This window comes from Mastacembelus armatus, chromosome 15 (assembly GCF_900324485.2).
Source record: "Mastacembelus armatus chromosome 15, fMasArm1.2, whole genome shotgun sequence".
Classification (NCBI taxonomy): Eukaryota; Metazoa; Chordata; class Actinopteri; order Synbranchiformes; family Mastacembelidae; genus Mastacembelus; species Mastacembelus armatus.
This window is the reverse complement of record NC_046647.1, coordinates 19,110,741-19,181,596: the sequence shown is the minus strand read 5'-3', so window position 1 is coordinate 19,181,596 and position 70,856 is coordinate 19,110,741. Positions and strand designations below refer to the sequence as shown.

Genomic DNA, 70,856 nt, shown 5'->3' with positions numbered 1-70,856 from the left:
TGAAGAAATACAAAGCACATCACAAAAAAATAGAGTTGTATTTAGTGTATTAAGTGTAGTTTTAAAGTAGATAGTTGATACTGAATTTGGTGCTCACCACAGCTGCAATGTCAATCTGGTAGATTTTCAACGGGTCTTGACGTTTTTTCCCCAAGGTGATATAAGCCAAAACCACGCCTGCGCTGAGATAGAAGAATGCTGCCAGGCCGTGGTATGCAGCGTCCTGGACACACACACAGATAAATAATAATATTACAACATGTCTGCAATCTGTCACAATCTGTTTTATTCCCAGGTTCATTCATTCGTTCTCTCTTACAGCAGCAGCCCAGCCAGCTCCATTCTTATGACCCCCAGCAGTGAAGATGATCATCCAGAGGAAGGTCATGACGAAGCAGAAGACGGAGACAAACATCACCCAGCCCAGAGGGTTTGGAGGGTCAACAAGGGTCGACGCCACCAGGATCCACACCAAACCACCAAACACCTGCACAGGGAGGGAAAAGGTAAACAAACAGTAATATGATATGTGAGATTTATGAGGTTTGGTTGTGTCAGACTGACATTCAACCTATTAAATTTCAAAGGTTAAGGGGATAATTTGGTATTTATTTAAAATCTGCGTACATGTTTTCTGGTCAAGAAGGTTAATAACACTTATTTGTTCATTGAACATAAAGCTATATAGCCAGCATCCTGTTATCTTAACTTATCTTGGCAAAGACCAGCCTACCAGCATATTTAAGGCTTGGTGATTAACACATTATATCTGGTTTGTTTAATCCAAAGTATAGAAATGACAGTTCCCCATGACTGCAACCAGGAAAATAAGCAATAATGAAATCAGTTTCTTGCATTTAAATAATAGTTAGGCTTTATAAAACTCAAAATGCTCAGCTAGAGATGGTGAATCCAGGTGAAATCAACCTGTCAGCTTGGAAATTAAAAATAAAGTTTGGAAGTGGATTGAGGGAAAGTTCAGTGACGGCCCCTTTTGATCTTTAGACGTCTATGTGTGCCATTATTTTGACTTTGGTCAGGGCGATGTTTGGACGGGGTATAATAGGTCCTCTGTGTTGTTGTTAAACAGTTCCTGTTGTTGGTCATAAATGGAATTCGAAGGTTAAAGGAGGCTGCTGGAGCAGTCTCCCCAAACTCCTAGTAAACAGGTGAAGCGGGTGTAAAACAAGCCTGGAGACAAGGTGTGTAGCAGCAGCCACTTAGAGTAAGCAAATAGCTAATGCCATGACCATCTAAAACTGAATGCAGATAATAATTTGGAAACACTTGATCCTAAAAAGGCTTTGCAGAAATTTAACTTTAATTGTTGCCTGATTTAATGATTTAATTGTGAATATAACAAATACTGTAGAAAAATATAGTCTTATATTTTAAAAAGCCTAAATCTACCTCACAACCAGTAAATGCATCTCAGTCAGAATCAGAACGTGTTAAAATGACATAGAAAAAAAGAAAATAATTAGAGCCTGTTGTCTTTTGGCCTTATCACCAAAGTGCCAAAACTCCAAACACAGGTGCACTGAATCAGTGGCCAAAGGAAAAGGTGAGGAAAACCGCAAAAATAAAATGACTAAATGTTGCAGCAGTTTCAGAGATCAATAAGTGACAGGTCATCATAAACTATGCTGGCCCTACCCTTTCATCCACACACAGCGTGATTTCACTACAGATTACTGTACATTTTTCCGCATTGTGCTTTGCAAACACACAGAGAGAAGAATTATAGAACAAAGGTAAAAGCAAACTGCCAGGATACTGTGATACTACGTTCTAAATAAAGCATTCAGTCGCTGCTGCAGGACACCTGGTAGTCCTGCCTCTCAACACAGGAAAGACATCACGCAAAAATATCCAAAAGACTCCACAGATGCAAAGAAGAAACACACTTATTTCTTGTTTGTATCTGAAGGTTTTGCATCTTGAATGAATGAATAGAACAATCTTTAATAAAGATCTTTAATATTTTTTAGTGTCTCTTTAGTCTTGACATGCGTGTTTATATGCAGCTCTAAGTGTCCTTCTACATTCATCCTCTTTACAACCCTGCCCTTAAAAAACACCAGCTAAAGTAAGCACCTTAAAATAATTGTTATTTTTCCATTGGTTATGTGAGCAGCAGTTTCAGTCTTTTGTCATCATGGCTGGAGAAAAAGAGTTGGCCACATTCTTTGTTAGATTAGTAGCACAGTTTCAATATGTGTGAAACTGAGATGTGAAAAGAGGTCAGTGCTCCTCCTGTTTGAAGACTACTGCATGTTTCATTATCTCCCATTTCACCAAAACGCACCAAATCTATTTCCACCAGGAAAACAGGAAAACAGCAAAACAAATGCTGGTATTTTAGAAAAATTAGCATCAACTCTAGGTCATGATGTTATCACATGCTGCTGACATGAGTTGTAGCAGATAAATGTGTACTTATTTTTAAAAAAAGGTCATAGTGTCGGGGTAAAAAAAAAATCATTAGTTATTAGTAGAATTCAACTGTATAGACTGTGGCAGTATCTGTGTTAACATCACTGACAGCCTCTAGAAATTATTATATTTAAACGACTTTAAAACCAAATCTCTTTAGTCAAAATGAGACAAAACAAATAATTTTAAAATATGTGCTAAATCGTCGACTATTCGAATGTCAACATGTGTTGAATGTGTGAATGTTTGTTGAATATTATTGAGCCAAAATAGAAAGAATCCTGTCATAAATGACTTCAGTGTCAGGTGGTGCACCCTCTGTAGTTGCCCACTTACCAGTTCAGGCAGATAAAAGATGTCCGGGAACGTGGTGCATATTCCCAGGCCACTGGGCAGGCTTCCCATAGGCTGAGCAGTAGTTGCAGCCATCTCTGCCTGTTCCTTCTCAGCAGTGAGTGACCTGCCCTCTCTTCTGAACTAACGGGGCCACAGCAGGTGTTACCGGCCTTATAGGAAACCTTAGTGAGGGGACAAACCTGTTCTGTTGTGTGTCGGAGAGATCCCTTCCCACCACTGCTGCTTGTCATGGAACAAGCCAGACACGCCCTTCATCTTACAGCACCCAATGCTACCTGCTATTTAATGTGAGTTACTGAACTGTGAAGGGATTTCAAAACAGCCTGGGGAATTTTTTTTTGTTTCCACAGGCAACATTAAAACTGGTGCAGCTCAAATACCTACATTTTTGTCAGTGAGGAAAGAAATAGGTAAGTGAATCTTTGGTTATACAAACGTGTATGACCCTCACATTTTTTAGCCGAGTGCCTGCAGCCTCTAATTGTAGTAAGACAAAATATATATTCATAATGAGCCTTATGGGTGGCTACTGGCAAGTCCACACAGCTTGATTTAAAATCAATATTCTTATGCTTACAATTGATGCGTAATGTCAATGGCACTCACAAAGACAATTATTACCAAACTGCAATTCTCCTGCAATTTTATGGAGCATTTTATCTTGTTTCAGCTCATTGGTTTGGGATTATGGCCTGTAACTTTACTGTTTTCAATCACTACCATTGCTTTCATGAACCAGTTCCACCCTCAGCACATCACAAAAAGCTTCTTGCACAGTGAGAATGAATCAGGACACCTCAATCATTGAGTTTCTATTGTGGCACATTGGATGGTCTGTAATTATTGTCTGTAAAACTTGTTTGAATTTAGTTGTTTGTTTTTGTACAATATGCTGCTCTGGGTTTTGAGATGTGTTTTCCATTGATTCTGGTTTTGTGTTTGTGTGGTATGGGCATGTTTGTGTTGGGCGCTTTGTGGACTGGCTTTTGTGTGGTGTGTTTTGAGGGTGACATCCATTTAGCCTGTTGGGTATTCCACCCATTGGACAAATTTCCTCTGATGATGTATTGAGTGCCACCTGTGCCGATTGTAAAGTGCTTTTTGCCTTCTCCAAACATGATTTGCTATATACTATTTGCTATATACTACATACCCATACATGTTACCCACTCGTGTGAGCATCTTATTGGTCAATATATGTCTCTTTATATATGACTGGCTGATTTTATTTTGTGCCTGTCTTATCTAAATGTTCTCTGTAATGGATTTTACAGTGAGCCTGCCTTGTAAATAATGTTGCAGGAGTTTTCCCTTCCTAGCACCAAAATACTGGAGCATTATGCTTCTAAAGAGCCAGACTGAAGCCAAACCACAACTAAAATGACAGAATTTTTTATTTTCCATATGGAGAGGAAGACTCCAAGGAAATTCTACAGTTGTATAAATACACAAGTCTATATCGGTAACTGTTTACTAACATTATAGCTGTATCAACCTAGTAATGCAATAATATATTATTGTATTTACAGCTAGTAACACATTCTTGCATGATCAAAAAAAATAATTTGCTCCCAGATTTTTCAAACATAACAAATGAGGTTAATTTTGAGACTAATGTGCTAAGTAATAAATTGACTGACACAAGCTGACACTGTAACATTGATTTACTTAGTACTCTATGTGAACAGCTGAACAAACAAAAGCCATGATACCTGAATGTCAATTCATTTCCTAGTCATGGATCCAAAAATAAACCTGTGAAATGAAACCATCTAAATATTTACATCCTTACATTTTTGGAATAGTTTATCAAACAATAAATCTAACAATACATTTTGGAAACATCCATCTCTGTTTTGCATCAAAACTAAACCTTTCAAAAAATATTAAAATACACCAGTACACAGTAATGTTTCCAGTAATGTTATTTTCCATTCATTCTGTTGATGTTTTAGCACTGTTACTTGTGCTGATATGAAAATTAAAAAGCCAAAAAATAAATTCTGTGTTTAGTTCAGCTGGTTATTTAGTCTTTCCTGTTTTTCATCATCTTGTTCTTTGTGATTGGGTTTGTTTCCTTTTTAGGACCTTCTCCATCGGATGGCAGAGAAAATGGTGTGGAGGAAGTACAGAAGAGTGGCTAAGTAGGACATCACCTGAAAACACAGAGAAACACAGATGGATGAATTCCACCTTGAAGTAGAAAAGAGGTGTTATAAAACCTGGATGACACGAGATAAATAATGATGATGTTTCCTTTAGCAAAGTATATTAGAATTTAGTCGAAAATTACTCAGAGTATGGGGTACGATCTGTATATGTGCATGCGTGTGTGTTTGATAACATACCACTGCTGAAATCTGTAGTCTGTAGATTTTCAGAAGGGCATCAGGAGTGAGAGATGAACCCGAATTAACAACCTGGCCAATGCCAATAGTAAAGTAAGCCAGAATCACTGATGCACTGAGGTAGAAGACCACTGCCACAAAATGGTAAAATACATCCTGCGGGCAAAGGAGTCAGGTAGGGAGTAGGAAACAAAGAACAGAAAGTGAAAAAAACAAAGACATATAGATATATATAAGATATATATTTTTTCTAGTATGTCTACTTTTAAAAATAATGTTAGCTCCTTCTCTGATTGCATTTTAGCGTTTCCAGCTAAGTTGCTTCAACATGAAAATGCTCTTATTTGGGTGTTAAAAAAGTAGGTTTAAGTAGGGAATCATGATGAGTTAGATGGAAAGATCAATATCTGTCCAACTTACCACAAAAAAAAAAAAGCAGGGAAAAACAGTTAGCCTGGCTCTGTGCAACTCTAATGAAATCCACCTACCAACACACTGATACTGTAATAACACGAACATGCTGTTTGACGAAGACTTCCTGGATTATTCATTGGTTGTCGAGGCTCATTTTCTGGAGCTCATTGTCTGCTCAGTTTTCCACTTTGGTTTTGGTACTGATTGAAGAAAATATAGAATGTGTAATGGTGGTAGAAGGTGGCTTTTGTTACCATTGGACAGAGCCAGGCTAACAGCTTTTTCCCTGCTTTCAGTCTTTGTGCTAAGCTGGACAGATATTGATCCTTCCATCTAACTCTCCTCAAATCTCCACTAAAATTAAAACTAATGATTAATGTAGAAGATGAAAAAGTGTTGTTCTTACATGGTTGCGGTAGATAGTTTACATATTATTTTATGTATTTTCACTTTTAACTTACAAGACACCTACCTACCTACCTACCTACATACATACATAAATCAATCAATCACATGTCCAAAAGTATGTGGACACCCATGCATGCTTCAAGGGTCAAAATCATATGGTGCATCTTCCTGGAGAATGGAGGCTGTTATAGAGGCAAATCAACAGCCGTGATTTATAATGACATGCACATTAATCAACTGAGCAGAGTATTACAGTGTCTACATACTTTTGGTCATGTGTTGTGTCTACAGGTAACCATTAGTCAGTGAGCAGGGGGTGGGTGTGTCTAACCAGAGAGGGCCAGATGCTGCTCATATTGCATCCGCAGAGGAAGATGAAGAACCACAGTGTCGTCAGTACAAAGCAGAAAACGGAGACGAACATCACCCAACCCATGGGGTTTTGAGGGCTCACATAGTTTGACGCCACCAGCATCCAGACCAAACCTCCAAACACCTGCAGGATTGTGGAAAGAGAGGTGAGGGAAATGGATTTAAAGCTTCGGTTAAGTTCGTAAGTACACAGTCTTATGATAAATTAGAGTAACTCAGTCAGCGTTCATCATATTTTAATCAAGGTGCTGTGGTAATCAGACCCATCATATTTCATTACAGGCTATTTAGACAAAAAGATTTGATCAACATGTCAATGTTCAGTGTTCATGTTCAATATTCCTTCTCCTTTGGCTCTGTTTTGGTCCCTACCATCTTCAGAGCTGGAAGATACCATCTCAGATGAAGGCGGAGTGGTGAAGACAGAGTGCATTGGTATCTTCCAGCTTCTGATTGGCTGAACACACCTGATCCAGGTAATCAGCAGTGAGTAAGGCAGGGATAGTTGGAAAACAAGCATGGCAGTGGCCCTTGAGGAGCATGGGGTGTTCAACCCTGTATTAGACCCTACATGAGCAATAAATGCCCAGTACCTTTCTAACTTGTCAACCACACTTTGTAAGACTTTTATTCTGAAATACATTTGTAGTCTTAAAGCAAAAAACATATTTATTGACCGTAAAAATATCCTTCAGTGCCTCACGAGTAAAAGTGGAGTGTCACTTTAAAATAATGGTTGGGAGGACTAATATACACACACAATGTTGCCCCTCACAGGTGGATTTTCACAGTTTTTCTCTTTCCACCTTTGACAAACATTCTGCTTGAAAGAGTCTTTGGCATTTTAATGGAGCATTGAAACTCCAGCATTTGTTTGTTCTCTGATAAGAAGCACTTTGAATGTTTTACTCTAGATATGCAGGAAAAATATTTTTCCCTTTAATGTCCTTTAATTTTTATTGTACAAACAGATGATGTCTCATAGTTTTTTGGACATGACAGTGAGAAAAGCACTGGCGTAAATAATATTAATACCGGCTGGCATTTGAATTGGACTCGGTTGTTTATGTTATTAGTAACTGTTTTTCCTAAACAGGTTCTGGTGTTTCAGCTCAACCAATCATCATTAAGCCCTGCAATCTAACGTGTGTAGGAGCAGAGCTCGACAAGATCAGGGCAGGGCTGCAAGCATCTATTCAATAGGCTCTAAACCAGTTTGACTTTACACATAAGAAATTTTCCACTACTCATGTGAGAGGGGGCCACCACAAGTACAGACAATACATAACGTTTACTCTGTTACTCTGGGGACCTGCTTTTCTAGCAGATCAACTGAAATGAAATTTTCTGTGTGTTTTTATGTAAATTGAAAACAGGTTTCAAACAGCTAAGTAAAAACAGAGGTCGAACCCAGAATAGCCTCCTCATAAGTAAAGAATGTGCCACACCTTGAATTAAACAATTCACCTCCTGATAATCACATTTATTAAATGACAGGGACAGATTTTCACCTCAGATGTTCCCTTTAATAAGCTTCACATTAAGTCAGTTGACCTCAATGTCACAACTGTATTACTCCCATAACTTATGTGACCTTAGCTTATATCAGAAACATGGGAACTGTTTCTGCTGTTGGTCTTGTTTTTAAATGCTGCTGTTCATAATCATTTATCAACATCTTCTTCTTGGCTTTTGTTTTAAATATTCAGAAAAATGAAACTCAACATCTGTGAGAAAAGCTGCCAAGATTGTCCTCAGCCACTTAATCTCTGTAAGCTCTTTTTATCCCCATTAAAAACTTAGAATACCAACTCTGATCAAGGAGGCCTAGAGGAAGACCAAAGAGGAGGTTCTTGGATGTAGTGAAGGAGGACATGAGGATAGTTGGTGTGGGTGAGGAGGATACAGAGGATAGGGTTAAATGGGAGCAGATGATTCGCTGAGGTGACCCCTGAAGGGAGCAGCCCAAAGGAAAAGAAGAAGTGGGTTGTTTTATGAGAAGGCCAGCAGCCAAAGCAAAAAGACCCACACCACCTGAAAAATCATGTGAGTTGGCTCATAGTTGGTTTCCATTTACACCCCCATCTGTAGCTAAAGCTGTCTTTCTAGTTGTGTCACACATATTTATGTAGAAAGATTGTTTTATTTTCCCCTCCATACTGAGGTCAGTCACACCTCTAAAGGGAAACAGAAGTTTTCAGTCATTTTCGAAGAATTCTCAGGTTTTCATTTTCCCCTGAAAAACAAACTCTGTGCCCTACATTCACCTTCACAGAAAAATGTGATCAACAAACACACTCTAAATGCCAGACCACTGCACGCCGCAGGTGCAACGTCTCCTGCTCTGGCTCATCTCCCTCTTTGTGTGTGGTCACCTCTGTACTGTACAATTTCCCATATCGCACTGTGAAAATTTGAAAAAAGTTTAAACATTTAAAACTTTATTGTAGACTGTAACAAATTTAGAGCACTATAAATGGTCAAGATTCTGTCACCCAAATCTAACATAAGCTGCCCTGAAAAATAGCCAAATGGTAAAACCCTGACATTGCCTCTCTTTTAAAATGAAATGATACACTTTTCCAAAGTGCGTTTTTAAAAATGAAATAAAAAGACTAAATAAAAAGTAGTTTTATAGTTAATTTAACTTGTACACTCCTCATCAGCAATAACTCCACTTATCTTCATGTTTTGTCAGATGGCTCCTCTGCATTAGCTCATCTGATCAAACAACTGCTCAACCATTTTAACAGGACCTGAGATATTCCTTATCTGAACAGTCTTAACTGAGTGTCACTATGAAGAGGAGGCACAGAATTTAATAATGGCAGAATGGAGAAAAAGGAAATATGCAGAAAATTGAATACAAATGAAAAGATCTTAATCTCACGTGAGTGAGCGGAGGCAAAAACAAAAACAAGGACTCTAAGGAAAAATGATTCAAACAGGAGAGAGAGAAGCCCCAAAATAATAAAATGACAAACTCACAAACTCAGGAATGAAGAATATTTCAGGAATGGAGGTGAAGATCCTACTGCCTGTAGGCAGAACATCACCTGAGGTGGAAGCCATAGTCCCAAACACAATGTGTGTGCGTGTGTGTGTGTAATGTCGTGTAGAATGAGATGTGTAACCTGTTTTAATCTGCTTTTTAAATGTCTTCTTTCTCTCTGTTTGCACTCTGTCCTCCCACAACTCCCTCTTTGTTTCCTCCCCTCCACCTAGTCATCTGTTCCTTTAAATGAAACTTCCAGTTTGACTGGTGTGTTTTGGCTTTGTTTGTGCAGCAAGATGATGTTTTTGGTCCCTGTGTCTGTGTGTGTCTATGTGCTTCTCTTTGCAGTTTTTTTGTGTTTGTATGTGCCCTCAGACATTTATAGTGTTTGTGTACATGACACTACTAATGGCAATGATTCCATTTACATGCACACAAAAAGTGGTGTTAAAGGTTCATTCACCATGACCATGACCAAGAAATGAACAGTATACATACTGTAATTCAGTTGTATTAAAACAAAGGCACTCCACACATTTCCACATCCATGCCAAACAAACACCTTTTTGAACTCATGTACTCATAAATGTGACTACAGGGTGGAGACCCAGGGGCCCCAAGGGTCAGGGTGTCTTGACAGAGTCTCTGTTAATTCACTTGTCAATAAAATCAATAGCAATACAAACATATGCAAAACAAGTAAAAGACTATTGAAACAAACACAAAGACACACAAAACCAGTATGTGACTACAAAGAAACACAGATGACTCTTCTGTGGCTCTTGGTCTTATAAAGGGCTGGAGCATTGTGTTCACCTAATGAGCGTAGTTAGGCTAGAGGTGGAGTGAAACCAACCCAAATGATAAATTAGAGTTAGACTCATGAAGCTGTGCTGATGAGTAGTGAAAGGTTTCGAAACTAGTTCAGTTGCCATGACTCAACCTGTCCACATCTGAGCTTTTGTCTATATATTTGATGTGCATGTTAACTGAACAGTTTCACCTGTAATTCTTTCCCTGGATAGTTTGCTTTTGTTAAGTTCATCTTTGAGTCTGTTTTTGCAGGTTTTTTCTACTTACAGTAACTGAATTCTTGTTATTCTGGTGTTTTGTATCAGTTTGGTTCACTAACATAGACCACACATATGGCTGAATGAGAAAGAACAAGAGATCAGGATAATAAGAAGATGGGATGGGAACAGACAAACAAGGACATACATGTTGATAAAGTGAAACAAGAGAGCACACAGACAAAGACAGTGAATGAATGAACAGGAGTGAATGAGATTTACCTACATGCTCATAAGTGAGCTTCAGAGGGGCTGCTAGGTGAATTGTGTTATTGCCCACAATGGCTTTTTCAAAATGTCAAACTGCGCGTTGATTATTGTGTGACCAAAGGGACAAATGTCAATCAGCCAGTTATGCGTAATTAGTCTGCACATGTCTGAGTGTGTTTCCTAGTCAAACCGCCAAACACAGCATGATGGTTTCCAGGCTGTTGGATTAACACACTGCAGCACTGACAGTATCTATTGTGTAGGACAACTGCCACAGTTTAATATCAGTTTCAACTGTGTTATCACGAAGTAAATAACATACATACTCACATTTGCATCTCTGTTGCTGTTCTCTATGGTGTTTCTGCTTTGCATTGTGTGATCACTTGCCAGACGTCACAAGTGGGTCTGTGGCATTTTTCCTTTGAAGAATTCCAGTGAGAGTTGAGTTTCTGACTCTGTTGAGTTATCTTCATTAACACTTATTTTGATCAGGAAAGGTCTTCATGATCTGGTTATAGTGTTAGGATTTCTTAAAAAACAGCAAACTTGATGCATGTTTCTGTAGGTGATCAGACAGAGGGATGAGTTTACTGCTGAGGGACATAAAGCCTATTGAAGGAAACCATTATGTTTTATTTAATGTACATCACTTTGGAACCACGTATGTGGTGTCATTTTTCAAATTTCAGTACATCGTACCAACAATAAGGCGTAGGACTTGTACTTTTCAGCTCTTAATAAAGTTTTTTTTCAGGTTGTGGTTTAAAATGTGAGTCATAGTGTAGAAAACAATGGAAACAATGTAGATACATCCATCAATCCATTATTTATACCTGCCATTGGTACACCCTGGACAGGTCACCAGAATATAGATACAGGCTCCAATTACACATAATCCTAAGCTTGAAGAATGTCTCATTCCTTTTAATATGAAAGACAGGCTTCAAGTCCAGGCCAGTTTCTTGTGAAAATTGTTTCACAATTTGTGCTAATAACACACTCATTGTCAGCCCATTAACAGCTAACAGAATTTTCTATTACACAATGAGTCATTATGTAAGACCTTTCACTTCGTCCAAAAAGCGGGAGACATTTGTTTCATCCTGCAGATACTGGCAACACCCTGACTCAACCTGTTCATAACTGAAGTGTGTTTGACTCAGTGACATAAGTGTAAATGGACTTAGGGTTGCTTCTTTTGGTGGCATGCACAGCCAGTCAACGTGACATGACTGCAGAAAGATTTATCAGAAAACTTAACAGCAGCCAATTAATGGCCACACCCTTCAATTTAACCTCAAAGGCTCTTTGAACTACTAATACTGCTATTTAACTATTTAAAATATATATATGGAAATGTAAAAGACATTACTAATTATCATTAAAGTTATGCTAATAGCTTTATAGGGTGACAGTATGTCAGTGTTGTGTTTATGGCTTGTTGCATTGTCCTTAAATGGCCCAAACAATCTTACTATAGGTTTAAAAGTAAACAAGGTGAATACTGAGCAGTAGAGTAATCTGAAACGGCTGTGAGAACAGAACTGGGCAATTTTCAGTTAGGTATAATGAGCCTAACTCAAATGAATCCTTAAAGTCCTACTGGGCATTTATAACAATATTATTATATATCTTATTTTTAAATGCCAAAACATGGAGAGTATACCTGTAAAGGGTAGGCAGGGGAAATGAAGAGGTGCATTTGGAGCGTTTTTTCCTCTGCCTGCGTATTTATTCTAATAGTTTTGCTTTGGTTTTTATGTCACTAGTTTGTCACTTGTGCAAGTAGTAAAATTCAAACTACAAACAGCAATTTATGTTAAGATGTTACTGTAAAAAACAATGATGACCAGCTCACCCAAGTTCACATTCATCAATAGATTATTAAGGATTAAAGGGACTGTAAATACACTCATTGGATGTTCAGTAGTTTATGTTCCTCTTCTCATATGTTGAAATGTAAAACTGTCTGGTCTTGACCACAAGACAAACACATACACACACATTGAAAAACAGGGTGTCACTCACCAAACAGCCATCTAGGAGTATTTGACCAGTGTTAACTGAGACACACCTTCAAATTTGTTTTGGATCTAGTTACAGGCTTTAACCCTCCACACACACACACAAACACACACACACATTGTGGCAAAAAAAGTATGTGAACCCCTTGAAATGACCCAATTTTCTGCACTAATTGGTTATAAAATGGGATCTGTTCTTTATCAGTTGAATTACCTCTAAATCATCCAATCTAAAGTCACCAATCAACCTAACCTGCTGTGGGAGCAAGGTGGAGTAAGTGGAGAAAACCCACACTGACACAGGGAGAACATGCAAACTCCGCACAGAAAGGTCCTAGGTTCAAACAGGATTGAACCAAGAACCTTGTTGCTATGAGGCGACAATGCTAACCACCTCTCCACTGTACTGTCCTCCCAGAACCTAGACAGAACATTATCTTCCTCCATAAAGTGAAGAATTTATTACAGGCCTGCATTAGTTTTAGCTCGGTGTACCTAACAAACTGACATCTAATAATAGATGAATGTTCACTTGTTCAAACCAGAAGAAAAAAACTCTCTTTCCTTCCTAGATCGTCTTTCCTGATCCAGACTACAACTGTTCTCTAGAAAATCCCATTACCTGCTCAACTGGTCCTCACCTTCCTCCTCCTCTTCAGACACAGTGGTCCCTGCTGGGGCACAAACTGGGTGAGAACGTCAAACACTTACAGTCTGCAGCCACCGATGCTAAGAAGGTGTTTTATTTGTAACGCAGAGACTCAAAATACATTTCTGAGCACAATGCAGTAAGACGTGTAGTAAATGTAATTTATGGAATGAAACTCGTGTTAACTCGTTGATACCCAGCACACAGGTCATTGCCCCCACTGAACTAATACATCCCAACATAAAGTTTCTATTGGAGTAAAGGTTGAAGGAATTCTACAGGCAACCTCTGTTTCACCCGAGGTGCTTGAAGAATTTTTTCCCCCTTTGTTGTCTTCTCCCTTTAGATATTCTGTTACAATTTCCCTAATGTTAACCCAGATTTTCAACCCTAAACAACATTCATTGGTCATTAAATGATACCATCACCATGGCAACAGGGCTGTAATGTGGAAATACAGGATATGCATATTGTACACCAGTAAACACTGCATCAAAGAAAGGATCAGTGTGTGTGTGTGTGTGTTTATACACACTCTGGGACCTGTGGGACCAGTTTTGGGGCAGGAGGATGTTTGAGTTTACAAAAGACTTCATGATGGTCAGAGGCAAAGTTGTGCATTGTGCATGTATGTAAATTTTAACTTTAAGAGATGAAGGAATGAATGCTGCTGGGGTTATACTGTAAGTAGGACAAATATGTGGATGGGCGTGATCTAATGTTCCCAGAATAATTTGGCATTTTGGGAAATACTTTCCTGCCAAGAGTAAGATGAGAAGCTTGATACCACTCTTCTATCTGCAGCCTGCAAACTAACTGCATTGTCACATTTGTGTTAATGGAAACTTTTTTCTGTCATAAAGTAATCATTGTGAAAATTGTTAAAGACATATGAGCTTCAATTTCTATTAGTGTAAAGAGATGTCTATGCCAAATTGCCTTAGAATAGAAAGTCAACCCAGGAACAAACTGTTATTTCAGAAAAGCAGAAGAAAGAAATGCTGAATGAAATTGAGTTACAGAAGCCAGTAGAACAGACACAAGCCTGGGTGTGATGATACGACACTGTGTCTTTGTCTACCAGCAACTGTAACCTCAACACATTAACACAATAAGACATCATATCTTGAGCAATCAATACAAGAACTGTGTAGTGACACATTGTGTATTCATCTATTCCTTTACATGCCAAATTGTGCTGTGGGGTGTCATGTTTTGCTATGATCATATGCTATGGTGGAAACTTTTTTCCTAATATCTTAAAAAAGATAAATTACATCCTACTGTTTTTAAAAGCCTGAGTTATGGCTCAATGATTAACCACAATGTTTGATTTATGACTGCTGCATGAAAATAACAGGTAAAATGTGTATCACATCTGTTATACGCAGAACTGTTGTATCATTATAATTGTTCTAAATCATAGATGTTACTTCATATGTGCCCAGACTGATCCAGCCTCTCACTGCTCTCCTTCTTTTATACCAGGCTATAAACGGACAACTGCAGACTAATTATTAACCCTGAACACTCCCTCGAAGCCCTGTAATGCTACACTACCCACACACATAAAGACACACACATGACCGATGTTGAACTAATGGGTGGAGATGAATGGAGCAATTGAAAAAAACAAGTACGTGAAAATAAGTAAACAGTAGATATTAATAGAATGTTTATTACAAAACAGAAAAAATTGGCAATATCAAAATATGCTAATAATGGTACTAGTGTAGAAGTCTGTTTGGTCTTAGCACAAAAACTAATATAACCTGTATCAGTGTTTCTATCAGTGTTTAATTTCAGAGAAGCAGAATGAACTCAGAGATTAGATTGAATAGCGTCTTTGTTGAAATGTTACCATTGTCCATTGTCCATATTTCCCCAACTACTAACTGTCTGTCCAGGTGTGAAATATCACACCTGGACAGACAGTTAGCATTCTCATTAGCCATAATCACTATCTCATGTAATCACAAGGACCACAAAGATGTCTTTGTGTATTTACTGTATGTGTTAGCCCTGTCCTAGCATTTCTCCAAGCAGACATCACTGTATGTCCTGTTACAACACAGAGTAGATGCTAGGCCTGTTTACGTGGTTACATTATGAACTTAGAGGATAATTGTAATGACAATATTTTCTTCCTGTCAACAAAATCCTATGAAAAGACCAAAAGCAACAATGAACTTTTTAAAAAGTAAATATACGAATGGCAATTTTATTGTGTTTAATCAATCGAACCAGTGTCTAGAAATGTCAATTTAAATTTTTACATGAGAATTTAATCGGCTCCAATCACAGTCCTTTCCCTGTGATTATATCATTACCGTGCCACACGGAGGAGGTCAAAGGTCAACTCTGTGATATCAAAGGCAAGATGTTGGTGCATACGATTTACAAAAAACTCTGGACCTCCTGACTGGTCAGCAGTGTGCTGGGTGTGTTTGAGAGAATCCAGGGTGGCATAGATAAATCTGGCACGCTGCTCCTCTGACACAGAGTCCGCCCAGCGATGACAGGGCAGCGAGGGAGTGTGGAGGAGAAAATAGACGGATGACATGTAGACTTTAACAAACTCCTGCTTCAGATAGGATAGGTCTCTCTGCAAACAGGGAGGAAGGAACAGTTTATATACACAGCTGATCAACAGTCTGTGCTGTCTGTATGCATTGTATGCTTATTCAAAAATGCATACACAAACACAGTTTAACCTGTTAGTAGAGAAAAGCTACCAGTTTATAGATACTGACAGGGTCCTCTGCTGGTCTGTACTGGTATTACACACTCACTCACCTTCTGCGCTCGACTCATGTTTGTGTCAGCATCCAACCAGGCACTCTAAAGCAAAACATCAGATAGTTTTTTGCAAAGTTATTAAGTGATTTTTTTCCTTACAAGCAGTGACAAATTTCATTGCAGTTAGACAGTTTGATCTGGTCATCCTGCTTGAAAAGCAACAAACTCAAATATTTTATGTGCTGAGGATTTCAGGAGTCTGTTAGTGACTTGTTTTGGTCTAAATGCAGTTTAAAAGGTTTCTGAATTTTTTTTACAATAGAAAAGATTCTGAGTGAAATACTGTATACTAATCTACTGAATACTACAAAATTACACAAATATACAGATTTCTGCTATAATTCCGTTAGAAAACCATGATGCCATTCTTACTGACCCTGAGAGCATCCAGCAGGTCTGGCTGATCCAGCAGTACAGGGAAGGTGGAAAGTACAGGACTGCATATCAGATCTGAAACAGAAAGAAAGTTCTATGAATAGAAGTAACAGTAACAGTAAATAGCTCTCAGTAAATAGCTCACAGTAAGAGTTCTGTAAGAGGTGATGGAGGAACGTTTTACCCGCATTCTGCATGGTAGGCCTGTCCATTAGTAGTGTGTCAGCTAGCAGCTGTCTGTGTAGAACCAGCAGGGGGATGCAGCTCAGGCAGTGCAGCAGAGTGTCTGGGAGGAGACTAAGGGGAAAACATACTTTCAGTAACAAATACATGCACAGACATGAATGTGGATTAGCTGAGTTACCAAATGGATATGGAGATGATTTACTGATATTGAACTCATGCACATAATCCACTGCTTGTGCTCATGCGCTGTGGTAATTTTTTCTTGCTAACCCTCCCACCTGAGCTGCATTCTGGTGCGCCGATTGACTGATTTCAACTTTACGATCAGTTTGGGCTGCCGCCTGGCCTGAAGTATCTGCTGGAAAACACCAGATGGAGCTGATAGTGGAGGAGAGAGTGGAGAGATGATTTAAACAGACTACAACCTTATAACTCCAGTTTTACTTCTTTACATGATCCTTTACATACTAAGTTATATATCTGATAATAGATTCTTTGATGATTTTGAACTGAACTTAAAGAGTCTTACATCCTGTGGTTACTGAAGCCTCCACTGGTACATTCTTCTCAAAGGGAGTGCCCCCATTCAGTGCCAGCTCATAGGTCCTACACACAGATCAGATGAGATTACCATTAGATGTCTGTCGTTTTTGTACAGTATGTGGATAGATTTAAGTTTTACAGTTACTCATTAGTTGTTTTTATACTGATATGTAGATGACTGAAAATAAAAATTGGATATTTATGTGTAGAAATCACTATGTGTATTTCTGTCTATGACTGTTTTTGCTTATGAAAATGACTCTGTAATTGTAATACAAATTGTGTGCACTGTATGCACTGATGTACATGTATGTATATGTGTATGTGTATACCTGCTGGAGAGTGGGTTTCCAGTGTCATCAGTTAGTTTGAGGAAAGCCCAGCCGCAGCTCAGGTCTCCTCTGTCACCTGTGGACTAAAACACAACTGTCCGTTCTTATAAAGATGATTTCTTTTTCATCTTCCATCACACAAAAAAAAAGGTTTTAGTGGTTTTCCACATATATTTTTTCTGTGCTGACTGAATTATATCACAGTCATATTTTTACAGTATGTGTGTATTTGTCTTTACAGTTCTTATAAAGGTGACTCCCAGTTCAAAGAGGATACCAAGGTCAGGAGACACAGAGTTGCAGCGCAGGAAACAGTCTCCATCCAGGAGAGTGGGCAGGATGCCTGTCATCTGTAGCAAACACAAACATCCTGGATTGAAGTTCATCTTTAAGAACAACATTATGGTCAGTGCTGCTGTTTTTTTGGGGGCATTTGAGGTGATAGTTCTGGCAAATTTTAATTTTTCATCTCACCAACAACCATCAGATTATAAGTGCAAGAGGTAATTTGTCCACAGTTCAAATCATCGTTTTGTAATTCAGAATGGATAAATGTACCCTTGGAGAGAAGCTCCAGGTCTTGGGGCTTTTGGCGTTGTAGGTTGCCCTCACTGTGTGGATGTTACTCAACACCTGAAACAAAAGTACTGCTCATGTGAAAACATCTGGGATTGATCAAGAATGTGAAACATAAAACAGCCTAATCTGAATAACAATATATTATATCAATATCATTGATACCTGAGTTCCATCAAAAGCACAGAGGCGGATGTGTCTGCTGAGAACCTGAACTCCAACCCCAGGAGTGGGAATCATCCGACAGCTCCACAAAGTAAAACACACACAGGTCCTGACCTGCCGACCACGAACCTACAGGACAAGACACTGACGTGTTTGACAGATTTCATACTGTGCACCGTAAGAAGGCTCAAAACTTAATCTTTACTCATCATTATGTACCAGATACTCTGAAGAACACACACACAGGAGTGTCTCACCCTGCCTGTGACTGGGTCCAGAAAGAGATCTCTAAATGAGAGCTGTGATTGGCTGAGTTCAGGCTGAATATAGTGACTTCCTTTGTATGTTACACCTGGAAAAAGACAGAAATGCAAATGACATTGACTTTAAATCGTAGTTAACTAAGTGACTTCCTAAAATATGCCAAGAGTGATGTACTTACCACTCGATAACCAAAATTTACTGTCAGTGCTTTTTAAAAGTGCACAGCTCTCACCTCATTGACATACATATCTTAATAGTGTGAATGTGTGTTTCTGTTAAATATGGAACATGTACATGTGTGTGTGCTTGTTTGAGAGTATAATGACCTTCTTCCATCAGCAGTTTGAAAGTTGATGATCTGAATCCTGAATGTATGGTCCCCAATGAAGACAGCACATTTGTTGTATCACTCTGTGACATGTACACACATACACAAACACAGTGAAAACTGAATCCATAGTGCTTTTAACAGCTAAATTGTCAGTACAATCACTTCTAGCAGTTATAACCTTATATGAGAATGCAGTCAGAGCCTTTTTGACAGTAGTCCAGTTGGAATGTGAAGCACCTCTGTCAAAAAAGAGAAAACAATGATTAAGTTACATTCAAATGATTCATATTTTGCATCTATATGTCATTAAAATTAAAGTTGAACCTCTGTTTTTCTTGGTCATCAGTTACTTCTTCACCATCTTGATCTTCCTCTTCCTCTGACTCCTCTTCCTCATTTACATTATCATCATCATCATCTTCTTCTTCTTCATCATCACCAGAGCCAATCTGGAAAGTGAGTAGTTTCAACTGCTAAAGATCTAGAGTTTGACCAATTAACAAGTGACATACAGTCACCCTGAATGCTTGATTAAATGAACAGCTCCCGATATAATTTTTAGCAGGTTGATTACCTTTAGGTAGGTTTTTGGAACCACTCCCTTGTTGCCTTCAGTGTCCTGAGCCAGCCACCAACCATCTCCCGTCTTCCTAATAATCCTCAACACCTCCCCTCTCTGAAAACAGGTGGGAAATAAACAAGTCTTGAAGCCTTACATTTGTTACAGATTAAAAAAAACAGACTTCTGAGTTCCTTTTGAAAATGTTTTATTATAACCACACTATCTTCTGAAAATCCGGGATTCAAAAGTGAAAATCGTGTAGCAATCTCTGACTCAAATTTAGAAAGGGCAAGGCAGCAGTATGAAGAGTGTATGTAAAGGAAAAGGTTGAAGTTCAGTTGGTTTGTAGAAAAGAGATTGCTACATCTCCAAGTGAACTCTATCTGTTGTGAGCACTTTTATAGACTTCAGTATGTTATTGATGTGTGTGCTTAACCTTTATTTCTGAAACAAGAAGTTCTTTACCTGAACAGACAGATCCCCTTCTTGTTCTCCTCTGAAATCACTGAGGACTGTGTAGATGCAAGGGTGTGCCTGAGACTTTGGTTCCACGGTTCTCCTCTCATTATCTTTGCCATCATCATCATCATCATCATCCCCACCATCATCATCATCATCATCATCATCATCATCATCGTCATCATCATCATCGTCACCATTACTGTCTTCGTCATTGTCATGCTCGCTGTCTTCCTTTGAAACATCGCTGTGGATCATAACATGGTAACATGAAAAGATATTTCTAAATTTTGGATGATTTAAATTTTAAACTCTGAGCTTCAGTGTAATGAATTAAAATGAGCCTGGATACATCTAAATTCAGTGTTGTGAGGAAATCAAGCTACTGCTGAAGGAAATATGGGATGAGTAAATATATAGTTTTGTTTTTGCAGAGAATACACTAGCAACTGACCCTGCAGCAACAGTGGGTCCTGGTGGTGAAAGCTCCATAGATAGCATGTTCAGACGCTCCATGATGTTCTGCAATCGTCTCTCCTCTTCCTGCTTCCTCTGATTATAATTTCCCACTGGAGCTAGCTCATCAGCCTAACAGCAAGTCAAGCAACAATGATAGTAGTTTAGACATTTTAGGAATATATATAGAACAGTACACAACACAGCAAGTTTAGAAATAATGTTACTTTTTGGGATAAGAACAATTGATATTTGTCAAACAACAATATTGGTTTCTTGCAATGTTTATTGTCTAGGTGCTGAGTTGCAACATTTTATAACTCCTCTTATTATACATAATTAGACTTCAGGATAAACAATAGGTTTGCTGACAGTACAGTACAGTGAATACAGTCCTGACTTTTGTTAGTTTCTTCAGTGTCCTTAGTGTCTTCTCTGTCGATATCTGTAGTTCTTGACATCTGTTGGGAAATACAGATGTATACTTAAATCAAACCTCAAATGTATGAGAAAGATAATTAAAATCAAGTTATTCAAACAGAATGAAAAAGGCACCGGGGATAAAACAACAAAGTAAACCTAGTCCAGATGAGGGCCATACTGTTTTTGCTCAGTCAGAACTGTTTACCTCTGTATGGCTTCTTCAGAACATCCAACCTGTCTCTGTACATCCTTCACCAGATTGTCAACCTGGGTTAGAAGCACAGTGAGAGAGCAAAGAAGATTGCTGACATCAGTGTGCATTTGAACTGGAGAGCCCATTGGTATCTGCACATTTTACAAAGTAAAGGATCTCTATTCAACACATTGGTTATTCCTGTGCTTATTCAGAATGCGTGAAAGTTTTAGTGGCATGTGCTATGTGCACAAACAAATCTTCAAGCCCAGCCTTCATTCAAAAACCTGCCCTTTTTAATGTTTTCATGTTTCTGGACTGGAAACAATATTTAACAAGTCAAAAGGTATGTACCTTAATGTATCCTATAAATTTCGGTAGGCATTTTATCCACCAAGCCACCAAATTGCGCTTGATATTTAAATTTCTTTAAATGTTACCTTTGGTAGCAATATAGAAAAGAGCTTTATGATGATTCACAAGACTTAACGTTAGCTACCTCCGGAGCTGATCAAGGATCACTTTATTTGGAAAACTGCTAGTTAGTTAACATTAGGTGAACAGACCCGTTGCAACAACTTAGTTAGTTAGCGTTAAGCTACGATAGTTAAGAGCTAACGCTAGCTAACATAGTTAGTTAATTTCTGTTGTAACTAATATTGTGTTATCTGAGATTCAACGCCAAACGTTTACTCATTCCGTATGATTTAACGAGCAATCGCCAATCTGCCACAAACCTGTTTTTTTATTTCGTCCGTCTCTATTTGGACAAGTTGTAACGGTCCTTTTCTTTTCGGGGGCATTTAAAGACTGTTTTGCGGAGCAATATCCATGTGTTAGCAGATCCCCAGCTAACTAGCTAACTGACGCGACACTTCCACTGGTCGCTAGGCAACAGAGTTCTTCTTCAGGCTTGAGCTCTACGTAAATCACAAAACGACTACAATCAAATTGTTTATATATATATATTCGCTAGTTATTAACAGTAAAAATGTTCACAACATTTGTGTATTTAATTTATTTGGGTTTATAAATGCAGTCTGACATGCTTTCTTCCAGGTTGTATTTGGTGGTTAGTAATAAGCTACCGCCACCTTCTGGTGTGGAAGGTGAAGTTGTAAAAAAAAAAAACTGCTGAAGATTTGGTGGTTAATTAGTGACGCTGTATGTTTTAAAATAAATAAATAAAATCCAGTATTGTTGCCTGCTAACATTGTTTGTGTTGCTGTCTGAGAACAAAACACTGAGTGGTCCCAAAAGCCCCAGATTCATTAGTCTCCCATTAATCAGATTAAAAATGTGCAGTTATAACGTGTTATGGTGTTGTTTCTGCCTTAATATCTGACACTGTCATGGAGGTGTTTTACTATCCTACACAGTTTGTATGTCCTCGTGGGGGCGTTCCTTATTAATGTTGTGTGTAAAGAAATTGCTGCAAACTAAAGACAAATAAATATGTTCCAGCACCTGAGGTCTGGAATTAATTAGTGGATTTAAGAGGAACTTGGAGACACCATTGCATCAAATCTTTACCCGTTTATTCAATTTATTCAGTCATGATGTAACACACGATGATGAACCACCTGATTCTGAGACTAGAAGAGAAAAGGTTTATGGGTACTTTAAACACATGTGGTGAAAGTTTGAAAAAATCAAATAAGCCAGACTACTTTTATTCTGTTTATTGCAAAACTCAAGTACTCACTATTATTATTAAATGACCAAAGCAGATGCGGATGCAGACCCACAGAGGGCGTATTGTGTTGCTTTTAGGCTCCCCTCGGTTTTTAGGCTCCCCTCGGTTTTCTTACATTTAATATATTATTTCAACATTATTTTATCTGTGCTATAAGAAGTGAATAAATAATGAGTAATGTTTTTTTACATGCCTTTTAAAAGTCACTTCCAACCAAATGTCTTTGCGATATTGCTCTCAAAAAAATGTAAAGGTTGCGAAGCATCAGGTGGAATCTCCCATTTTATTCCCCTACAGTGAACACCACACCGTCATGGCGGGGCCCATCGCTGTCATTCAAGGGGCCAGCAGAGGACTGGGGCTTGAATTTTGTAGACACATCTTGAAAAACAAAAGTTCCGCTGCTGTTATAGCGACATGCCGAAACCCAGACGGGGCAGCGGAGTTGCGGGACCTGGCCGGTGAATACCCGGGCAGACTGAGGCTGCTCAAGCTGAACGTTAACCGGGAGGAAGACATCCGCGTTGCGGCGGAGCAGGTAACGGAGAGCTTTGGTCGGGTGGATCTAATCGTGAACTCTGCAGCGATCCTTCACCCCTGTGGGAAAGGCGAGACCAGCCTGAGAGATGTTTCTGCACAGGTGAAACAAAGTGTTAGGATAATTTTGTTTTAAATGTGTTTGTTTTAGGTGGTTTCAATCTATTAATCAACAGCGTTGATTTAAATCGCTTAGAATTACTTATAAGTAAATGAACACACTAGATGAGAGAGCTTAGACAAATAGTTTCGGGCGCACTTGGGTTCAGTAGTATCATAACACAGCCAATACTTGTCTGTTAGAGCCACCTACTTGTTTCTTGTTTCCTCCACCCATTAAACAATAGCTGTTTCCTAGCAGGTTTCTGGTATTTCTTAATGTACATTTACCTTGATTGGCAAGATATGTGTACTGAGATTGGTGCCATTTCTATGTCTTGAAGTGGGATGGAGATAAATTCCTATATTGGTCCATTAAACACGTAGAGTATTTGTTCTTTGAGCATGTACTGTCTTGGTGATATCCATCCTGAGGGTCATGAAATAACCTAGTGATCTCTGCTGATGTTGTCTGGAGTCTATAACAACCTGATCACATCACTCACTAAAAGTTTTCTATAGAAAAACAAAATGCTGTCATCTAAAACCCAGTCGTTTTTAATAAATTATTATATTTAGTTCCTCCTATTGTGCATGGCTCCATAACCAATCACACAAGAATGTGAGGAAAAACATATGATTACTTAAAACACACATTTGTTCATCTCATTGGGCTTCCACCCACTCACATTTTTTTAACTGATTGAACCATTGATCTGTAACCATTGACTTATTTGCCCCTCCAGGGAATAATTTCAACCTTGACGACAAACACAGTGGGTCCTTTGGTTATGGCAAAATATTTCACCCCCCTGCTTCAGAAGGGTGGGGGTGGTTTCGGTCAACAGCCTGCAGAGAAAGCCAAGCAGCACAGCGGCATCATCGTTAACATCACTGCCAAAGTGGGATCCATTGGTGACAATGGTAGGTGCTGTAGGGGATTAGAGTTCAGAACCCCTTTTTTTCTGTTGCTGTTTAGACATAAAGTAGATTACACACAGGGGGTTTCCAGGACCAGATTTTTACGGACGCTCATCCCCCCAGGAGAATGTGGATTTATACAGGGACTTATCCCCAGTGACTAAACACTGGTCGGCTAATGTTGTTTGACAATATACATATCGTGAAACTGTAACCACGCACTTTCTAAGTCACATTAATAATGGCCCAATTTTCAGTCAGCAACTCTATTTGCTTTTCAGCTTGAAACATGAAAATCCATTGCTACCTCCTTCTTCTCTTGCATTGCTTGTGTGTGTTGGAACAATGTATTCGTGAAATCCTGCATTGTTTAATAATATGACTAATTAAGAATTATTATTTTAATTTCTAGGGGTGCTAAGATGAAATTTAGGTGTGCTTGAGCACACCTACAATGGGTCTAAAATCACCCGACTACACCACTTCTGTTATTTTAAGTAGAATACAGAGCAAAATATAAACAAATTGATCCATCCATTTTCTATACCCGCTTTTCCTGGCTCAGGGTCACGGGGATCTGCTGGAGCCTATCCCAGCTCTCTCTCGGGTGGAAGGCAGACCCTGGACAGGTCACCAGTCCATCACAGGGCCACATATAGACACACAACCTCACACACTCACACGGGCAATTTTAGAGTCACCAATCAACCTGACATGCATGTTTTTGGACTGTGGGAGGAAACCAGAGTACCCGGAGTAAACCCACGCAAGCACAGGGAGAACATGCAAACTCCACACAGAAAGGCCGGGATGCAAACCCACGACCTTCTTAATATAAACAAATAAGTAGTTATAACTTTTAAAAATTAAATATATATTTCTTGCTTAACATCTGTGTTGATATTTGTATACCAGCCAAAAGTGCTGGTGTTCTTCTATATTTATCTCTCTCCACGTCTCAGGACTTGGTGGCTGGTACAGTTACAGAATGTCTAAAGCAGCTCTGAACATGGCCACAAGGAATCTGTCCATAGAGTTGGGCCGTAGTCGTCCCAAGGTAAGTCTGAGTCTGCTTATAGTTGTTTTCACATTTATAAGAATAAGACAATGGTGGAGACGTGGTTAACAAGGGAAACGTGTTGGGAAATGGGTAGATAATTGCCTTACACACCCATTGTCAATATCTCAGAGCACTGATGAACTTGTTCCTGATTTTCCAGGTGGTGTGTGTGTCCCTACATCCAGGAACAGTAAACACAGACCTCTCCCGGCCATATCACAGGAATGTGCCCAGAGACAAACTGTTCAGTACAGAACATTCTGTCAACTGTCTGATGAGCACCATAGACATGCTAGACATCGAAAATACTGGAAAGGCATACAGCTGGGATGGGACTGAACTTCCTTGGTAGAGTCAATAACTGAACAAAGAGAATTTGTTCACCTCCAGTGTTGATGTTGAAACACTCAGCACTGCCTAGACTGTGAATTTAGCTGGATTTTACACCTGGTGATCAAAAGGGAAAGCAGTAGTGTACATGATGTTCCTGTTGGATCCCAAACTACCTCACATCCACCCAAAGTCCCTAAATCACCTGTAACACCTATGATGACCTGACACAATTGTAACTATTCTAATGTAGCATGACAAGGCCTTATTTTGGCGTTACTAATATTGTAATATCATAGACCTTTTTTTATTTACACCTTTATACCTACATCATAAATTGTAGTTAAAATTAATTTTTTCCATTTACTTTGTGCATTAGTGGCCCTTGGTATACTACAGCTATTACTTTTAACCAAAAGATGGCAGCCTTTCAGTACTACTCTTTAGTGTCCACCCTTGACATTTATGGCTTTCTCCTGATGACATTATAGAAAGGGTGGAATTTGTTTATTTTTAGTGTTACAATGGTCCTTATTACAGTTTGATGGTGTTTGGTACAGTGGAAACAGTAATATAATATTCTATGATATGATATAATATTCATATTATTCCACTTGTGGCTTTAGATTTTGTGGTTAAGGTGGCACGTTATGTTTTATTTTTAACCTTTATAGTACAATGAACTGCAATTATGCCAGTTTATGACCTTATGATAAAATATTGTTTAGTACACTGCTTTACATAACTGCATAACAGTTTGTGGATTTAAAAGTCCAATATGTCAGCTTTATGACAGATTGTAGAAAACATTAATTATACCCATTGTTTGATGCTGTATGGCATCTGTCGCCTCAGATACCTACAGCATTTAAGAGCTGAAATCAGGACTGCATTGTTAGGGGGAAAAAATGAAATGTTTTGTTAGCAGTTCTAGTGATGGTTTTCCTTTAACAATCTGAGACTGTTGTTTGACCTTTGTGTCTGGACTGAACTGCTATTCATTGCCCTGATTGATATCAGACATTTAAATGCCAATCTTAGATCTCTTAAGTAAATGTTGATCTCTATGTGACCATACTTGTTCAGTCAAGGAACGTTTCTTTGTACGGTTTTTACATTTTATTGCATGACAAATTTATTTTCTGTATGTGTGAAGGGGGACATTTTTACAGACATCCCTGATTATATTGTAATACTCTGCAGGATAACAAACGACTTGAGAAATAAAGATACTTATACAATTTGCTATGCTTTTGCATGCAACTATGTACGAGAATCACGGGTGCAGAGGACTGCGGGGAATGAGCATAACATCGATCAGTGTCCCTTACAAAAAAAAACCCCACAGCTGCAGGGACTGGTGCTGTGCATGCATATGGTAGACTTTGCTCACTATTCCAACGGGGAGCAGCCGCGGTGCATGCATGGTTACACTGCGACACAGGACGAGTCCATTCTTGCACTTCGTTGTATTGAAGTGTAGAATTACAGTCATTTTACAGCGGAGAGGAGAGAAAACCGGTCGGATGAGGTGAACGGGTTCAGGCCTTGGCTGGAGGAGCTGGTGTGACGTAGGAGTCCACCAACACAGACAGGCTGCTGTTTCTGCGCCTGCCAGGATCTCAATGTAGAGAAATGACCGCGAGTGACCTCAAAGGAGACACTGTATTTTAGCGCTACTCTCATGTTAATTTTACATAACATTAAAGCAAGAATGTACGCTAGATTTTAGTGTGGTATTTTATAGTAAAACCACCTTATATTAGGGGAGAGAGTACGGTCTAACGTTAGTTGATCGTTCGACTGTCTCACTAGCTTGAAACGGCTAGCATTAGCCAGCTAAGCTAAGGTTGTCATTGCTAGCCGACAGGCGTTTGCGATTTGTTTCCTGCAGATGCTAAGCTAACTGGGCTAGCTGCTGTCATGGATAAAGCCAAGTCAATGGTGGACAAGAAAGGAGCGCCGGTACCGGGACCCTTTCATGTCAACAACGGGCAGAGCCAGAGGGTATTTCACGGCCACGGCCACGTCGTCGTGGCCGCCAACGGCTGCAGCAGTAACGCTTTCAGCTCGAGCACCGGACCCAACTGCAGCAGCACGTTTGAGAGCGTGCATCACCTGCACCGTGGGGACGATGCAGAGTGCAACGGGTCTCCGGCGAAGAGGTGCAGGCTACGGAGGAGGACGGAGTCCGTGAGACGGAACAGACCCCGTAAGTGTCAACCGGCTTGGGGGAAAAGAGTGTGTTTTTCCGGGGGTGTGTTGTTTTACGTGAAACCGGGTGATGGCAACCCTCTGCTGTGCAACACCGGTCAGCCGCGGTTTACGCAACCACGTCGTGTTGTAATGACAGCGGCAGCCTCTGACATCCACCGTATATTCTCCTCTGTTAACTGCTAATTTAATTTCATGTGTACTTTATGTTTTGAACCATATCCCGGTTGTGCCAGTGCCATTGTTTTTGATCATTTAAGATTATTTTAACCTCGATTTTCTCGTTGGATCGACGAGCCTGCGGTCGCCAGGGAGACCTCTTTTGTTTTTATGAACCATCGGTTGCATTTGGTGCACTGTGATTGGTCAGTTCCCGGTGGTGAAAAAGCTCCTGATAAGTGGGTTTGCCTTGTCTCAGCCAATCAAAAGTTGCCTCTTGTCTTCAGAAGGCAGAGCGATTGTGCCGGGGCCACGCCCCTTATTTACCGACTATTTCCGAAGATGCGAGTTAAGATCATCCTAGAAAACTGGGTAGTTTTAGTGAAGAATGTAGAAAAGTCTCGTTTTCTTCGCTGTTATCAAGTCTCTTTAAATAACACTGACTTACGTCTTCTAAGATTTTTCCAAAAAGCTTGTTTAGTATTATTTTTTTGTATATAAACCAGTGAGCCGATATTCTGCCTCACTATGAAGCTTATAAGTGAAAAGAAACCTGGTAAGTATATTAAACATAGAAAGAATTTAATAATCTTTAAATTTCTTTATATTTTCTTACTTAAGTGAAGTCTAATTTATAATTTGGTGTGTATTGTTATAAAAGCCACCTCATCATTTTACTATGATTTATATATATTTATGCTTCCGTCATTCTTAATGAGAATGTTGCACATTTGAAATCTACTTTCTGGTCCTCATTTCCAAACATTAGGGTCACGAAGGAAACCACTTGTTTAGCTGCAAAGACTGATAGAGTAACTTGATGTTATTCTGAGACAATGACAATGATTTATCGAACCATCTGTTACATATATATATATATATATATATATATATATATATATATATGTGTGTGTGTGTAAATAAAAGTCCAGTGCATGAAACATGAAAAAAAGGTTTTAACTTGTTTCTCTCTGATTCCTATCCAGGTAGCCATCTTTGTTTTGATGCAGAAACTTGGGGAAACAAGTTAATATCTTTATTGTCATTAAGTTAACTAAATATTTTATCACCCAGGTGGTTACAGTAGTGTTTATGGTTTGTAGCAATATCTTCGGAACAAAGGTGAGCGTTTTTAATTGACCATGGTTTTTTCAAACTGTTTAACTTTAAAGCAGTGTTTACTTCTGTGATCGCAGTACATGTTAATGCAGGATGGGGCTAATTTGGAACAAGATTAAAGGACACAGAGTATACTCTTAAATGTATAAACATAACAGACTTGACCTTCTCAGGATGTGCTTTATCAGCTGTCATGTGTTTGCAGACAGCTGACAATTGTCCATGGCAGGGAATAGCAGGTTAGCATTAACAGCTCCTTTTCAGGGCTTTTCAGCCACATCCCCAGGGCTTGTTGAAGTTGACTGTGGCTGTCATTGTAAAACCTGTTCACATTTTGCAGTTGTTTGCAGAGTGGCCATCTGTAAAAAGTCTAGGGGCTTTAGTTAGTCAGTCAGCATTCTGTACTATCTGTCTATCTCTAATTGTGTTAAAGAGAAGATGGGAATATAAGCTTTTCTGCTTTTAAGGAAATTGTCATGCATATTAATCAGAAATTCAACATTATCTTTTATTGTCTCACTATGATCTTGTAGTGATAGTTGATGTTGAAATGCTGTTTGTTTTTTGTTTTTCTTTTGTTTTGTTTTTTTTGAAAACTTAGTATTTCATTTAGAAAAATACAAAGAAACCAAGTTAACACAATGGGATGAACATAGTTCAAACCTTTACTGCAAATTGAGACAGTACCATTTCTGTTTTTGTATCCCTAGAAGTCAGGCTAGATTTACACTGAAAAAGCCCTGCTTTAAACAGTGCAGGAGAGTGTTTGCAGTTTCATATACTGATGAGGCAATCGATGTCCTAATTTGTAATTTTCAGACAGGATTTTGCAACTCTGGATGGCCGCTCCAACTGAGCCCGGTTGTGCTGGAGATTTCTTCCGTTGAAGGGAGTTTTTCCTCTTCACTGTCACCAAATGCTTTCTGAATATGCTTGAATAAGATAGGATATCATATTATCTTTTGCAGTATTCACATAGCAAAGTGATCCAGCAGGAATACAGGCTTGACCAGCAGAGCTTTACCTGACAATGTCAAACTGCATTTGTATTTTTGCCATATGGGACAGTGTAGTTTTCAATGACTCTCCCTTAATTGGCCCCTGGGATGTCAATGCACTTTCCCCATTCGAACGAATAAATTAGAGGGGCTGCTTTTTTCATGCAGAGCAAATGTTGGTGTTAATGTGGCTTTAGCTTATTAAAGAACATGGGAGATGCATTTATTAACTTAAACATCGGTTACCTGTCTGGTTTAGCTATCAGTGCATTATTCTTTCAAATGAGAGAATATACAAAAGTAAGATAAAAAGAATTGCAACAAGCAAAAATGAGCTTTATTGGTGGCTAAGACATATTGACAGTTTATTAGACACCACTGTAGATATTAAGAGTCACCGCTGTAGTATGTTCTCTAAATTCTGTATCTGTCAGTGAGATGTCTAATTTGTAAGTTGAACTAAATTGATAAAAGTCAAAACACAAGAATATCATCATGGGGGAAACTCCACTGTGCATGTAACTGACATTCTTCTCATCTTGCATAGTATGGTCTCTAGTAGTGTGATTGTGGATGGACAAATTACTATAGGAGTGCGAACATCATTGTGCTATCAGAGCCTATACCTGAATTGGTCACAATTACATAATTAAGGTGACATCTCATCAGTAAAATCTGGAATGTCCGGTCAGCGCTCCTCTGCTTTATGGCTGAGTTATCCTTGGATGGAAGCCAGCCGTCCTGATAAATCCGGATAACCCTCTAAGCTTTTCTCCAGCGACTATTGACCCTGGAATGTTGTGCATGTTGTGGGATGTGATTTTTCACCTCTCAGGGTTTAGTGGTTTAGGATTTAGGTTACTTTAGTGTAACACTGTCTGCAGTGGTCCTTATATACACTGGAAGGCTTTTTCATTAACAAAAAATATACAATATTCAACACAGAGCATGTGTAGAAGTTTTGCAGTGAATGAAGTTCGTGCTTAGCTCATTGTAAATTATTAACGTGCACATGTATATAAGCTTTTGTATTATGACTTAGGTTGCCTGACATTGGTTTGTGGACATCCTTGGAGCTGTTTGTCTTATGATGTGGAGAGCAGTAAGCAGAATAGGTGGGTGGGCAATCAAGATAAGCTTGTCAGCCAGTCATATCTACTGTGAGGTATCTTAAAACTAAAATCAGCAAAATTATGTCTCTTTTCCATTACACAGTTTTAGCACTACTCAGCTCTACTTTACTCGACTCGTTTTGCTCATTTTCCATTACAATTGAGTACCACCTCAACGTGGGTGGGTCGTCATAGCACGTCATACGAAACTGCCAGCTGAGCAGGTACTAAAAAAGTACCTACTACCAGGTACTGTCCCCTAATGTAACATACCCAAAAAACCGAGTTGAGTTGTGTAGAGCTGAGCAGTGCAGAAAAGCTCCAATAGTAGACTGTATTATTGCCAGTATACAGTGTTTAGAGGGTTTTGCAACAGAGCTGCTCCCAACAAAACATACAGAAAACAGGAGTACAATTCAGATTTTATCACACCCCAACAACATCTTTATGTGGAATTGTCATCTGCCTCATAGATAGAAAAGAAGCATGTGTAAGCATATGTAAGCAAGAAGTATATGGCATGCTGTGTACAAGCACCAGTAGAAGTTTTACGCAGTTGTGGGCTGCAGCCAGTCTAAATAGCACTAATATGTTCAATTTGAAATAGGTTGATCTACAGACTTCAGTGTTTGGACTCAGTTCTTTTAGAAATGTTGTCTCAGTCAGTATTGTTTGATTCATTTATTGACTGAGTTACAAAGAATTTCACATTTTGTCACAGATAACAGGGTGTTTTAATGACAAAGTTATGGAAAAAGAACTTGGAATCCCTATAGGAAGACACTTCATAGTGAAACAAATGTTGAGACTAGCCTTTGGCTGCTGATACAGGATTGTATCAGTATCTGGTAAATCAAATTGAGGTCTATGGTGTAAAAAAATCTACCATTTCTGATTAGATTTACAATTTGATACCCTCTTGATTAAATAAGATGGTGCTCTTTTTTTATTTCATTAAGAGCTGTGGTGCACCCACTTTACAGCTGGTTTGAGACAATATTCACAGCTTGTTTAAATGTGTGTCCATTTAGTAATAGAATAACTAAAGATACAGGCTTTTCATAAATGTCTGTACAGGTTGAGTCATTGTTCTGCTATTGTCTTCCAGATGGATAGTACACAAGGTTTACTAATAGGTTTTAGTCAGGAACCTAGGGAGAGGGAGTTTGTTGTCAGAGGTCATGTCAATCAAGATTAGGGGATTTGTTCGATCTGATACACACCCGAAAACCCGCCGAAACCCCCCCTTTTATCTGAACCTGTGCACAATCCTATACCTGTCCTCATGTCCTTTCTCTTCATTCTGATGTGTTATTTTACCAGATGAAGTAAACCTGAAAGCAGTCAAGTGTTTTCTTTGTTTCGCAAAAGATAAAAATCTTATTCTTTAAAGCTCAGTGAATAACCTGCGGGTGTGGATTTGGTAACTGAGTTTCACATCAAGTCTTTAATATTGCAACAGGTAAATGCTGTTGTATTAGTGGTGGTAACTGCAATGTCGGTGTTAGTAGTAAGTTAGTAATTAACATAACTGTAAGTTGAATATATTTGATTTTGTACCACTGAAAAACAATTTGGTGTCATCACGTTTGGCTTAGGGAGTTGTGATGACAATTTTTACTATTTTACAAATGAACTATCGATTGATAGTGAGCAAATTAATTGAGGATATAAGTAAGAATTAGTTGCAGGCCTAATTTAGTTTAGAGTCACCATGGGGCCTGGAACAATGAATTGTTGTCATTTCATATGCTAAATCACTTACATGATCAAAGGGAGCAGATGCCAGTTCATTTTCTGTCAGATGACTAGTTGGTAAATTGTAAGTGGTCAACTGTAGCATCGCAAATTCTAAGAGATGTAGTAATAAAACCAGTAGTAGTGGAGAGGCTGACTGCGGTTGTACTGTGAGAGCAGCAGTAGTTGTAACCATGAAGACAGTAACAGATATTTCTGTGATGTTATGTTGAGTAATGAGTCTTTATTCATTATTTACTGTAAACGCACATTATTCCAGCTGCCCTCTCGCCTATCTTCTGTTTGGTCAAACAAGCATGTTACTCAAGTGCCATTCTGGTCCTATGCTCTGTATGCACACACAGATACCCACAGACACACGCACGCACGCCAAACCTCACTCTGGAACCTGAGAAACAACAGGAAACTTAATCGAAGTGGTTGCTGTCAAGGCCGAGTTGGAAAGTTAAACACTATGCATGGTGCAAAATAACAATCTTTATGAGGCCCTCCAAACTTTACAGTTCAAGTCACATTGTACCCACAGTGTATCTGCCATGTGGGCATGTGGTGTAAGGTGTGTTAGGCAAAGACCTTTCACCTACATGTACATAAATCACTCTTTAACCTGTCAGCCCTGCTTTTTGTCACACTAACCTTTGACCGGATGCTCTGAGTGTGATATGTGTTTGCTTTTTAAGTAGAAATACTGGAAAATGGACTTATGTGAGAACTTTACAACACAAATAGAAAAATGTGAAATGTTTGTGAAATTGATCATTTTCACTTCATTTATGGTACCCAGTTTTTTTTTTTTTTTTTTGTAGAAGATGTATATATAAATTTAGTCACAGCCTTCAGTGAATGTCCATGACATCTAATATCAGTAACAGTGAAATGATGAAGTTTGTTTTTCCACTCCACAAGAGAATGATCATGGAGAAATGCAATCAATAAATGTCAAGCCGAGTAATGCAAGAGCCTGACAAATTGCATTCAAAAGACAGCTGTTGTTCACACATTAGATTGGTTAAGTAATTGTCATTCAATAGGACTCAGCTGTGCAGGTTATACAAACAGGTTGAAACATCTTCTTTTCCTTTCGGCTGCTCCCTTCAGGGGTCGCCACAGCGAATCATCTGCCTGCATTCATCCCTATCCTCTGTATCCTCCTCACCCACAACCAACTATCCTCATGTCCTCCTTCACTACATCCAAGAACCTCCTCTTTGGTCCTCCTCTTTAAATGAAAAATGAAACTCAAACTCAGTCTTGACTGGTGACCTGTCCAGGGTGTACCCCTGCCTTCCACTGAAAGAGAGCTGGGATAGGCTCCAGCAGATCCCTGTGACCCTGGTTAAGGAATAAGTAGGTATAGAAAATGGATGGCTGGAAACTCAGTCTTTGTCCCCCACTTCAAAATGAACAACGTTCCACATGCTTTAGCCATGGCATAAAGAGCACTTGTAATTTCAGTTGTGCACAAACATTGCACAATATTTAAAGATTGACACTACAGCATATTCCTATAGGGAGAGTGGAGTACAGAAAAAACAGTGCAGTGCGTGGAGTTTACACTTCTTTATTATATGAAAATGCAAACACTCTTATTTATATAAGGTAATGTTCAAGCTGAACAAGACAATAAGCTTCTGGGGTGGAGAAACAGACAGACTGAGGATCAAACTCTCACACATGATTAGGATCCCACACGGAAGGGCAACTTCAGCTCAACACAATGAACTGATTGCCTCAGGAAGCTCTTCAGCATGTTTTACAGACAGTAGTCTGCCTTAGGGTAAACCATAAACAACTGAAAGATCATTTGAGTAGTGATGGACTGATACATTTCTCAGGGGAACGTACTGTGAAAGCTGCAACCTAATCACAGACAAGAAGCAGCATGTCCAACTGCAAAGAGGGACTTTTTTTTTTTTTAGATTACGAAACTAGTGAAATAATTTCACAAAAATAGCTGGAATTTGATCCAACAGCAGGATCAGCAGTCTGCTCTCCCTCTGGGAGAGGTACACTGTTGTCATACATAACCCCCTGTACTGTCAGTGACATATATTGCAATCATACTGTCTTGATAGCCAGCAGACTTAGGTTATATGTCTGAAACACGCTACACTGTCCTGTGTCAAATAAAGGAAAAAAAAACTCCCCACAACCCCTGGGAAGAAGAAAAAAATATCTTTTTCTGTAAAGTTTTTTTTTGTGGGGCTGCATTACAACAAATCTGTGTCAAGTTAACTTGGTAGCAAACTAATGCAAAACTGTAATTGACCCATTTAAAAATGAATTTTATCCATGCTTCTCAGTCCAGGTTTACAGAGGATAGTAGGTGAAAGGGAACTTAACAAAAAGTCATCCAAACAAAAAAGGAGGTGATGGGTGACTCCTGCTGAAGGTTACCGAACACCAGCTGCTGTAGAAGTGCAGCAGGTGTAGAGGGAATATGAGCAGGTTACAGGGGCTCGCCGTTACATAGTTGGTTTCACTTATTACTATAACTGACGCAATCCCAACAAAAACCGAGCTGTTTCTGACGGGTAATGCTTTATATTTACTTTCTGATGCTGCCAGTTTTGCCTTAAATTAACCACTGACAAAAAGAACAGCACAGTTGATGTTACATGATTTTTAACAGAGAGTGTGGTTGTCTAGGGTCAGTATTTTATCAGCCAAGATGCTGTCATAGTGTCATTTCATGTAGTGATTCACAATAAACACAGGCTGTTTTGTTTTAGTTCAGCCCAGCACCAGAATTTGTTTGCTATTCTTATATATGGCACCGCTGTCAGTTGTAGTTATTGTAAAACAACAGATTTTAAATGCTATCTCATTTGTTATTATTTAGAGCAGTAGTCTCCAACCCTGGCCCTTGAGAGCTACTGTCCTGCTTGTTTTCCAGATATCCCTACCCTACCCACTGCTGAGCAGGGTTGAAGACCACTGATTTAGAGAGACACATGCAAACACATGCACTACTAACACCTTTGAGAAGTTAAGAAAAGCATGAAATACATGTTTACATGAACTCACAGGCTCTCAGGCTGAAAGTGGACTGTTCTGCTCTGTCTTTTGTGAAGGCCCAAACAGGACCAGGATTGGTCAATAATAAAGTAGACCTTAAGGACCCACAGCAGTGGTTTTCTCATCTATCTGTGTTTAAACAGGTCTATTAAAATTAAAATAAATCTCCACACATCTCAGAGGGCAGTCAATCAACACAAAGGTCATCTATTTTCTGTGTTATGTCACAGTAAATTGAATATTTTTTTAGTTTGACTTTTGGGTAAGCAGTATGTCACATGTAAATACTTATAATAATAAGTAATCAAGTCATATAATATAATCGTATAATAATAATCAAGTAGATTAAGTCAGTGCTGTAACTCACCTGCAGATGTAGCTTGAGTAAAGAAACTTCCCTGAGCTTGTTCAACATGTCTTTTTCTACAATGTTCCCACACACTGTTCATTTTTCACCAGATTTATTGAATTACTATGAGAATCAGCTCTGCACTTTCCCTCATTGCTGAAGATTCAGATTCAATGCATTCTTTTGTTGAATGCTGCTGCTTTCCACAACAACAACCTTGCTCATGTGAACATGTGTTGTATTAAACAACAGGGATTTCATTGTTCCTGTCTATAGACACTCTGCTCAGCCTTCCTTATCTTTCCTTTCTCGCTTCTGCACTGTGCAACAGATACAACAAAATAAAACATTCATGTTTGAAAGACTAAAACAGGGCTGAGAGAGAGGCCTTCTTTAACCTGGCCTACATGCCTGCACTGTGTCACCATGACTGTTGTAAATAAACAAGACCTTGTGTTCAAACGTGTGCATCATCCACTTTGCTATTTGTTGATCTTCAGATCCATCAGGTGGCCTCTAAGAATAGCAGCACGTGCACAGCTCTCACAATATAAAACACTCTTCTGCCAAAAGTAAATAGATTTGAAGAGTGTATTTTTTTTTTGTAGTTTGTTCTATTTTCTCGAATTTTATTGTTAAATTCAGTTTTACATGTAATATATATAATTTGTATATTTTTAAACATTTTACAGCCATTTTGGATGCACTTTGCTAACTCACAAATGAACCAAAGTGACCCCAATGTTACACTACGTGATAACTTTTCAAGCAAACCAAATTACATTAACTAGTTTACAGGGAGCATTGTGTATTGTTGAAAGTAATATTAAGATTACAGCTGTATCTGTTTTGGGGTTTGAACCCCAGTCAGCCTGGAGCCTTTCTTTGTGGAGTTTCAGTGTACTCTCTGTGTCTGTGTCGATTTTTCTCGGGGTACTTTAGTGTCGTCCCACAGTCCAAACACGCACTAGTTTGGTCGATTGGTGACTCTTAAGTGCCTGTAGGTGTGTCAGCCCTGTGATCGGCTGGCGATCAGTCCAGGGTGTATCTGCTTTTCATCCAGGTCGACAGCGCACCCTCAAGTGGATAAGCGTCATAGATGATGGATGGATGGATGGATGTTTTTGTGTTTTTGTCTTGAGCAATAATGAAGAACCTAAAGATAATCATTTGACAGTGATGTAGCAGAAGTAAATCACATTGCAATCATGGGGAATATTTATTATTTTGTCTTGCAATTTACTAAACTAATCTTTTATTTAAGTAAAGTCTACATTTAATATAGTTTATTTATGGTGCATTAAAACATCTTGCAGTAGCAGTTCCCTCTCTTCTATGCTGGTAAAGCTACTGGAAACAAATTAAACTGATAGAGGGACGAGAAACAAATACAACTTGGGAACAGACATTGGAGAGTATGAGGAAGGAACAAAAGGAAAGAGAAAAACAGAGAATATGTAGTGAAAGGGGCAATGAGGGCAGGAAGACAAAGACGTTCTATGCAATATAGGCTGAGGGAGAAATCCGGAGGGTGAATTGTGAGCGAGAGACGGAGAGAAGAGGAGGTGATGGAGAGGAGGGTTGTCTGTTTCCATGGCGACGGTGGCTCTTGTTGAGCTGCGGTTATGTGTCTTTTTTTTTCTTGCTGTTTATGTTTTTCTTCTAGCTGGTTTTGTGCCAAACCCAATGTCCTACTTTACAAACTACCCCAATCAGAGTGCTCCAAACCCCTCTGTGCCGCAGTGTTTCCAGACATGCTGCTTTCAAACAGCTGAGACATGTAGGACACAAACTCACTAAATACCTGTTCAACCCATGTCAGCCCGGTTGAACCTGTTTGTATCACACAAATGTCACAGGACACTGAGTAGCTGTCACAGTTAGTGCAGACCAGCTATTTTTATTTTCATGTATTCTGCAGATACTTTTCTCATTTGTTTCTCTATTGAACATCAGCAAACAGCCTTTAAAATCTTTTTGTTTTTTTTATTTAAATAACTTGACAGCCTAAAACTAAAAGATATGCAGATGCAGTGTACTATTACATATATACATGCCTGTCATACATGTCTTTTTTTAGAGACTAGATCATTATCATTACATCAGTTTTATTTTCAGACCTGTTTAATCCTGGTTGGGTCACTGGGTGATATCCCATGATTAATCAGTTCATCTATAGATTAAAAAATGGATCTTTAACAGTTCTAATGTTAAATGAATCATTTAAACTTCCATTCATCTGCTGATTACAGCTTTTCTGATTTAAAATTTTATATAGTTTTAAATCATTTGAAAGTTCTTTTGATTGTGGACTAGACATTTCAAGGCCTCGCAAATCATAATCATTATTGATGTTTTCCTGATTTGTGACATCAATGACTCCTGACATCAATTCATTTAAAAAATAAGAGCAGTACATAGCTTGTAATATATAAAAGCCTAAAAGTATATCTGTTTTTTACGTAGGTTAATCTCTTGTCATTCATTTTTGCTTTTATCTTTTTGTAAACTAGGTAGTTTTCCCAGCCACACCATAATGGTAAGGTACCTCTTTAGAGCTAGAGTAGAGCAGCTACATCACACAGTACAATTAGAAACTGGTAAACTAATGTACACTCTCGGTTTTAGCCAGTCATTTAATCTGTAAATGAATTTCTGCCTTGACTAAAGTAAAAAAGTTTGAAAACGTACCTAAGTTATGAGGTTTAAATGTTCATTATTGGCATTATTTCTCCTTTTCCTCCCTAGCTTTCCCCTGGTTTGGTATGGATATCGGTGGCACCTTGGTTAAGCTGGTGTACTTTGAGCCAGTTGATATTACTGCAGAGGAAGAACAGGAAGAAGTGGAAAACCTCAAGTCCATTCGCCGCTACCTCACCTCAAATGTGGCCTATGGTATGTCTACACACACACACACACACACACACACACACAGTGGTCTTACTCAGACATTCCCATTTCTTAACTTGTGTACCTCAGATAGTAAAAATAAAGTTAAAGGCGCTTTACAAAAAAATACCAGGTTATATTTTACAGTGTGTGTGTGTGTGACTAATGTATTGCATAAGATTGCTCTAATTTTGTTTAGATGAACTGTCAGCACAGTTTTTAGTAGTATGTGTTTGTAGCTCCTAAAACAAGAACTGCTTTGGAGCAGAATCCCCTATTGTAAAAATCATTTCTCCAACTTTAAGGTAAAACGGGCGTCCGTGACGTCCACCTGGAGCTGAGGAACCTCACCATGTGTGGCAGGACGGGGAACCTGCATTTTATCCGCTTCCCAACACAGGCCATGCCACGGTTTATTCAAATGGGGCGTGACAAGAACTTCTCCAGCCTGCACACGACACTCTGCGCCACAGGAGGTGGGGCGTACAAGTTTGAGAACGACTTTCGAACAGTAAGTTAAAGGCCATGAAAAATATCTTGATTATTGTCGCGTCTAAAATGTCAACATTTGCAGCAATTGGTTGATCTTTGATGTAAAGTCTTTTTAAAGTAAGCATGCCAAACATTTGTCAGCTCCATCTTCTTAAACAAGATAATTCTTTGATTTTCTTGGTGTTACACTAAATTCAATATCTTTCAGGTTTGGACAGTTGGTTGGACAAAATAGACAGATTGATCACTTAACAGGCACTGATTTCTACCCATCCATCCATCCATCCATCCATTTTCTATACCCGCTTATTCCTTAACCAGGGTCACAGGGATCTGCTGAAGCCTATACTGATTTCTATTGGCCCATTAATTAAAGGAGAAAATAATGATATGAATGAATGTTGCAACAGTAGTTACTGCTAACTAGGCCAAGTCTTCCTGGATACATTTACAATACACCCAAATTGCATTTCTTACTGGTTATAAACCAGTTTGAGCAGAAATTTCTGCCTGCTTTGATGTTTTGCAGTAGATTGAATCTACCTTTTTTTGCATTTGATCTCTGCCTGTCTCACTGCCTGGTTACCTCAGTTCGTTGACCCTCTCTGCAGTGCAGTGGGATCAATGAACTCTCTGGGCACTGCAGCATGAACTGAGGTGAAACAAGAACTTGTGTACATTTGGGTCTTAAAGTACTTTAAAAAATATCTTAGTAAAAAAAGGATGTAATGATATTTACTTTGATAGTGTTCAGCAACTAAAACTGTGTCCTCTCATTATCTCATTTCATTTCATTTGTTAGTTGTGTTTCCTCCATTTGTGCTGCAGATGGCTGACCTGGAGCTGCTGAAGCTGGATGAGCTGGACTGCCTGATCCGGGGCCTGCTGTTTGTCGACAGGGTGGGCTTCAACGGACACCCAGAGTGCTACTATTTCCAGAACCCATCAGACACCCAGAGCTGCGTGAAAAAGCCCTGCAGTCTGGACAACCTCTTCCCTATGCTGCTGGTCAACATCGGCTCCGGGGTCTCCATCTTAGCTGTGTACTCTGAAAACAACTATAAACGGGTGACTGGGACCAGGTCAGTATCTAGTTATGTGTATTAAAAACAAATCCATGAGTTGCGATTTCTTTTTGTTTGACTGATCCATATTCATTCCTAAAATTCCCAAGATTGTTCTTACATTTTTTTTGCATTACAGTTTCTCAATAAACACGCACAAGCACAACAGAAATATGTACATATGGTTTGATCCATTTAAACAGATAATTACCCTGTAAAGAACTAATAGAATTACAGTTTTACAAAAGCCCATATTCTGTTATTTGTAAAAACCTGGTTGATTAAGATGAACAGAAAAAAAAGTTAATTACACAAAGAACTGAAACAGAGCCAGGTAAAAAGAGAGACATTTTCACTTCTCATGAACCTAAAACACAAGAACCTCAGAAACATAAGACCTTTGTTACATGAAAATCGATCTTAAGCCCTAACTCATATATTTGAACTGACATTGGTTTGCATGAATACATAAATGCTAAAAGTTAGTTGAATACTTTTCAGTAGATGTGGCCGCTAGCTAAACTAGAACCTGTCGTGTGAGTTCCAGTTGTTTTTTATGTGTTATCACCTTATCTGTATCTTGGTTATTATGGTGTAGAAGATTTTGTTTTTGAACATGAACATGAACACTTCACTTATTAAACTAGTCCAATTAACCACAGTTCAGTCAGAGTGTGTGTGTGTGTGTGTGTGTGTGAAGCTTCTATTTCCAGGAACAGAAACATTTTTCAATGTTGTGGGTGTAAACAATGAGGTGGGGGTTGGGTGTGTCGTCTTAAATGTGTGCTTTGTGCTGTAAGTTGTTAGTTTTCTTTTAAAGTTTGACTCACTTTGTGTAAATATCTCTCATCTATTTGTCTTATTTTACTAAATCATTAAGCTCCCACTTCTCGTGTTGAATTTGATCTGTTTCTTTTCCCACATCCACCCCCATGTTTATTTTCCAGTTTATTTACTTGACAGTTTACATTTAAAGCCCATATGTTGGTTGCTTATAAAGCTGCAGATACTGGGAATTAAAGCTCACTCAGAGGTTAAAGGTCAGCTTATTTATTTCCTAAACAGAATTATTGTGCCTCTTCAATGATGATGTGAATGACTGAAGCAAAAGGTGTTAGAAGGGGCTTGATAGTGTTTTATTGATAAGATATTATCGGAATACCTTTGAATCCCATATTTAATCATTTTGAAGTGTCTGACAATATCTTTTAATGAAAATTGTGCTGTTTATATTTCATTTCAACAAGTTGGTATAACGAGATTTAACTTAAGTCAAGAATCTAACCCTTTCTAATCATGCTAATAACATTTTAATTGTGATTTAGAGACCAGTTGACAGACAAATGTGACACTGACAGTAATAGAAACCATCAGTCTTAGACCACGAACATTCATCTGAGTTGAAAGGTTGTAGAACTTTCATTACACATTGTATTTTATCGCTGCTCTGTGAAATTCATTTACTCTGTCCAGCTTTCACCATGCGCTGTTTGCTCCTAACTAGGGGCTGCTAGCAGCTGCAGATGCTGAAGAAGATAAAGCTAAATCAAGACCTTCCCCATCCTCATCTCTGTCCTCCTTCTCTCCTTATTCCTCTAAATCTGTCACACCCTCTCCAACCCTGTTTTACCTTATTTCATTCTCTTTCACTTTCAGTCTGGGAGGTGGTACATTCCTGGGCCTCTGCTGTCTGCTTACGGGCTGTGAGACGTTTGAGGAAGCTTTGGAAATGGCCAGCAAGGGTGACTCTACCAATGTGGACAAACTGGTGAAAGACATCTATGGAGGAGATTATGAGCGGTTTGGCCTGCAGGGCTCTGCTGTGGCATCCAGGTGAGGTTGACAAGGGTTTGTCCACAACATTGCCACAGTTGACTTCAGACAAACACTTGACCTTCTAAATGATAAAATGAATTATTAATTAAACTAATTATTTGAAGTGGGTCAGTTTAGAATTTGATGAACAGGTGTAAAGCATTTTAACATTGATTAGATGGTGAGAACATGAATCCCCCATAAAGACTAAACAGGATTTTGTTTTTGTTTAGGCCCAGGGTCATTTCATATTTAGTTTGAATGTTTTGCTCCACAAAGGTAAAAAGTCATAACCCACATACCTGGCAATGGTGCATGAAATAAATGAGTAGCAAAGTATGGCACCTAATTACGAACTCACTGTCATACTCAGACCTTTGTGTGCTAATCTGCTTTAGCACATTAAACTGTGGCTTTGCCCTGTGAGCCCTGGGTAAAATGTCACACATACACACAAACAGCACTTGTTTACTGAAGAGTGTCATGACATTTTGGGAAACTTGTATTACATTTAAGAGTTCATCAAATAGAAAAGTAGACATGACAACAGTATGTGCCACACAAAATAAAATTTGTTTACATGTTGTGTTTGTTTTGTGTGTGTTGATATGTAAAATGATTTGTTTACATGTTGTGTTTGTTTATCAGTTTTGGTCACATGATGAGCAAAGAAAAGCGAGACAGCATTAGTAAGGAAGATCTGGCCAGAGCCACGTTGGTCACAATCACTAACAACATAGGATCCATTGCACGAATGTGTGCTGTGAATGAGGTACGTGCACACACAGAGTCACTATTGTCCATGACATATCTGAGTTGCAGTAATTTTCATATAATTAGCAGTGAGATAGAAGGTAATTTTGGCATTGTGGGTGCTCACTGGGACCATAGAAATATCGTGTGTCCAGAAAACACGGAACAACCAAACGTAGTTTGACTAAAATAAAGTAGAACATTAATGAAAAAGGGAGTGACTGCTAAAACTGGATGTGTGTTTTTTTTAGCATTAACCATATTTAAACTTCTTATTTCCTGGAGCGTCCAGAGTCTTTCTGTGTGCTGTGAGCTTCTTTACAGTGTTGCCTTGTGGCATGGCAATCAAGCAGCATTGTACAGGGCTATCACTGCACACAGAGCTGCAGCAGACATACACACATGTCCACCAATCAAAGGGCTGATGGAATTAACCAACCTGTCCAGTTTTGATTTTAGTGATCTAAAATGTTAATATAAGAAAGCACTTGTGCTTAAATGAGTTTGGGGTTAAAATGCAGACATTAAAACCCAGTAACCCAACACACCTGGTCTGTGATGAAGAAACTGAGCCAAATCTGACCTTTTAACAACTTCAAAATACAGTGTTAGTATTTTTGCTGTGGACAGGGAGCCCCCATCCTATCAGGTGTGGATGATCAGAGATGTGTTTGCCCATTATAGGCACATCAGTGTACTGACCTTTACACACACATACACCAACTGAGTTTACAGTCAAAATTATGATATAAAAATTACACAATGCAGTTTACAGCATGTACCTTCGATCTCTCTTTACTGTCACTGTTTCAACTTCCTCCAGTCAAACAGTCATTTACCAAACAGCAGACATTTTATTTCACTATAATATTTTTCTCACAGCTGATGTAAAACTAGAGGTGAAATAGAAATATTATTTTGTGAATGTAAAGCTTGCACTGTAACATTGTGTTTCTCATGCATTGTGTTTCTCACCATTTGCAGGCAGGCAGCAGGATTTGACGTATTTGTTTTACTAAAACATTTTTAGGATCATTCCAAGTTTTAGGATCATGTAGCAGTGTTTGCTTTGGGTTTACTGCAGTTTAAAGCATTTCAGTTTCTTGTGTAATACCAGACTTAATCATAATTTGTTTGTTAGCTGGTTTGTTTGAGTCAGCTGTTACACAGGGCAAAAGATTTCCTGGGAACCAGTTTGTCAGCTCTCTAGCACCCCCATGTGGTTTGGAAGAGGTGTAGCATTTTGCCTGCTCTTTATTATTTTTTTTTTATTTATTTAAAAGATTAATGAAGAGAATGGGATTCACGTTGGCCAATTTATGCTTTAATTAGAGGTGATAGTAGAGATATAACAGGAAATAAAGGGAGAGAAAAATTTACAATGAAGGTGATTATCAGGATCTTAACCCTTTTTTTTCCTTTCGAATAAGGATGATGATGTTGACATAATTACTCTATTGATTTCTCTTTTTTCTATCTCTGCATCAGAAAATCGAGCGGGTGGTGTTTGTTGGGAACTTCCTTCGTATCAACACAGTGTCTACAAAACTGCTAGCCTACGCCATGGACTTCTGGTCTAAAGGGCAACTCAGAGCCCTTTTCCTTGAACACGAGGTGAGAACTTGAGAACTTAATTTTAACCAACATTTAACTGAATCACACTTTGTCATAAATAACGTGCCACTTCAGTTAAATGCCATGACATGTGTATTATGAGTATAATCATGCGCTTGTCTTTTTGCTCCAGGGTTATTTTGGAGCTGTTGGGGCCCTGATGGAGCTGCTCAAGACAACTGAGGACCTGTGAAGTAAACTATGTGATGGCATCATCAACCCTTGACAAGACAACGACACCCCCACCCCAAAAAAGCTGTGATGTCATCAATTTTTGATGCTATGACGTCATCAACCTTTGACGCTGCTGAAAGGTCCCGTTGACAGAGGCCGCTTAAGGAACACTAAGAGAGAAACAGAAACTGACAAAAGCCATTTTAATAATTTAATTAACTCTTGTAAATAATGATAACCTCTTACATCCATTTCCCATATTTCCCACACAGAGTCCCCCTATCATAGAGGTTTTATATTGTGATCTTTAATTTATGGTTTCCTGTAATCAGCTGTCAATTCCTGTCATCAGCCCTGAGTCAGGAAGCACAGAGACAGAATATTTAGTTTTTTTGTTTGTCTTTTTTTGTGTGAATAGCTACTGTAGCATTACATCCTAGAGGCTGTCGTTCCCCGGGTGCCTATTTGTGCAACATTTGAGATGTCTGCACAGAAATAACATTACTCTACCGTCAGTAAACATTTTTAGGGACTTGAGGCAATTTCTTTTCTATGACCACAGAGAAATCATTTGACCTCCAATGCCTTCTGCCTTCCTCTGTCAGTGCAGATAGTTAGTGATGCTGTTTACACCATCAAGACGACAGCTATTGGTCACCCAGCTGCAAACTGGTCAGCAGTTGTGGCAGTAGCTAAGGGTTGGGAAGCATTTTGTTGTTACCTGTTTGTTGCACAAAAAGTTGCCCACTGTGCTACAGTCCTCTGAGGAGTGCACTGAAGCCAAACCCTGTCGAGATTCATAAAACACCTGCCTCCTTCAGCTCATGGGAAGCATGACTTCTTTTCTGTTGCTCCACTGCACATGGCCTTTCCTTTTTGTGTGTCCGTATGCCTATACGTAACCCATGTTAACAACACCACATTGCCATGCATTTATACCGTACCGAATCTGTTGCGCTTAGTGTTAGACAATGGGACCAAGAGAGTGTCTTCCAACAGATAGTGCTACAGCTGTGTGTGCATGGTTGACTAGTATTACCACAACTGTCTTCTGGACCCAGTTTGAGTCATGTGATTTGGGACATACTGTGGATGTTTTTGTTGTTTCCTGTCAGTCTCTAGGATTCCTGAGCCAAATGAGGGCCAGAGTCCTCATTCTTGCATATAAAAGGTCTAGTACCCTGATCTACTAGCAGCATGTGCACTAAACAACCTGTTTGTTCATATCCACACTAGCACATTTTTAAATGCGTATTTATTGAACACTTGAAAATGTTAGTGTGGATCTTTTAAATTTACTGAAGCCAAGAACTGCAATTGGAACATGGAAAGCCCTCTTTCTTTCCTTAGTTGCCTATAATTTTGTTTTGAGTGAAGTTCTTTTTAAAGGGATCTAAACTTGAGCTGCAATAATTTGGTTAAGTTGGAATTGTAAATTACCCACAACCCGTATCCGCTAGGCAAGGTTTGCTATATGCATGACAGTAACAGCTCTAAAGAGGCTTCATCAGTGAACTTTGTAGTCACTGTCAATAAATTATGGAATTATTATTATAGCTATTTCAGGTAAATATTGGTAGTGTGTAGGATCCTGTAACGTCATGGTAATGCACACTCCCCTACCTGGATTCTACACCCTTTCATCTGTTTATTGTCAAAGCAGCCAAACTCTGAAGCTGGATAGTGCAATTTGCACTGTCCATTTCTTTATATATTTATTACCACTGTCTGTATGCCTTTACTCTTCAGCAGAGGAACTGTGCTCTTTCCCTTTCTGGAATCACTGTATGTGTCATTCACTTCCATCTCTCACTTTTTGTACTTTATGTGAGTAATGGTTAAATACCTCCAAATCATTACTACCAACACTATTGGGTCAGTCTGTTTTCTGTGTTTCTGAGCCTGACACATAAGTGTTAGTTCAGTGCTGGGGAAGTCATAGTGATTTATTATTGTCACTCACAGGATAACAACAAGGATAACATCCTAATCAGCTAGTTGAATGGTATGCAAGTATTCTCAACTTAAAATCGACTGATTGTGGTTATCTCATAATGTACACATGGACTACACTTTGACCCCAACTAATAACATGTTTGCTGCTATGCAGTTGTCTTTTGTTTTTAGTTCATTTGTACAAAGATACATAGGGCAGTTGGATTATAGGCTAGTTTTTAGAAAGTTATTTTTACAAGCTGGTGTTTTTATCCACAATAATTCAAAATACACTAACATTTATAGTGTTTTGCTGTGAAATTAAATATGCATAATTTGAAATAACTGTTTGAAAATTATACATTGAATAGAATCAACATATGTGAGATTCCTTCTCTGAATAATCACATTTTTACAGATCAGATTCTCTGTAGTTCATACATACTAAACCCATAAAATAGTTTTTCTTAATCTACTGTGGATATACTACGTGTAACAGTCTTGATTGAATACCTATTGACTTAAATAATTCAAATGCTAACACTTATGCAAGTGTCCAGAGTAGAACTGTAGTGTTTTTTTGTTGTTGCTGTTTGCCTTGTTCCAACACATGTTTGGATGATAATAGTGGCCTTGGCTTGTCAGGTGCCACTTAGCTTTAAAATCAGGCTGGTGTTATTCCCTTGTGACACCCCGTCCTTTAATCCGAAACCCCTGAACGGTTGCCTTGACTGTGTTTTAGCCTGGTTACACCATGTTTGTGTGCTTCAGGTTCCTGTGTGATTTCACTTCATTTCTTACCTGCTGAACTTCACCTCACTGTTTTTGTAATGTGTGCATGCAGAAATGTTTTTATGTTCAGGTTTAGCTCTTGCATTCTTGTTTCTTTGTTTTTTTTTCTACCATTTTACTGAAACAGAAGATTCAATGCAGTTATTACATGCTCACAGTGTTCAGCTTTTACAACTCACCTCTTAGTCCCAAATTTGTCTTATTACAAAAACATTAGCCTCCACTACCCCTGCAGAGGTTTTGAGCATTATAGCAGATCATTAATCACGGAAAGTGGAATTTTTCATTTTCAGAATTTTCATTATGTTTTTGGACAAGAGTTTGTTTTGGGAACATTTTTTTAAAAGGCATGTTTAGTTTTTATCCTGCTTTTATGGCCAGTAATAATGTGAATTAATGACTTTTTTTCCACCTGATTTGAAAATAGTGTTGTGATTTTCTGTTTTTGGTTTCATTGTTCTTGGTTGGCACAAAAGAACCAGTATGATTGTTCTTAGACATTAGATCTCCGCTATCATGCTCTGTCAGGCTGGAAATTGCCACACATGCTTTCTGATTTGCAGCACTTGCATTATTGATTATTCTCACTGCAGGTTGTACCTTTTTTAAACACATATCATCACTATCCTGCAGTCCATTTTATCTTAAAATAGGCAAACATCAAAGCAGATGGAGCATTTTTTATGGAAGTCCAATCTGCTGCTTATCATTTCTCAGCCATGGTGTCTGTGTGTTCTTTATTGGAAATAGATAAGTCAAAACATACATTGGATGATACATGGTCTCTGCAGAATAAAGATGACACGTGTTTATGAAAAGTTGTATTAAAGTTAGTATTAAAGTATACCCGTATGATGTTATAACATTCAACATTCATACTTAATCTGCAGCTGTTCCAAACCAGTGTTAGACTGTCATAAAAATCATGTGACACATCAAATATGTGTATTTCTGGGCCTACAGTAACTCTTGTACTAATGTAATGCTGCACCTTCAGTTTTTTACTCCAAAACCAAATTAATGACACTTGCTGGAATTTAAACTTTATAAAGGTTTATGTTCTTTGCAACAACAGACATGAAACACATCATTTAAAGCGATATCTCATTTCAGTGGAGTGCAGTTGACCTATCTGTAAACTTTTTTAAAGTGTTTCAGTCATTTTTGTAACTATACTACAGATAAACAATGAAGGAACTAATTAAGTAAATTTGTAAGAAGCAATTTTTATGTTATCAGAAGTCAACAATGTGGGTGTTTGCTTTGATAACGATCTTAGTTGTGATTTTAGAGTTTGCGCTTTGAACCTGACTAAAACATTTGTCTGGGGTTTATTTCCCACTGGGACCATTTGCCCTCAGATCAGTATATATTTCTCAGTACTGTAAGAAGCTTTGAATTAAAGCATCCATTGAACAGCAAATGTTATGTCATTCATGGTAAGAATCTAACCAAGAGGCTATGCAGTAACTCATCCATCAATATTTTTGGCCCTTTCAGAAGTGTATCTCTTCCCTAAATCTCCAAGAGTTGACTTGTTTGTAAATGTTCTTTAAAACGTATATATGCAACTGTTGATTTTCCCCTTTGAGAAATCCTGCTTGAACCATGACGGAGAGCGTTTCTCCTCCTGACGTTTCTGTGTCCTGCTGACTTACTGTAGTTGATAACTATTTAATGTGGATGCTAACAACAGGTTGACTTAGACCAAATTATGCACCACAATGAGGCTAGAGTTCCTCAGCAGTATTACTTCAGGGTAGACGGTAACTGTAAACACCTTGTTGCTGTCAAACTCTATGTTGCATATTAGTCACTGTGACATAATGTTTGTTGTGACCTTTTACTTACCTAACGTTCTTCACCCCTTTTTGCTGAAGTTTTCACAATCTCCTCATTGGTTCTTAATCTGGTCAAACATCCTGTTGTGTGAACACATCCAGCCTTTGAACTGTCTTCTGGACTGCTTGACTGGCATTTTCACCCTTGTGTATTTTATTGTATAGAGATTTTGTAAATAATATTAATATGATATATTCTACACCAGCAATCTGTCTGTTGATTAAGTTGTTTCAACTGTTCAGGGTGAAGTATCCCAAACACGACTTGGCGTTTACTTTACAATCCTGCAGACAGAAGATGCATCAGGACAAACTCATTTTCTCTGCAGCATAATCACTTTTGCCAACAACTTTACTAAATCTGCGATAAGTATTATCACTTATAAGAGAGATTAAGAGATTTCTTTTTCTGATTGTCTAAAGTTATTTCATTTCTCAATTTCATATCATTAAAACTATTCCATTCAATATTTCCTGCACGTTGAAGTGTTTAACCCATTTAGATGCTGTAGCTCAACACAGTCCAAATGCCTGTTTTCTGTCTGCTGGATTTCAGCGCCAGATGTCTACCTGGGCACCTGTGTGATCTGTATCAGGGTGTGAAAGTTTTGGGAAGCCCTGTGCTGGTTGTTGGTGTCAGTTCTACTGCTGCTTTTAAATCTGGTTTGAAAAAAAAAGAAGAAAGGGTTACAAAGATAAAACAAAAAGGTGATAAAGTCTCCCTGCAATCTGTATGTAATCAAGTGAAGAAATGTTTTTTTCTAAAAAGGAATTAAACTAAAACTGGATGAGATGCGTATTCTGGGTGTTTTTACTCACCTGTTCATAGGGAGAGACATAAAATTGTCTCATCACTGATGATTCAAACACAGCAGAGGCTTATTGCTTATTCATTTCCTTAAAAAATTCATTGGTAGATGAAATTTTTAAGTTGGTGGAGAATCTTATGGAAGAAGGGGAAAAAAGATTATTATAGGTTTATGTGTGTTTAAAGCAAAGCTGTAGTAATGAGTTTGGTCCAAATTGGCCAGGTGTAATAGCTTCAGGTAGATAGCTAAGTTAGGTGCAGCTAGGTAACTACTTTTATGTTAGCTTGAGCTAGATAGCTACTTTAAAATTAGCTTTAACTAGGTAGCTAAGTTAGCTTCGGTTAGACAACTACTATGTTAGCTGGGGCTACATAGCTACTTTAAAGTTGGCTTTAGCTAGATAACTAAGTTAGGTTCGGCTGTGTAACTAACATACTTCTATGTTATCTTGAGCTAGATAATGACTTTAAAATTAGCTTAAGCTACACTTTTACACTGGCTTTAGCTTAGACAACTGGCTTTAGCTAGGTAACTGTTAACCTGAGCTAGGTTGCTACCTTTATGCTAGCTTTAGCATAGGCAGCTATTTTTAAGTTAGCTTTAGCAAGGTAGCTAAGTTAGCTCGAGCTAGCTAGCTTTATGTTAGCTAGGTCTCTGAATGATTTGTGGTGTAACATTACCTCTAAAGAAATACAGAGCTGAAAAATGAAATGGGCCACTAGACGATAAAGACTACATTGTGGTAAAATAATGTGTTTTTCCATTTCCATTCCAAGCGGTGATTCAATGAAAAGTAATATAAAACTTAAAAAGTAATATAAAGCTTAAAAAGCTGTCTCTCCGGTATATTTCCAAGTAAATAAGTTCTACAAAAAGAAATAGGAATATCATAGGCAAGAGTATACAAAAATAAAAATATTCAAAATTATCATAATTCACTCATTTGGCTCTTTATAACCCAACATAATGGGATCGTTATAAAATACAGCAATAAAAAAAACAAAGTACAATATTAGGACAAGCTTGACGTTTCTGTGGGAATATTTAGGGACTTCTACACCTCCTCCTCCCACCCCTCATGTCCGCAGTTTGCAGCCTCAGTTGCTGCAGAGCGTATTCAGGGTGTTTGCAGCGACTGAGGCACCAGCATTAAAACTTTCTTTAAATGTGAATTTTTTTTGATCGCTTGTTTGTATTTCTGTTATATACTTGAACCATGAAGCAGTCACACGCAGAAGCAAAGACCACCTGCAGATTTATGTAAGTCAACATTTATCCCTTTTGCGTTTTTATCGTGTTTAAGTTGCACTGATTGTGCTATTTTTAGCCGATGTCTAGTTATGTCTGTCTACATTCTGGTTCTATTGTCTTTCAACATTTTATTTTCTGTGGATAAAATCCCTCCTTGTTACTTACTGTTCTATGTTTAATAACATGTATATATGTATATAGTATACTATATACTACTACTAGTACTATATATATATATATATATATATATATATATATATATATATATATATATATATATATATATATATATATAGTACTTTTTTAAATTTGAAACTTACCCAGTATATAACCCGTTGTGAATGAATGCCTGTTTTTAAAATAACCATCTGTGCATACACATACATCGAAACTTCACAGCCTGTTGGTTTGTCAAGATAAGCTTTAAGTGCAACCGATGACAAAGCAAAAGAAGCAGCACAGAAACCTTTGGACATGTGCATGAGAGCAGTATCTCTCAGACAGATATATCTGTTTTTCATGTTTACTCTCATTTATGCTTCCAACAAATTTGTCCTAAAGGACCGAAATCAGACCAAATGAAAAACACTGCACAGCTGCTGCTAGAATTTTTCAAAACCCACACTGCTTCATTGCTGCCAACAAGCATTTGAGACACAGTAAAGAGATGAGCCAGGAGGGTCAAGATTAGCACTGGGTGCAAAGAACCAGGATTCATCCGCAGATACACTGCACCACTACTAACTCCAGGGAACCTGTAGCTGACCCTTCCAGCTTATCTCTGATATGAGCATATTGTTTGAGCCTTTTTAAACCATATAAAAAGTCAACATGCATGGAAAAACTAGGCTAAAATCCTCACAAACAGGTGATTTCTAACTTTGTACTTTTTTTTTTGCTAAGTAAAGACATTCAGTACTCCTACCAAAGTTGGTTTGAGTTCATTGACCTGCTTTGCTTTGAGGTTTGGCAGTTGTCAAACATACTGCATATTCAGAAAAGAAAGAACAACACTGAGGAGAGGACTTTCCATCTCCAGCATCCGTTGTGTCAGAGGGAGAGGATACTGAAATCAGTCTGCAATGGCATTTACCAAGGAGAAGCTAGAAGGAGACAGAAGGACGTCTGCAGTGTCGACCCCACCAGAAGGTGGCTGGGGTTGGATGATTGTCACCGGCTGTTTCCTTGCCACCATCTGCATCCGGGCAGTGACCAGGTAAATATGTTTATGTGGCAAATTTTAAGCTACTAACTTAGGTCAGAAGCTATGTTTTCTTTTTTTTCCCCTGCGGCTTTGAAATCCTGCTGAGATATTCCCATGTTTCCAAATTTGCACAGCAGCATGTTCCTTTCATAACTCAGCCAATACCTGGCCTGTTTTAAAATAAAATAATTAAAGTCCTCTAGATTTCTAAAGCAAATTTCACTTCATAGGAAAATGACTCAGATTATGTTTAGAATTATGCTGTTTGGTTAACATTTATTAACTTCCAATCAAAATCACAAACTTGACAATTCAATATGAACTGCCCAACCATACACCAAAGATGATCTAATCTGCAATCATAACTGTATATTTCCTAATATCGAGATTGTGTAATTCGTGATCAGTAAAGAAATAGGATTTGAAACTTTTATTCAACTTGCTGATGGCATTAGCATTTAACTTGCTTAAGATGGAGAAATAACATTCCTGGCACTTATTATTCAGTGTGTGTTTGTGTGTGTGTATAAAAGAGCGACAGAAAGGAGAGGTTTTCACATTGAGACGAAGAAAAAGGGTAAAATCATTATTAGATTTATGAATTAGCTATTTTACTGCAGTCTTATCAATGTAGTGAGATACTCGAATTTGTGGAACTAGCTCTACTCTTGTCAGATTACATGAGACCAAGAAGTGCTCTCTGGTATTACATAATGTACATAATGTACAATAAGAGTTATAAAAAATGGGTCAGGGAGTACAGAGCATTCAAATCGATGGTTATAAATGACAGCTATAAACTAATGGACCTCATTCAACTTTAGTTTATCAACTCCTCTATGGCACTGACACCTAATTCTACCTAAACCATCTAATAATTATTGCATAAGGCAATTGCTTAAAATCATTTCCTGGCAGTAAACTAATTTGAATGTTAACTGTATCAGACACGTATTTATCCTGACCTGCAGACACATTGTCAAGCAAACAGATTAGGTTTTCACCCTCTACCCTTTAATGGCTTCCTGAATATAAATAATCTTTTCTAAAGCTGTTATAATGGAAAGCATTGTCTTACAAACCCCAGTGTTACTAGTTTATCTAGTTTATCACCTACATAAATGTGGTACTATCTTGGATTTTCTATTAATTCTGTCATTCTAACAACTATAAACTGGATATTGCACAACGGTATGTTCTGCATTTTCTTCAGATAATTTTTACTATGCTTCCAGTGACAGTGCCTAAAAACAGCAAATATTTTTTTAAAATCTAAATGATATAGGGTATTATTACTTTTCATGTTTGCAGACTGTTAAGCTAAAATGGACTGAATCCAAACTTCCCTCTCTCTAGATGCATTTCCATGTTCTTTGTGGAGTTCCAAATGCAGTTTGAGAAAGATTATTCCTCCACCGCTTGGATCCACAGTCTGGTTGACTCCACTACCATGCTATGTGGTAAGACCACCAAGTGCAAATATCTGCTACATAAATGCTCCAGTTAAACCAGATTTTAGATGGCAAAATGTTTTTTGTGGATGTTAGTTGTGTGCCTGGTGCAAGTTAAAGATTTATTTTAGTGCTTTCTGAACACTGAAAATTATTTTTTATTATCATGTTTATTTTCTCATCTTTATCACTAGTTATATTTTGATACACATTCAGCTGTAGGCTGAAAATTGCAAAACTTTATTTGATAGACAAGATTCATGTCTGTGAAACAGTTACCTGTAAAGGCAGTTGGAGAAATTAGCTGTAGCTACAGTATTAATTACATCATAAAAATGTTTTAGTTTAAATCTATTTATCATTTCAATTATAATAAACTATACTAAATAGCAGATAAAACATAAAGACAAATAGTTAAATTTCATGGGTGTATCACAAACTGCAGTGTAAAAAAAATTAGCATTCATGAAAATAATAAAATATTAACAAGTATAAAAAATAACGAGCTGTTCTAATATACCCTACATATGCATGAATTGTTGTGGGTTAATTACAGTGGGTACGGAAAGTATTCAGACCCCTTTAAATTTTTCACTCTTTGTGTCATTGCAGCCATTTGCCAAAATCAAAAAAGTTCATCTTATTTCTCATTAATCTACACTCAGCACCCCATCTTGACAGAAAAAACCAGAAATGTAGAAATTTTTGCAAATTTATTAAAAAAGAAAAACTGAAATATCACATGGTCATAAATATTCAGACCCTTTGCAGTGACACTCATATTTAACTCACATGCTGTCCATTTCTTCTGATCCTCCTTGAGATGGTTCTGCTCCTTCATTGGAGTCCAGCTGTGTTTAATTAAACTGATTGGACTTGATTAGGAAAGGCACACACCTGTCTATATAAGACCTTACAGCTCACAGTGCATGTCAGAGCAAATGAGAATCATGAGGTCGAAGGAACTGCCCAAGGAGCTCAGAGACAGAATTGTGGCAAGGCACAGATCTGGTCAAGGTTACAAAAGAATTTCTGCAGCACTCAAGGTTCCTAAGAGCACAGTGGCCTCCATAATCCTCAAATGGAAAAAGTTTGGGACGACCAGAACTCTTCCTAGACCTGGCCGTCCAGCCAAACTGAGCAATCGTGGGAGAAGAGCCTTGGTGAGAGAGGTAAAGAAGAACCCAAAGATCACTGTGGCTGAGCTCCAGAGATGCAATAGGGAGATGGGAGAAAGTTCCACAAAGTCAACTATCACTGCAGGCGCTTTATGGCAGAGTGGCCATACGGAAGCCTCTCCTCAGTGCAAGACACATGAAAGCCCGCATAGAGTTTGCCAAAAACACATGAAGGACTCCCAGACTATGAGAAATAAGATTCTCTGGTCTGATGAGACCAAGATTGAACTTTTTGGCGTTAATTCTAAGCGGTATGTGTGGAGAAAACCAGGCACTGCTCATCACCTGCCCAATACAATCCCTACAGTGAAACATGGTGGTGGGAGCATCATGTTGTGGGGGTGTTTTTCAGCTTCGGAACAACTCTGTGACCGTTCTTGACTGGCCCAGCCAGAGCCCTGACCTAAACCCAATTGAGCATCTCTGGAGAGACCTGAAAATGGCTGTCCACCAACGTTCACCATCCAACCTGACAGAACTGGAGAGGATCTGCAAGGAAGAATGGCAGAGGATCCCCAAATCCAGGTGTTAAAAACTTGTTGCATCATTCCCAAGAAGACTCATGGCTGTACTAGCTCAAAAGGGTGCTTCTACTCAATACTGAGCACAGGGTCTGAATACTTATGACCATGTGATATTTCAGTTTTTCTTTTTTAATAAATTTGCAAAAATTTCTACATTTCTGTTTTTTTCTGTCAAGATGGGGTGCTGAGTGTACATTAATGAGAAATAACATGAACTTTTTTGATTTTTGCAAATGGCTGCAATGACACAAAGAGTGAAACATTTAAAGGGGTCTGAATACTTTCCGTACCCACTGTATATGTGAAACTCCTCAAAGATCAGTCAGTGAAATCAGAATAATCCACAAGAACTTTTTTTTCCAGCTCCTCTGGGTGGTTTCCTTGGGAACCGTCTTTCCTGCAGAGCTACAGTAATCATCGGAGGTTTGCTGTCTGCTGCTGGACTGGTCCTTAGCTCCTATGCTACTAGTCTGGAGTATCTCTACATTTTCTTGGGCATCCTTACAGGTACAGAGATACATGACAGTAGTCCTCCATAACGCATGGGTAGAGGACAGATCAGTGCAATAGGCATGCATTCAGAGGAATTTAAACCAAGGGAAACAAAGTATTGCACGTCTCAACTGATGTAAATGTCAGACAGTCAAACTGTGTCAAACTAGTGATCCGGTGACATTGGGAATTCCTTCTATAACTGATTTTAAGCTATCTCAGAATCACTTTGGCTTGGGAGTTCTTTAGCCATTTACAATTATTCAAAATCTTCAGCATTATCATATTCAGCATGTCAAATGTGTTTTTTTTTCATAGCTGTTGCATGTCTTTCAGAAAATCTAATGCAACTTAATAAAGTAAACAACTTCTGTTCAGATTTGACAACAATAAGTTTCTCTGAACCCTTTTATCCACCACAGGCCTTGGCTTTGCTCTCAGCTACACACCAACTGTAGCAATGGTGGGGAAGTACTTCAGTGAAAGGAAAACTCTGGCTTATGGCATTGCCCTATCTGGTAGTGGCATCTTTATTTACCTACTGCTTTGTTTCAATGCCTTAGCTTTTCATCTCCTTTTTTCTATTCCTTCCTTTCACTTTTCCTTATATCTGTCTTTTTTTAGTTTTTACTTTTCTCCAGTCTAAGGAGTTTTTTTTGTCTATTTTTCTTTGTCAATTCCTGACTCATTCATTCCATCAAATCCAATTTGACTTCATCTTCAGGTAGTGGAACTGGAACCTTTATCCTTGCTCCTGTAATCCAACTGCTTATAGAGCACTACTCCTGGAGAGGAGCTCTGCTCATCCTTGGAGGATTTGTGTCCAACTTGTGTGTCTGTGGTGCTCTCATGAGGCCACTAGAACCAAAAGGAGATAGAGAGTAAGTCATTAGCTCTACTGCTTTTGGGTCCAGGAAAGCTCTGCTCCCAGTTTGCATGCTAAGCTAAGATAACCATCTCTTGGCACTAGTCCCAAAGTGCAACTATCACCAGAAAGTCAAAATTTTGAACTATTCTTTTCAGCAATTAAATGCACTTAATTCAGTATATTGATCCATTTCAGTGTTTTTTTTTCTGCTATTCTGTTACATCTACAGGCTATGGGAGAACAGCTTGACTGACCTGGAGAAAAATTGCATGACAACAGCACTGGATTTCGAAAACAGTGAACAAGTACCTGGTGATTGCGGCCAACTGGAGCGAAAGCAACTGGAAATAAACAACTTAAAGGATACTCAAGCGCTACTCATAGCCAATGGAGCGCTTAAAAACTTTAGACTTGAAAATGACAAACTAGGTCCAGGAAACATAGCACTACTATCAAGCCCGAGCCTGCCTAGTCTAAGGTTTACAGATCTGAAGATTGCTGAATGTATTTTATTTAGCAACAAGCTAACAGAGTCAATGCTAAGGGGGATAAAACGATCAGATCTAAAATTAGCAAATGATAACATGACTGAGGACTTGAAATTGGTGGAAAGTATGAATTTGAACAATAAGTTGACTGAGATGGAGGTTAAGATAAAAGACTCTGGATTTACGGAAGCCAAACCAACAGATGTCTACCACTTAGTTGAAACTGTTAGCCCTCCTTCAGAGCCTTTAGTGAACACCAAAACTATATCCAGAGGTCACTGTCTCAACTCAAGGGGGGAGTTTGGATTTCTTTTGATACCTGACTTCCTGATCCTATTGGTGTCCTTCCTTTTTTTGGCATTTGGCTGTGGTGCTCCGGTGGTTTACCTGGTTCCTTATGCCCTTAGTGTGGGGGTCAAGCATCAGAATGCTGCCTTCCTGATGTCCATGTTTGGAATCAGTGGAATTGTGGGTAATGTCACCTTTGGATGGATCACAGACCGGAAGTAAGTAGGACTGGATGTATGTTATGTGTGTTAAATAATCACAGTTACTGACAGATTCCTTCCCTCTAGGTGTCTGAAGAGGTATCGTATGCTGAGCTACATGGTGGCGATTAGCATGGAGGGCCTGTGCTGTATGTTAATGCCTTTACTTCAGTCCTTCTCCCTACTCGTTCCATTTTCCATACTCTATGGTTACTTTGATGGGGCATATGTAGCACTCATCCCAGTGGTTACCTCTGACATTGTGGGCTCCTCCTGTCTCACCTCTGCTCTGGGTGTGGTTTACTTCCTCCATGCCATCCCCTACCTGGTCACTCCACCAATAGGAGGTAAGGATTCACAAATTTAAGTTTACATTTAGATAATAAATTTGATCCTAAAGAATTATTATTCCTGATTCTCTTTCCCCAGGTTGGTTAGTAGACAGGACAGGCAATTACGCAGCAACCTTCTTCCTCAGTGGGGCTTCCTTCATGTTCAGCTCTGTGGTTCTAGCAGCTACCACATTAGTGAGACAATGCTGGAGGTCCAAGTCTGACTCAGCTGCACATTTAGGTCCAAATCACATTGCTGCTGCAGCAGCTCAGCAGGGAATCATATAATATGCCTTTCACGATGCTGCTTCCCCTCCCACACCGACGTGCAGCTCGCTGATGTTGGTCCGTGGGTTTCTAAAGATTATAGTAGTGGTGCTATTTTGACATCCATTATATGTTACTGGTTTATTTTGGACATACAGTGCATAGAAGAACCAAAGCTGTCAGAACCAATGCTTTTTTTTTTGTTGTCAAAAGACTTTAAAACATACTTTTTATAAATCTATCTAACTAATTATGTTAAACATCTTACTATAACTCACTAGTTGCTCCAATTCAAAGAGCCAAAAACAGCATAAATAGTTAAAACCAAATAACTATATATATATATATATATATATATGTGTAAGGTTTTATGTAATAAATTGACAAGTGCATGGGACCAAAACACTGCAGATTGAGAATAAACAAGGAATTCTGCACAATTACTGTGGCTTTTATTTTACGTTGTTTACTGTTGATGTCTTTGATAGTAAGTTAATTCAGCTGAAATTTTGCTGACCAAATCGGATGGGTGTTAGTGATGGATGTTATTCTCAGTTTATTATAAACAAATAATCAGTCATGAACAATCAATAGTAGATAGTTCTCATCAAGCATACGTGACTTGTGTTGCCTGTGGTGGAAATAATGGTGATAATGAAAACTGTCTTTTAGCTAGTACTCCTCCTGGAGCTGGTCTCCAGGAAATAACATCTGGAAAAAGCGATATTCACATGATGATTAGTGATATGTGTGATTACTTAGAGGACATCAGAAAATGTTGGAGAATTAATTCAGGGTAGCACCAAAACAGTTTCAAACTTAAACTCCAACGCATTCCATTAACCTCAATTTTGTGATTTTTTTTTTGGTCATATGATTATTTTGTATAATTTATGTTGAGAATGATCTTGTCTTGCATCTCTATACATTCATGTTATTGTGTAAAGCAGTATATATGTAGTATAACCATAACTGACATAGGATGTCCTTTCCTCTGATCCTTAATGTGAATGTCAAATCTCACACTGGTTTCCAATAAAGGGGCTTGTCAATCAGTAACTGACTTCCATGAAAAATGTACTCTGGTATCCTCTGTTATAGCTCCTTGGTCCAAGCTCGTTAGACCAGAAATAGGAGTTTTGATGGTTCGACGATGTTTTTGTTCAGTATTGTTGGTTAAAAACAACGCTTTGGGTGTCCTCCACAATGGGGGATCGAATGACTTCCAGACTGACAAAAAAGGGAATTGGGACTCACCCAAGGACACAAGTGACGGAAACGGGGCTGCATTTAGTGGAATTGAGATTCGCCCATACCTGATGACGACGATGCCACATCCGGGCTTCTAGTTTGCAGCCCGCCATTAAACAACGACGAACGAAGAAGAAAGGCTTTCTGAGATGCGTCCGCCATGTAGCCTGGAAACAAATAGCTAGCGTTAAGTATTAAGTTTCTTTTTTGGTTTGAAAGGGCACTATTTCTGATTTCAGTCAGTTTATATTCGACATCCACAAATAATGTAAGATAAAATAACAATAAATAATAGTTGAAAATAAAATAACCTCCATACAGGTGTTATCTAACTAGCGTTAGCTAGCTACGGCGATGTTTGTTTCAACTTAGCTAGTTAGCGTTAAATACATATGACAAAACCTTATCTGTAACCTTTATTATGATGGTTAAATTAACCATTTAGTTAGATAACTCTGTTACATAAAACTCCAATTTGTTAAGTTAAGCCGTTAGAATGTAGCTAGCTAGTTAACGAAAACCAAGCTAGCTAGCGTTAACATTAGAATCCGACTGCCCCGGCTGGTAGCATATTGTAGCAATGTGTGTTTTTCCTTTATTCTGATCTAATCCTCCATCCAAACCACTCGTCTCTTATAGCCTGACCCCAACTTTACTCTCATCTTAACCATTAACATCAGGCTACCTCAGTCTTGGGATTTAACGTCCCCAGCTTTGCCAACTAAAACTTATTTTGCTGTCATAATTTAAAGATTAACCAATATTTTGAAGTGATTAAATGCAAAATATGCACTTCAGAAACAGTTTTTCCAAAATGGAAGACCACTTCCATAGTATATAGTGTTTGGTTGAATTATATATTTAGCTAGGTTAAGGAATACTTGTTCTACATACATTTTTGTATAGAATGGATCGTTTTTTCATTAAGAAATGGAGAAATACAGATTTTGTATTTTCTGTTTTTGTGAGCTTTCCAATTATTGTGACTTATTGTGACTAACACCATACCGAAATGCCTCAATGAGAAATTTGAAATTGTGTCATTTTTTTCTTTTTTGACAAGCTGTAATATTTGCTGTTACACTTGAAGTGTTGGACAATCTAATGCTTAAAAGTAAGTGCCAGATTTAACTTTCTCTTGTTCTGAGTGTTTCAAAATGGCTTTTAGCGATGTACTTTCCATTTCTGGTTTCATTTAGTTTCCTGTTGGCAAGGGTCCACATACAGAGGACATGATGTCAGATCAAGATAATTGTGGCAGCAGTGGTGTGATGTTTCCAGAGCTACTGTTGAGCAGCAGGTTTCTGTAGTCACACAGCAGAAGTACTTATGATTAAAGTTTTTTGTCTTTTTTGAGGCGATTAAAGTTGGACATGCAACTGTCCACTAAATGTTCGTTATCAAAACAACCATAGTTGGTATACACAGAGGTTGCAGATTGCAGATTTCAACAGGTTAATGTTCAGCATTTGTGAAAGGCAGTTTCAAAGGCAAATGAAGCAAGACACATTTATTGTCTGTGCAAACTGTTGGAAAGTTTGTAGATGAGAAACAAATTATAATTTAATCAAAATATCACCATGGCTAAATGTCTTCAGCTATTTGTCTTTTTGAAATAACAATATCAGTAAAATTACCTGCATATTTTGGCTTTTTACTGTGTTTTTAAAAGTGTATGTGTATGTGTGTGTCACAGATCTGGCAGTGTGTCAACAGACAAAAAGATTTATCCTCTCCTATCCTGCAGAGTTGTCCATTCTATGCCAGGCTGGTAGCCCTTTCCTCCTCCAGAGTGGATTTCACTATTCAAGACATCACCTGCCATTAAGGTAAAACAGGGTGAACATTTTCAGCCACTGGAGGGCACTAGAATCATCTGTCTCCACTGAGGGTGTTCATTCATTCCTTTGTTAATCTGAACAACTGGTCTTAGAGCAGACAGCTGCTGGACTGTGAGGAAGTGAAAATGCTACTTGATAAAATCAAAACTATCAAACTGGGTTTAAAAATGAAAAAAGTCACAAAACCAATTAAAATATACTGTCAAAATCTCTTAAAGTTACTACTTAAAAATCTCTGACTAAACTCTGTACATACTGCTTTTGGATCGATAAAATGGGACTACATAATTATCGTTTTATCAAGATTTGACTGTTGGATTAAGAAATATGTTAAATATTGTTAAGCTACCAATACTGACACTTTAAATTTTGTCATTATAGCCCCAATAATAGTAAGGGTATTTGTTTATCTTATGTTTGTGGTTTGCATTAGAGGTATGTATGCACATAGGGTTGCAAACTCTGTGCCTGTTTGCTCTTAAGCGTCTCAGTGCTTGTGCATTCAGGAGTGTGTGTGTGTATAAATTTGTGTATGCTTGTTTGTGTTCTGTAAAGATTGACTGTAAAGAGAACATCCCGTTCTATGTGTATCCGCCCCCACATGGGGAGCCCTGCATTGTTCCGCTACTGCAACCACTGTTGCATATATTATCTGCATCCTCAAATGTAACACGTGTTCCCATCACAGTGCAGGTGTTTGGATTTCTTTTTACTTCTGTCCTAATACTAAGAGCCTCATATTTTGTATACCTGTGGTCTGTGATTGCCAGGCAATGTGAAGTATGACGTCTGTGTGTGCGTCAGTTGGAAATGCAATATACCTTTGGCAATAAGGGGCTTGTTTCTATATTATGTGTGTATATCTATAAGTTTAGGTTAAATTGAAGCCACACATTTGTCTCTCAATATCTCATATCAATTAATAAAAGTTAAGCATATGTCTATCATCATTGTCATCAAAAGCTTGGTTGATATGTGTCCCAACACCAAATTCTGAAACGGTGGGAGTTAGCTACTGCCATTAATGGTACATTTTGCCCCTTGTTCTGCACAAATCAGATGTATTTAAAACAATACTGTAATTGTTACCCGAGTTAATACCATACAGTGGCTACTAATGAACACAGGTGCATGTTTACCAAACAAGCAAATATGAGCATGTTCACCCCTTATAACCATGTTTGTTCAGTTTACATGAGGCATTTGAGTTTATAAGATGATATTTTGTCCAGCTGTTTAATGCTAGGGGTTGGAAGAAAGGTCTTTTACATGATTACAGATTTTAAAGTGAATCTTCAAATGTTTTGACTGACCATACATTTTAGACTATGGAAAATGTTAGATGTTAAATAGTCATCAAAGCAGCCATTTATTATGTTGTCATACTTGACTAATCAGCCAACTGATTGAGTAATTATTAGTATCTGACTTTGTTTTATATGTAAAATAGCTAGTAAAGATTCCTACTCGATCATTGTAGTGGAAAAGTGTGAAGTGTTTTTATTCATTTGTATGTATGGACTGCACTTGATTAATTCTTAAATACATTTCATCACAGTTTAATGCTACTATTTCCTCTTAATATATGACTTTCAATATGGATGCCACAGGCTGTGTTACATCACCTGAAAACCTCCACAGGCGGCCTCCTTGATCAGACACTATGAACTTGCATTTGTATGTGTGTTTTTTAGACAGAAGTTTCCACTGCGTAGGTGGATGCGTGGGTGGCATACAGAGGAGGGGTTTCCTCTGAGGTTGGCATCCCCGATTGCACAGACAGCACAAAGAAGAAAAGGACTTCCCCATGCATCTGTAATTATGCACACACTCACACACAAAGTTTAAAAAATATATTTTTGTTTTTCTGGTGTTCATGTTTGAATTCATTTGATTTATCATACCAAAGCACACAAGAATATATGCTCCTACTTATAATAGAAGCCTTTAATTAAAATAAGACATTTTGATGTTCCACACAGTTACTGTTGAAAATGGGATTACTTGTTTTTTCTTCCTTTTCTTGTCTGTCTACATACCCACATAAAGCAGAGCTAAATGGAAGCTTAATTCTGAATGAATAATTATTAAATAATTGTTTAGACCAATTCACTTTTTGCACACTTTGTGTTGTAGGTCTACTTTTTAATGGATGAAAATACTTATATAAATTAAATTTAGTTTTTTGTAATTTTGCAGGATTTCTAAAAACATGTTTTTTACTTTGTCAGTGTAGATTGATGGCAGTTGTATCAATTTAAAATTAAACATACAACACAATAAAGTGTACCAAAATGTAGGGGATTGAGTTTCTGAAGCCACTCATTTTATATAGTCACTGTTTGGAATGCAAGCCGCATATTTACCTTACATTAATATTTTGGGTTCACTCTGGGTTTATAAACTGCTAATCCACATGGGGGAGGCAAAGCCAATGTGATGCTGGAGCAGAGCATGTGGTTTTATACAGTATTCGGTTGTGCAAAAAATGAATGATTATTTCTGACAGATTATTCTGTACAACTTAAATTTTGTTGGTTGACACAGGCAGTAAGCAAAGCTTGGACTGCACATTTTTAATGGCAGCTCAGTATTAGTTTGCCCTTTGTATTGTCATATATGAGTCTTTTGATTCTATGGCATTTTAAACTGTCCTGTTAGTGTTCAAATGCTGTTTCCAGCCTAATCCAGGATTGACTTTTTTTTTTTTTAAGTTGTTCTGGAAGAAAATGATAAATTGCTCCTACTTTCAGGCCAAAATTATGTATGTGATTTATGGTTAATATTCTTTATCTTTAAAATAGCCATATCAAGCATGTTATTGATTGATACCATGTTAGTAATTTAATACAGACACAGTTGGACTACAGAACTGTGCTACTGATGTCAGCAGTGAAAAGTGATCTCACACACAGATGAGACACCTGCATGGTTTATGCTAGATTCACTCGCTGATAAACTTTTGTCATTCTGCAGCCAGGTGCATACTGCCTCTGTGTGTGTGTGTGTGTGTGTGTGTGTGTGTGTGTGTGTGTGTGTGTGTGTGTGTGTGTGTGTGTGTACGTGTGTGTGTGTGTACGTGTGTGTGTACGCATGTACGCGCACATCTACGTACGTGTATGCATGTGTGTCACCACATCACTCACACACACTTCTCTGTGGGAAGACAAATACTTTACGAAATGCAAGACACTCCTGAGGAAGCCTAGATGAAAGGACGTTTTCACTTCCACACACACATCACTGTGTACCACTGTGTAACCCCTCATGAAATCTCATCTGTTTTATAGACTTTATCTGTTTTTATTTCTTTCTCTGACTTGCTCATAATTTTAGCTGTCATGCTTACTCTAAACCTATTTTTGTGGTTGTTTAAAAAGAACAATACTCTTTACCGTGTGTGGGTAAAAATAGTTTCCACTACATAACAGTGCAGGACAATTGCATCATAGCAATGTCTGTTTACATACCTTAAGTATTCCCTCGTGGTTTTGCTTTGACAGGTATAAACAGTCTCAGGTGTTCTTACAAAGCAAGTTTGCTAATCATTGGTTTACAATCATGTGGCAACATGATGCTTTCAGTTTTGGTTTAACACTAAAACCTCACTGATATAAAACTTTCCCTTGAAAAAGAAAGTGATCCCTGACTATGTGTTGCCAAGTGAAGAGATGCTTGATACCTGCAGGTTTCTGAAAAATTCTCCATTGTACAGGGGTGTCAGGATTTAAGCAAAACTTTATAGTTTCCAAGCTTTTCAAAGGCATGTGGTCCACTGTTTCATACATGTTTCTCTTCTCTGTTTCCAATTCAAAAGAATGCACAGTATGTATGATAAATGACTTTGCTTATTTCTCCATTCCCTTCAGTTGTTGAGAGTCAGAAAGACTGAGAAAAAGTGGTGGTTATAGAGCACCAGATTTACTTGAATCCGATACCTCCATTAGACACAGCTCCTGATCTCGTCTTTACCATCAGGTAACAGACTCAACTGAACAAACCCAAACAGAACAATCACAAATAGTTGTTCACTGTGCACAATTCAAAGTGAGGAAAAACTTTATTTCTCACATGCAAGATTTGGAGTGCCACTGACCATTTACAAAAGGCTGCTATCAGATTTAATTCTCATTTATACAAGTCACAAAAGACCCAAGTCTGCAGTTGAAAATGGTTAATTTAATGTACAAAGGAGTGAAATTTTATACACCAACATAGATGCAATAGGCTGTGTTAAATTGAGGGTCATAAAGCCAGGTCTGGCAACACATTAGTTTTTTTTTTTCATAATATCACAGAAGCTTAGTTGGGTTAACAGGTTGTCTTGTTGTAATAATATGTTCACCAAAATGTAGTGTTGAATAATTTAATGATTTGATTGTCTGTTGATGCAATGATTTCTTGATCTCGATCTGCTGTTTCTACGCACACACACACATGCATGCATATACGCACAAACACACACACACACACACAACCCCCCCCAAATAAATAATTACTTTACTTTATTAATTACTTTATGAATGACTATTAATCAATATAATTTAAATAATCTCAAATTTAATAACTGCTGTAACAACTGAATTTCCCCTTGGGGATTAATAAAGTACATCATCTTGATTCTTGCATTTGATTTGCACAGATCCAGTCCATTACAGGGTCAAAACATAGACAAACACTCACACCTGCAGGCAATTTAGAGTCACCAACTAACCTAACCTAACCTAACCACAAACTGCATGTCTTTGGACTGTGGGAGGAAGCTGGAGCACCTGGACAGAACCCACATACAAACTCCACACAGAAAGACCCCAGGGTCAAATGGGATTTGAACCCAGAACCTTCTTGCTTTAAAGCAACAGTGCTAACCACCATACTGGCAACTGAATGAAAACATGTACCATAAAACAAATCTCACCTTTGTGTCACTTAAAGTGTGCCCATTGTACCAGTTGGGTGAAAATCTACCACTGCAACTGTGGTTTTCAGCAGCCGTATCAGTGAGTGTTTTCCACCCTCTAGCACAGCAATGAGCCCATTGTGGCTTGGCCACCACAGGTGAAAGAGACACTGCACTACAAAGCTTACTTGTACAAGTAACATGAAGGTAAAATTGATGCTTTTTCAGTGTTTTCTATCTGCATTTTTGGTTGTCCAAGAGAAACAGCTTCCTAGATCAAACCTGACTGATTGGTAGATATGGTTAATTACCCCAGCTCTTGTAAAGAGCAGTCAGTTTCTTGAGCGGTTTCTCTTATACAGTCACTAGAGTAATAAATGGGGTTAGTTGACTGAAGGTAAACAGATATTTCAGGTTTATGTTCTTATAGTCAATCAGCTTGGATCAATAATTTATAAAGCACAAAGTGCTTAAATATGGTCACATACTCAAATAATGGCTGTAGTACTACATTTACTGATGGCAGTAATCAAACTGTACTAAAGATGTTAGTAGATGATTTTTATAAAAATAAAAGAAAAGTTGATTTAAAAAAGTGGACTTCAGTCTATAATTTATCATTAATTTCACACATCTCTTCAAAAGAGGTTGTCTCATATATATATATCCACTGTATTAATCACTAAAAGCTTCTCACAACACATAATACTGTTCTGATTAAAAGTGTGATTAAATATGCAAGTGTGTTTGTGTGGTGTTTGCTTTCCTGCAATAATTTGTGTATATGTGTTTGAAAATGTGTGGTTTTATGTGTTTTTGTGATTTGTGTTGCTGTAAGTCCTCACTGCAGTTTTTTCCTGTTTCCTTGCACAGTGTTAAAGCCAGTCAAGGTAAAGAAAACCACACATTCTTTAGCACCTTTAAGACCCTAACCTTAACTCTTTTTTCTGCACCCTCCCACACACATGCACAGACACACTTATGTTGCAGAGAGCTAACGGGAGACAAATACAAAGTACAAATAATCAGGAAAGGAGGAAAAATTGTAAAGAATTGCAAATTACATAGATGAGGTTATATAGGAAGAAAGAGAAAGTGAAAAAGATAAACTAGGTGTGGAGGCAGGCTCACTCTTTGAAATAGCCACAGATAAAGGGATTTGTGTTAAAGCGTTAAAGCCTGACAACATGCAAAAAATGAACATAAACAGCAGCATGGAAAGAAAAGTTAAAACTGAGCTGCTTTGTTGTGGCAGATTTCTTTGTGTTGCAGCCTGTTTTCTCATCTGCTGTTTTATGTTCACCACAAGAGATTTAATGTTAACTCAATATACCTGTAAGAAGTTATGCTTTACAGAATGATGGTACCAACAAAATTTCAGACATGTATGTATGGTGTTTGTAGTTAAAAGGTAGTGACTGTAATTTGTGATTGCACAGATTAACAACTTTCATACTGTAATTTATATGACATGGTGTATTCTGTTTTTATTATCAAAATATTGTGGTCAGAGTCAATGAAAATATATGTTTGCTGTTTTGTCTTGAATTTTTATTTCATGCTGCTCCATTGTTAGAATTAAGTTTATTCATAACGTTTCACAGTTGTCATCTCAATGTGTTGATATAGTGACTGTGCATCAAAATAAGACTTAACCTACAGAGAATCATCACCTAAATCTGCAGCTCCCCTCTGCTTTACACAGTTTTGGAGTTTCAGCTCAGTGTTTAGCTGTCCAACCCACAGCTTTAGTGTTGATTCAGAGTCACTCCTCTTGTAACATTTTCAGCAGGGCAGCTGTTTTCAACAAACAGTTCTGAAAAACAAACTGAACACAATCTCCTCAGCACCAAACAGCTGACAGTAATGAGCTGGTGATCATAGTGCAGCTACTAGAGCCACAAATGTCCCTCAAGAGTTGGTAGAGACCAAAAACTGAGCTAAAAGAGAACATTGGACTTGTTAGCCAACCAAATGAAAGATAACATTGCTCTGTAACTGCTGGATGCATAAATAAGCAGCTGTTTGTCAACAAGATAACCTGTTTTTGTTTCCCTCAAGTGATCAAAGATAACTTCTTACAGATTTAAATCTATATCTAAAAACATTTCATATCTAGTGTCATAAAATCTATCTGTCAATCAAATTATTTTAGAATTAAAGGGATTCCTTTATAATAAAATTAGGTGCTTATAGATCTTGGACTGCTTATGGCAGACAGGTTGTTTGCTTAGCCCCCTGTGTTTCTGCATTGTTGCCCTGTTGCTCTTTGCCTTGCTGAACTGCAGCTTAAAAGAAGGTATGTTTATGTGTGGGCAGGCATGTTGGTGTAATGTTATGTGTATTTCATGTTATGCATGTGTCCATTTAAGTGTATGAAGTTTACAGATAGTATGTTTGATTGCATGTGTGCTGCTGTGTTGGCATGTTATTTGATGTATATTATTTGTTGTGTATATATGTTGGTTAAGGTTTGTAGACTTTAATGTTGTGTGTGTGTGTGTGTGTATTTGTGTGTGAAACCAGTTTTCCACTCGTCTTCTGTCTTTCAGGCTCATAGAGGAAACCCTGAGTTCTCATTTTGAGTCAGCCCACTGTTCTCTATGGAAACTTCACACACACAAACAAACAGACATGGCACATGATGGAACATGTTAACATGTCTGCATCTGTCAGGTTAGTTAATATAAATCTAAATATAAAAAAAAACAACCACAATCAGAGAGATCTATCACATTATGTTTAAGTTTCAAAAATACTCATGGTTGCCTCCACTAAATGACTTAAAGTAACATTATTTTGCACACTGCTCACCTTTGCGTTTCAAAGGTGCAGTTTCTTTTCTTAGTTCTAACCCAGAAATGAGAACATTGTTTTGTTCCTTTGTGTTCATCTGTCTTTGCAAGTAAAATAAGGCTTGCAATCAAACCAAATCTTTAAAAAAAACAAACTTTCCATCAGGTCATTCAGCCTGAGTGACTATTTGTGCCTTTTTTGCAATAGGGTAATGCTTTTTCCACAGCCTCCATTTTTTTTCTACTCACCTTCCCAAACATTTGAAGTAATTCTGATACTGTCAAAAAAAAAAAAGGTGTCAGAACCACTGACACCTTCTGCAAGGGCAGTAGAGAGCAGGGCTATTGCTGCATTGTAAAAAAAAAAAAACAAAAAAAATAGCAAGAAACAAATATTGACATTTGACCCTGTTTTTTTCACCCCCACTGCAGAATAATTGTTAGCTGAGGGTTTTGCCTATTCTATTCTATTTTCATTTTTATTATTTAATAGTTTTCAAGATTGTCTGTCTGGGCTACTGTGACCAAGGAATTTCCCTTGTGGACCAATAAAGTGTATCTAATCTAATCTTATCCAATTCTAAACTTTTATAGCTAATCTGAGGTGTGTGGTCAGTATTAGAGATTTCACTTATTGCTCACTCTGGCAGGAGGCAGTGGCAGAGAATAGTAAATATATCTTCATATCTAATATCTTTACAGACTATACCAGTTTTTGGCTTGATTGTTGTGAATTATTATTTGACATCAAATCCACACATTATGCAAAACAATACCACACAAAAGCAGCCTACAGTCACGATACTTAGAAAAGACCTCGCACAGGCCCACTACACTCATTCTATGCAATGAGATAATGGTTAATAGTCTATATTAGTTTTAAGAGTCACGCTGAACTAAACCTTTTTCTCATTGTTTCCAAGCATCAGAAACTGCTCGTCTCTTACCTATGATGCTGTACATTAACATTTTCTATCTTTGGTTGACATTTTCATTCCTAATAAACTGTCGGTTTTGCTGTTCAAAAT

General features: G+C 38.2%; 6 protein-coding genes across 7 annotated transcripts in view; 3 read left to right on the top strand and 3 right to left on the bottom strand.

Moving 5' to 3' along the window:
• Positions 1 to 3,004, bottom strand: part of LOC113131401 (myelin and lymphocyte protein-like) — a 4,751-nt gene extending 1,747 nt beyond the window's left edge. The window contains exons 1-3 of the mRNA XM_026308575.1: positions 2,773 to 3,004; positions 320 to 487; positions 98 to 223 (exon numbers count right to left, since the gene is read on the bottom strand). Coding sequence (XP_026164360.1) covers positions 98 to 223; positions 320 to 487; positions 2,773 to 2,865 — 387 coding nt within the window. The 5' untranslated portion in view covers positions 2,866 to 3,004. The remainder of the gene's footprint in view (positions 1 to 97; positions 224 to 319; positions 488 to 2,772) is intronic.
• Positions 3,005 to 4,384: 1,380 nt separating this feature from the next.
• Positions 4,385 to 9,471, bottom strand: LOC113132262 (myelin and lymphocyte protein-like). The gene is made up of 4 exons (XM_026310243.1): positions 9,324 to 9,471; positions 6,295 to 6,459; positions 5,142 to 5,297; positions 4,385 to 4,949 (listed from the first exon to the last, which is right to left on the bottom strand). Exons 1-4 carry the CDS (start codon positions 9,405 to 9,407, stop codon positions 4,875 to 4,877), a joined length of 480 nt encoding a protein of 159 aa, XP_026166028.1. The 5' UTR covers positions 9,408 to 9,471; the 3' UTR covers positions 4,385 to 4,874.
• Positions 9,472 to 15,476: 6,005 nt separating this feature from the next.
• Positions 15,477 to 21,903, bottom strand: nphp1 (nephronophthisis 1). Its single transcript, XM_026309416.2, has 20 exons — positions 21,688 to 21,903; positions 20,963 to 21,024; positions 20,735 to 20,795; positions 20,333 to 20,466; positions 19,885 to 20,125; positions 19,432 to 19,533; positions 19,182 to 19,306; positions 19,036 to 19,096; positions 18,853 to 18,937; positions 18,520 to 18,614; positions 18,263 to 18,391; positions 18,080 to 18,154; positions 17,761 to 17,871; positions 17,522 to 17,604; positions 17,176 to 17,252; positions 16,925 to 17,024; positions 16,645 to 16,757; positions 16,462 to 16,535; positions 16,083 to 16,127; positions 15,477 to 15,891 (listed from the first exon to the last, which is right to left on the bottom strand). Exons 1-20 carry the CDS (start codon positions 21,751 to 21,753, stop codon positions 15,613 to 15,615), a joined length of 2,118 nt encoding a protein of 705 aa, XP_026165201.1. The 5' UTR covers positions 21,754 to 21,903; the 3' UTR covers positions 15,477 to 15,612.
• A 1,046-nt stretch (positions 21,904 to 22,949) lies between these two features.
• LOC113131392 (C-factor) lies at positions 22,950 to 26,836 on the top strand. Its single transcript, XM_026308560.1, has 4 exons — positions 22,950 to 23,286; positions 24,029 to 24,206; positions 25,166 to 25,260; positions 25,424 to 26,836. The coding sequence occupies exons 1-4, from the start codon at positions 22,960 to 22,962 to the stop codon at positions 25,613 to 25,615; spliced, it is 792 nt and encodes a 263-aa protein (XP_026164345.1). The 5' UTR covers positions 22,950 to 22,959; the 3' UTR covers positions 25,616 to 26,836.
• Positions 26,837 to 27,030: 194 nt separating this feature from the next.
• Positions 27,031 to 50,366, top strand: pank1a (pantothenate kinase 1a). 2 transcript variants are annotated; one of them, XM_026309562.1, is made up of 8 exons: positions 27,031 to 27,805; positions 39,069 to 39,215; positions 39,515 to 39,720; positions 40,530 to 40,783; positions 42,422 to 42,598; positions 43,229 to 43,352; positions 44,822 to 44,947; positions 45,081 to 50,366. In XM_026309562.1, exons 1-8 carry the CDS (start codon positions 27,517 to 27,519, stop codon positions 45,138 to 45,140), a joined length of 1,383 nt encoding a protein of 460 aa, XP_026165347.1. In that variant the 5' UTR covers positions 27,031 to 27,516; the 3' UTR covers positions 45,141 to 50,366. The 2 variants fall into 2 exon arrangements, with proteins under 2 accessions (XP_026165347.1, XP_026165348.1); XM_026309563.1 differs by lacking the exon at positions 27,031 to 27,805 and adding an exon at positions 28,327 to 28,522.
• A 2,465-nt stretch (positions 50,367 to 52,831) lies between these two features.
• On the top strand, positions 52,832 to 59,062 carry LOC113132016 (monocarboxylate transporter 12-B-like). Its single transcript, XM_026309811.1, has 8 exons — positions 52,832 to 52,965; positions 54,310 to 54,413; positions 56,470 to 56,613; positions 57,021 to 57,116; positions 57,323 to 57,479; positions 57,696 to 58,460; positions 58,530 to 58,789; positions 58,872 to 59,062. The coding sequence occupies exons 1-8, from the start codon at positions 52,832 to 52,834 to the stop codon at positions 59,060 to 59,062; spliced, it is 1,851 nt and encodes a 616-aa protein (XP_026165596.1).
• The last annotated feature ends 11,794 nt before the right edge of the window (positions 59,063 to 70,856 follow it).

Bases quoted from the DNA above. Each gene is read 5' to 3' on its own strand.
- LOC113132262 (XM_026310243.1), bottom strand. From the start codon at position 9,407: ATGGCTTCCACCTCAGGTGATGTTCTGCCTACAGGCAGTAGGATCTTC. The intron at 5,298-6,294 runs GTTAGACACACC...CTTTGCCCGCAG, and splicing joins GCAGCATCTGGCCCTCTCTG to GATGTATTTTACCATTTTGT. The intron at 4,950-5,141 runs GTATGTTATCAA...CTGTGTTTTCAG, and splicing joins GACTACAGATTTCAGCAGTG to GTGATGTCCTACTTAGCCAC.
- nphp1 (XM_026309416.2), bottom strand. From the start codon at position 21,753: ATGCCCCCGAAAAGAAAAGGACCGTTACAACTTGTCCAAATAGAGACG. The intron at 20,467-20,734 runs GTCAGGACTGTA...ACTTGCTGTTAG, and splicing joins CACTGAAGAAACTAACAAAA to GCTGATGAGCTAGCTCCAGT. The intron at 19,307-19,431 runs GTAATCAACCTG...CTCACTTTCCAG, and splicing joins TTCCAAAAACCTACCTAAAG to ATTGGCTCTGGTGATGATGA.
- LOC113131392 (XM_026308560.1), top strand. From the start codon at position 22,960: ATGGCGGGGCCCATCGCTGTCATTCAAGGGGCCAGCAGAGGACTGGGG. The intron at 23,287-24,028 runs GTGAAACAAAGT...TTGCCCCTCCAG, and splicing joins TGAGAGATGTTTCTGCACAG to GGAATAATTTCAACCTTGAC. The intron at 24,207-25,165 runs GTAGGTGCTGTA...TCCACGTCTCAG, and splicing joins GGGATCCATTGGTGACAATG to GACTTGGTGGCTGGTACAGT.
- pank1a (XM_026309562.1), top strand. From the start codon at position 27,517: ATGGATAAAGCCAAGTCAATGGTGGACAAGAAAGGAGCGCCGGTACCG. The intron at 39,721-40,529 runs GTAAGTTAAAGG...TTTGTGCTGCAG, and splicing joins TTGAGAACGACTTTCGAACA to ATGGCTGACCTGGAGCTGCT. The intron at 42,599-43,228 runs GTGAGGTTGACA...TTTGTTTATCAG, and splicing joins GGCTCTGCTGTGGCATCCAG to TTTTGGTCACATGATGAGCA.
- LOC113132016 (XM_026309811.1), top strand. From the start codon at position 52,832: ATGGCATTTACCAAGGAGAAGCTAGAAGGAGACAGAAGGACGTCTGCA. The intron at 54,414-56,469 runs GTAAGACCACCA...TTTTTTTTCCAG, and splicing joins CTCCACTACCATGCTATGTG to CTCCTCTGGGTGGTTTCCTT. The intron at 57,117-57,322 runs GTAGTGGCATCT...CTTCATCTTCAG, and splicing joins TTATGGCATTGCCCTATCTG to GTAGTGGAACTGGAACCTTT.